This window comes from Hemiscyllium ocellatum, chromosome 24 (assembly GCF_020745735.1).
Source record: "Hemiscyllium ocellatum isolate sHemOce1 chromosome 24, sHemOce1.pat.X.cur, whole genome shotgun sequence".
Classification (NCBI taxonomy): Eukaryota; Metazoa; Chordata; class Chondrichthyes; order Orectolobiformes; family Hemiscylliidae; genus Hemiscyllium; species Hemiscyllium ocellatum.
The window spans coordinates 12557052-12629140 of record NC_083424.1 but is presented as its reverse complement, the minus strand read 5'-3'; the positions used below and the strand labels follow the sequence as shown (position 1 = coordinate 12629140).

The 72089-nt window shown below is 42.5% G+C and overlaps 2 protein-coding genes across 2 annotated transcripts; one reads left to right on the top strand and one right to left on the bottom strand.

Moving 5' to 3' along the window:
- Positions 1-9844: 9844 nt before the first annotated feature.
- si:ch211-170d8.2 (uncharacterized protein LOC571755 homolog) lies at positions 9845-17039 on the top strand. Its single transcript, XM_060843924.1, has 3 exons — positions 9845-10357; positions 12705-12864; positions 15662-17039. Exons 1-3 carry the CDS (start codon positions 9913-9915, stop codon positions 15873-15875), a joined length of 819 nt encoding a protein of 272 aa, XP_060699907.1. The 5' UTR covers positions 9845-9912; the 3' UTR covers positions 15876-17039.
- Positions 17040-22671: 5632 nt separating this feature from the next.
- hps4 (HPS4 biogenesis of lysosomal organelles complex 3 subunit 2) lies at positions 22672-71528 on the bottom strand. The gene is made up of 13 exons (XM_060843469.1): positions 71297-71528; positions 60993-61083; positions 57352-57495; positions 55186-55293; positions 53884-54000; positions 49412-49506; positions 48220-48292; positions 45920-45938; positions 36782-36881; positions 33954-34836; positions 31380-31509; positions 27427-27529; positions 22672-26463 (listed from the first exon to the last, which is right to left on the bottom strand). The coding sequence occupies exons 1-13, from the start codon at positions 71335-71337 to the stop codon at positions 26292-26294; spliced, it is 2076 nt and encodes a 691-aa protein (XP_060699452.1). The 5' UTR covers positions 71338-71528; the 3' UTR covers positions 22672-26291.
- Between the last annotated feature and the right edge of the window lie 561 nt (positions 71529-72089).

The window sequence follows — 72089 nt, the reverse complement described above, 5'->3', positions numbered from 1 at the left end:
AAAACAAGGACTGCAAATGCTGGAAACCAGACTCTAGTTTAGAGTGGTGCTGGAAAAGCACAGCAGGTCAGGCAGCATCCGAGGAGCAGGAAAATTTCCTGATGAAGGACTCTGGCCCGAAACGTCGAATTTCCTGTTCCTTGGATGCTTCCTAACCTGCTCTGCTTTAACCAGCAACACATTTTCAGCGCTTGATTCTGAGATAATGTCAGGGTTAACTTTTTCACACAACAGGTAATGAATTCCCTAACTCTTTGGAACATCCAACCCACCTCCTATTAAACTGTTAAGGCTCAGGTAGGTAAAAACAATGACTGCAGATGCTGGAAACCAGATTCTGGATTAGTGGCGCTGGAAGAGCACAGTGGTTCAGGCAGCATCCCAGGAGCAGCGAAATCAACGTTTCGGGCAAAAGCCCTTCATCAGGAATAAAGGCAGTGAGCCTGAAGCGTGGAGAGATAAGCTAGAGGAGGGTGGGGATGGGGAGAAAATAGCACAGAGTACAATGGGTGAATGGAGGAGGGGATGAAGGTGATAGGTCAGGGAGGAGAGGGTGGAGTGGGTAGGTGGAAAAGGAGATAGGCAGGTAGGACAAGTCCGGACAAGTCATGGGGATAGTGCTGAGCTGGGAGTTTGGAACTAGGGTGAGGTGGGGGAAGAGGAAATGAGGAAACTGTTGAAGTCCACGTTGATGCCCTGGGGTTGAAGTGTTCCGAGGCAGAAGATGAGGCGTTCTTCCTCCAGGTGTCTGGTGGTGAGGGAGCGGCGGTGAAGGAAGCTCAGGACCTTCATGTCCTCGGCAGAGTGGAAGGGGGAGTTGAAATGTTGGGCCATGGGGTGGTGTGGTTGATTGGTGCGGGTGTCCCGGAGATGTTCCCTAAAGCACTCTGCTAGGAGGCTCCCAGTCTCCCCAATGTAAAGGAGACCTCATCGGGAGCAATGGATACAATAAATGATATTAGTGGATGTGCAGGTAAAACTTTGATGGATGTGGAAGGCTCCTTTACAGCCTTGGATAGAGGTGAGGGAGGAGGTGTGGGCACAGATTTTACAGTTCCTGCGGTGGCAGGGGAAGGTGCCAGGACGGGAGGGTGGGTTGTAGGGGGCGTGGACCTGATCAGGTAGTCACGGAGGGAATGGCCTTTGCGGAAGGCGGAAAGGGTTGGGGAGGGAAATATATCCCTGGTGGTGGGGTCTGTTTGGAGGTGGCAGAAATGTCATCAGATGATTTGGTTTATGCGAAGGTTTGTAGGGTGGAAGGTGAGCACCAGGGGCGTTCTGTCCTTGTTACGGTTGGAGGGGTGGGGTCTGAGGGCGGAAGTGTGGGATGAGGATGAGATGCGTTGGAGGGCATCTTTAACCACGTGGGAAGGGAAATTGTGGTCTCTAAAGAAGAAGGCTATCTTGTGTGTTCTGTGGTGGAACTGGTCCTCCTGGGAGCAGATACGGTGGAGGTGGAGGAATTGGAAATACGGGATGGCATTTTTGCAAGAGGTAGGATGGGAAGAGGTGTAATCCAGGTAGCTGTGGGAGTCGGTGGGTTTGTAAAAAATGTCAGTGTCAAGTCGGTCGGCATTAATGGAGATGGAGAGGTCCAGGAAGGGGAGGGAGGTGTCAGAGATGGTCCAGGTAAATTTAAGGTCAGGGTGGAATGTGTTTGTGAAGTTGACGAATTGCTCAACCTCGCGGGAGCACGAGGTGACGCCAATGCAATCATCAATGTAGCGGAGAAAGAGGTGGGGAGTGGTGCCGGTGTAATTACGGAAGATCAACTGTTCTACATAGCCAACAAAGAGACAGGCATAGCTGGGGCCCATACGTGTGCCCATGGCTACCCCTTTGGTCTGGAGGAAGTGGGAGGATTCAAAGGAGAAATTGTTAAGGGTGAGGACCAGTTCGGCCAAACAAATGAGAGTGTCGGTGGAAGGGTACTGTTGGGGCCGTCTGGAGAGGAAAAAAACGGAGGGCTTGGAGGCCCTGGTCATGGCGGACGGAGGTGTAGAGGGATTGGATATCCATGGTGAAGATGAGGCATTGGGGGCGGGGAAACGAAAGTCTTGGAGGAGGTGGAGGACGTGGGTGGTGTCTCGAACGTATGTGGGGAGTTCCTGGACTAGGGGGGATAGGACAGTGTCGAGGTAGGTAGAAAGGAGTTCAGTGGGGCAGGAGCATATTGAGACAATGGGTCGGCCAGAGTGGTTAGGCTTGTGGATCTTGGGAAGGACCGGGCAGTGCGGGGTTCCCGGACTATGAGGTTGGAAGCTGTGGGTGGGAGATCTCCTGAGGTGATGAGATTCTGTATGGTCTGGGAGATGATGGTTTGGTGATGGGGATGGGATCATGGTCGAGGGGGCAGTAGGAAGAGGTGTCCTCGAGTTGGCATTTGGCTTCAGCAGTGTAGAGGTCAGTGTGCCAGACTACCACTGCGCCCCCTTTATCCGCTGGCTTGATGGTGAGGTTGGAATTGGAGCAGAGGGATTGGAGGGCTGTGCGTTGTGAGGGTGAGAGGTTGGAATGGGGGAGGGGGCTATACAGGTTGAGGTGGTTAATGTCCCGGCGGAAGTTGGAAATGAAGAGGTCGAGGGCAGGTAATAGGCCAGCGCGGGGTGTCCAGGTGGACGCGGTGTGTTGGAGGTGGGTGAAGGGGTCCTCGGAAGGTGGGCGGGAATCCTGATTGTGAAAGTAAGCTCGGAGGCGGAGGCGACGGAAGAATTGTTCGATGTCACGGCGTGTATTAAGTTCATTGATGCGCGGACGGAGGGGGATGAAGGTGAGTCCTTTGCTGAGGACTGATCGTTCGTCCTCAGTGAGGGGGAGGTCTGGGGGGATGGTGAAAACTCGGCAGGGCTGGGAGCTGGGATCTGGTGTGGATGTGGAGCTGGTAGTGGGGCAGAACCTGTAACTGGAGTTCATGTCGTGGTGGGGGAAAAGGGGGGTGGAGTCATGAGCAGGGGTAGTGTTCCCCTCGGGGTTCTGGCGGGTGGGGATAGTAACAGTGGGGTCTGTGAGGGGTGTGTCAGCAGAATGCAGGTGAGTGGCACTGGTGGGGGCGGAAGTGGTGGTGACCACGGCAGTAGGGGTGGTGGAAGTCACTGAGCGTGTGGCATCAGCGATGATGTGAGGGGCGGAAGTGATGTCACGTGTGATGCATTAGGAATTGTGAGGGGCGGAAGTGGTTGTGGGAGTGGCCATGATGGGGGCAGAAGTGACATCAGCAATCAGCGTGGGGGTGGCAGCTGCATCAGCCGCATGGCTAATGGCATCTGAGTAGTTTCTGAGGCCGGGGGAATCTTCTGGAATGTTTGAGGAGCGCTGGTTATGGCGGTGGGTAAATAAAAGTTTATTGTACTTACAGTTTTTGATATTTGAGATGGAATTGAAATACTGTTTGTTGAGAGTATGAATTCTCTTGACGATGCAGTACAGAGTGGGTCCTTTGCAATTCTGAGAGAGTGTGGCCCTCAGCTGAGGCAGGAATGAATGTAGAGAGGTTAGGAACCCCGCACTGCCCGGTCCTTCCCAAGATCCACAAGCCTAACCACTCTGACCGACCCATTGGTGCAAGCGTGGAACGGAGGATCTTGAAGGAGAACCGTTGCTGGTGGTTTTGAATCTGTAGTCTGTACTGTTTGCCCTGTTCGGGTCCAAACTCTGCTGGTTTAAAGGTGGTCCGGAGTCCGTGTGGGATGAGTTAGTTACGGAGGCAGGCACTGAGGAAGCAAATGTGGCTGTGGTAGTGAGTTTGTTTCACGACATGGTTGAAGAGCTTCAGGGCAGAGGAAATGACCTGGGAGTTGCAGCGGAAGAGGTCCTCCCTGAGATTCTTCAAGGCAGGCATCCTTGCAGAGTGGCGCAATGGGAGCATGCTGGGCCCATAACCCAGAGGTATTAAGGCTCAGGGTCAACTGAAAGTGTTGAAACTGCAATTGATAGGATATCTTGTTATGGAAGGATATTGAATGAAGGTGGGTAGGTGACTGTTGCTGAATTAGCCGTGTAAATAACGTGGAACATTTTAACTAAACTCTAGGAAATTGGTCAACTCTGCCTCTGAGAGGGATTTTCATGCTTGCAAATGAAAGACCCTGCTTGATGTCAGAGACAACCCTGTAATTCGATTGGGTGTAATATGTAACAAACATCACACTACCTTAATGTTTCTTCATTAAACCGTTACCCTTTGATTTACATCCATTTGTATGTTCAGTTAATTTTACATAACAATGAAGGCTCATCTTTAATCATCAGCAAGACACCCATGGGCCTTAATGTTGCATAATTTGAAACTGTTACACTAATCGCCACTTTATTCACACTCGTGCATCTTTGTTTCTATCCAAGAATGAGCCTTTTGAAGCCCCTTCACCCACCCCTCCCAAACAGTGGAGCCGCTGTACAATACGTCTCATCTCCAGGCATTCTGTTACTTGTTGCAATTCAGACAGATGTTGGATCAATAAGCACATACTCAAACAAAAAATGCTGTTATATCCTACTGGCCAAATCTTACTGTCCACTATAAGCAAATTACAGCACAGAGCAATGATGTGGAGGTGCTGGTGCTGGACTGGGATGGACAACAAGTTATAATCCGACAGGTTTATTTGAAGTCACTAAGCTTTCAGAGTGCTGCTCCTTCATTGGGTGATGTTTCACTATAAACTGGTCTTGCGTGACTTCTGACTTACCACAGAGCAAAGTAAACTTGGTGGTATCGGCCTGACTGAGAGTAGCGACACCCCAACCCAGTCCTCAACCTAGTCCTGAAATAGGCTGTGAAGCCAGTGAAAACAGGAAGTGCAGGAGGAACTCTGCATCTGTGGAGAGAGAAATAGAGTTCACATTTTGAGTCTAATATAACTCATCTTTGAAACAGACAATGCCAGACCTGCTGAGATTCTCCAGCACTTTTTGTTGTTATTTCAGGTCTTCAACATCTGCAGTATCTTGCGTTTTTTTTAAAAAATTGGATTATTATTGTCCTGTGTACCTAGGTGCAGTGAAAAGTTTGGTTTTGCGTGCAACTTTACCTAATGAAGGAGCAGCACTCTGAAAGCTTGTGATTTCAAATAAACCTGTTGGATTATAAACTGGTGTCGTGTGACTTCTGACTTTGTCCATCCCAGTCCAACGCTGGCACCTCCACATCATTGCTCTGTGCTGTAATTTTCTTATAGTTTAGATTAGACTTACAGTGTGGAAACAGGCCCTTCGGCCCAACAAGTCCACATCGACCCGCCGAAGCGCAACCCACCCATACATTTACCCCTTACCTAACACTACGGGCAATTTAGCATGGCCAATTCACCTGACCCGCACATCTTTGGACTGTGGGAGGAAACCGGGGCACCCGGAGGAAACCCACGCAGACACGGGGAGAACGTGCAAACTCCACACAGTCAGTCGCCTGAGTCGGGAATTGAACCCGGGTCTACAGGCGCTGTGAGGCAGCAGTGCTAACCACTGTGCCACCGTGCCGCCCACAAAGTTGTCCAGTACAGGCAGATTATACCAAATAGAGATCATAGGGTGATTGAACAGAGTGCGGAATATCAAGTTACGGCTGCAAGAAAGATGTACAAAAAGGTAAGATCGACAATTAGATTTGAAATTTGAGAGGTCCTTTCAGAAATCCATTGTCAGACTGTGAAGCAGATCTTTCAAGCACTGCTGCCTCACAGCGCCTGAGACCCGGGTTCAATTCCCGACTCAGGCGACTGACTGTGTGGAGTTTGCACGTTCTCCCCGTGTCTGCGTGGGTTTCCTCCAGGTGCTACGGTTTCCTCCCGCAGTCCAAAGATGTGCGGGTCAGGTGAATTGGCTATGCTAAATTGCCTGTAGTGTTAGGTAAGGGATAAATGTAGGGGTATGGGTGGGTTGCGCTTCGGCGGGTCGGTGTGGACTTGTTGGGCCGAAGGGCCTGTTTCCACACTGTAAGTAATCTAATCTAATCTAAATTCTTCAGGATACCACTACCACATTTGGAAAAACAGTGGGCATTCATCAGGAGATGGGAAAACTGAGGAGAGGTGGAAGTTGAGAGCACAGCTGAACAGATAGGTTTCAAGAAGTGCTTTAAGGAAGGGAAAGTAACAAATTAAGTGGATAAGGAGACAGTTCCTAAAACAGGGTGTGGTGCTGGAAAAGCACAGCAGGTCAGGCAGCATCCGAGGAGCAAGAGTAAACAGTCCTGACCCTCTTTGCAAGTGATATTTTAACCAATTTCAAAACTTAGATTTAACAGGAATGTGCTTTTGCCCAAAACATCGATTCTCCTGCTCCTCAGCTGCTGCCTGACCTGCTGTGCTTTTTCAGCACCACACTCTTGATTCTGATCAACAGCATCTGCAGTCCTCACTTTCTACTAGCTCCTAAAACCAGAATAGCTAAAAGATCAATCACTTGAAATTAAGTTGAAGGAACAGGGAATAGAAAGCCAGGTTTTTAAGAGAGGAGCGAGGGAGGTGTGAGACTTTCAAAAAAGCAGTAAAGGGTCAGAGAGTGCTTTGTGATGTTCAGGGGTCAGTAGGTAAAGCCAGGTACAGACACTTGGGGTAGAGGGTTCAGTAAAAGAGAAGCTGTCTCCTATGAGCCAGTTTGCTGAGGAGGTTGCAATGACATTGCAATCCGTCCAAAAAGGTTCTGGATGGTATGCACTTTGTTCCCAGGTGACTGGGCAATTCAAAGCAGGAGAGGGACAATGTTTATTTTTCCTTTGGCAGAATCCACAGGATTGTGATGTGAGGGACAAGTGAAATGGGATAGAAACGTAGAAAATGGGAGCAGGAGTAGGCCATTCAGCCCTACGAGCCTACTCCACTGTTCAATATGATCATGGCTGATCATCCAACTCGGTGTACATTGGTACATTCATAATGGACTGGTCATCCAGAGGCCCACTGTAATGACACAGGGACATTGGCTGCAGCTTTAAATTCAGCTAATAAAAATAATTATTTGTTCCTTTGTTGGAAGGACGGCTGGCAATTGTTGTCTGTCCCTAATCACCCCTGAACAAGGTGGATTGCCTTTCCGAAATGGCATTGTGAACCATAGAGTCATAGAGATGTACAGCATGGAAACAGACCCTTCGGTCCAACCTGTCCATGCCGACCAGATATCCCAACCCAATCTTGTCCCACCTGCCAGCGCCCGGCCCATATCCATCCAAACCCTTCCTATTCATATACCCATCCAAATGCCTCTTAAATGTTGTAATTGTACCAGCCTCCACCACATTCTCTGGCAGCTCATTCCATACACATACCACCCTCTGTGTGAAAATGTTGTCCCTTAGGTCCCTTTTATATCTTTCCAGTTGAGTTTTTATGATAATTAATGACAGTTTCATGGTCAGGATCTATTCGTAGAGTCCCTCAGTGTGCAAACAGACCATTTGGCCCAACTAGTCCACACTGATCCTCCATAGGATAACCCACTCAGAACCATTCCCTTACCCTATTACTTTACATTTACCCTTGACTAATGCACCTAACCTAGACATCACTGAACACTGTGGGCAATTTAGCATAGCCAATTCACCTGACCTGCACATCTTTGGATTGTGGGAGGAAACCAGAGCAACTGGAGGAAACCCATGCAGACACAGGGAGGATGTGCAAACTCCACACAGACAGTCACCCGAGGGTGGAATCAAACCCGAGTCCCTGGTGCTGTGAGGCAGCAGTGCTAACCACTGAGCCACTGTGCTGCCCCAAAACCTTTAATTTTATATTTATTCTGAGTTGAAATTGCATTAGCTGCTGTGAATATGAACCCACTTACCCAGAACATTCGTCTGGGCCTGTGGCAATTTGTCTTAATGGCAAAATCAAGACAGCATTTCAGACCTCATGTGTAAATCTAATCAGTAAAGGTGACCATGATGATTACTATTGATTGTTGTGATAGCACATCTTGTTTATTAATATCCTCCAGGGAAGAATAATCTGCCATCCTTACCTGGTCTCGTCTCCATGTGACCCAAACCCACAATAATGTGGTTGACTTTTAACTGCCCTCTGAAATGGCTGAGCAATTCGCCACTTTGAGGGGAATAAGGGATGGACAATAAATGCTGGCCTAGCCAAAGATGCTCATATCCCAGAAATTAATCAAAGAAAGACCCTTGCAGGGTCAGTAAGCTTGGTCCCAAATAAAAGCTTATTTTATGTAACCATCAGCTGATCCTAAAACGATTCAACACAGCAAGCGGTGTTTGTACCTCTGCTGATTCTCTGAAAGAGCTCGCTATTCCTCCTTAGATCTGAAGAAGTCATGCCAGATTCAACCTGTTACTCTCTCTCTCTTTCCAAAGAGTTTCTCCAGCAAATCTCTGTGTTGGAGCCACAGTATTTTGCCTTTTTCTTTTTCTCCCATTTTTCTGCCCTTTCCCACAAAGTTGTTGAGGAGACTGGGTCTATACTCAACGGAGTTTAGAGGGACGAAGGGGAATCTGATTGAAGTTTACAGAATACTGAGAGGCCTGGATGTGCAGAAGATGTTTCCACCAGGAGAGGAGACTATGAGTCAATGGCACTGCCTCAGAGGGAAGGGTCGACCCTTTCGATGAGGAAGAATTTCTTCAGCCAGAGTTTGGTGGATCTGTGGAGGACAAGAAATTGAGTGTATTAGATTAGAATCCCTACAGTATGGGAACAGGCCCTTTGGCCCAACAAGTCCACACCAACCCTACAAAGAGCAACCCACCCACACCCACTCCTCTAGCCTGTATCTATCCCTGACTAATGCACCTATCACTATGGGCAATGTAGCACGGCTAATCCACCTAACCTGCACATCTTTGGATAGTGGGAGGAAACTGGAGTACCTAGAGGAAACCCACGCAGACAAGGGGAGAATGTGCAAACTCCACACAGTCAGTGGTCCAGGAATTAAACCCAGATCCCTGGCGCTGTGAGGCAGCAGTGCTAACCACTGTGCCACCCTAAGACATTGTTTCTTGACTGGTAGGGCAATATAGGGTTATGGGGAGAAGGCAGAAGAATGGGATTGGGAATCTTATCAACCATGATCAAACAATGGAGCTGAATCAATGGGCCAAATGGTCTACTTTTGTTTCTGTATCTATGGCCTTATATTTTATGCTCTAAAGCTTTCCAAGTTGAAGCATTTAGTAACTCACGTTTGAAAGTTTTGATTGATTCCTCCAACTATCCAAGCTGCAGGTTTCAGATCATAAAATTCAAGAACGGTCTGCAATGTCCAATTGCTTACATAAGGTTATGAACAAAATAAAACAATCTTGTGAATTCCAGAAATCTGGAGGGACAAACAAAGGAGACAAAGCCAGAAATTGCTGGAGAAACTCAGCAGTGGAAAGAATCGTTTCATGTCCAGTGACCATCCCTCACAACTGAAATCTTAGCTGTTTCCCTCTCCACACAGGCTGCCAGATCTGCTGAGTTTCTCAAGCAATGTCTATCTTTTTGGTTTCAGATCTCCAGTACCCGCAGTTTTTTTTTGTTTTACTTTATGTGAAGCGACAATAAACACTGCAAAGTTCAGAAGGTCAGGTCTGAAATGGGAATTGAGTAAATAGTCCTGACCCTCTTTGCAAGTGATATTTTAACCGATTTCAAAACTTAGATTATGTGGGCACCCTTTCGACTGAAATTCCAGGCCCATTCTCTCATTTGCTAAGTGCCTGGCGACTTGATGTGCAGCAAGGGTTGCTTTTAGGGACAGAGGTATTGTACACCATTATCATCCCATTCACAGGCAAATTTGTTTTAATATCGGCGGACGCCACAAGGCTAGACACACCCTCGTAAATGCTGAAACACACAGTGGCCAGGACTAATGAGTCGCCTGAGGATTATATAGATGTGGGTTGGATCATTAGTTCTGCCCTGACTCATACACAAGGAGTTGCTCCCCAGTACAGGCAGGATGGTGCTCGGCGCTGCATTCGCTTGCTGCCTGTTCCTGAGCCTCCCTCAGGCTCAATCTGCCTTCCCTGCTGCTTCCCCTTCCCCGTCCCTGGAGGCTGGCCCCTTCTACGACTTCCTCAGCGGCAGCCTGGAGCTGGACCTGAGCGATGACGCCCTGGACCCCGCCATCAACAAGAGGATGGGCAGGAGAGAGACCTTCCTCGGGCTCAGGCACCCACACTGCTCCAAGTCCAGGGAGAACTGGTCCTCCAGTTCCAGCGGCTTAGCCTCAGCCACCGACACAGTCAAGTACAGAGTGACCATCACCACCGCCTCGACTGAACCCCCCTGGAAAGTTTTCCCGTTGTGGCACCTCCTGATGTTCATGAAGCGGTTTTACAGCTGCTGCAAACTGGGCTACCCCTGTAAGAAGATACGAGGCTACCAGGGGCGTTTAATTGGGCGTAAGTACATCCAAAAAAAAAGTAATGTGCTCATTGTCAGCCCAGAAGTCAGTTCAAAACAAAAGGGAATACCCTGAGATTGGCTCGAGGCAGAAGTTGTCCAAAGTCCGCGGAATGTAGAAGGGACAGAGAGAATGCAGGAGACACTCAGAGAAATTAAAACCAAAGAGAGATTTGCTGGGGGTCCAACAGCATCTGTGGGCAGGGGAACAAGAGTTAACGTAGAAGGTCTGAGTGAGACATGAACTCACGTTTCTCTCCCCGCAGGTGCTACTAGAGATTCTCCAGCTAAAAAAACCCAAAAGGTCTGCGGATGCTGGAAATCAGAAAACCTTGCTGCAAAAGCTCAGCAGGTCTGGCAGCATACAGCAATGCTGCAGCTCTCTGTTTCAGATTTGCAGCATTTTGCTTTCAATCCAGTTGAGAAATGATTGAGCTTTAACACGTGAATTGATGCAGTGTGTTCTTAAGCACTTTTTTTTTCAATTCACAGCCAATTTAGCCTCATAGCGTCCGGGTTCGATTCCACCCTCGGGTCACTGTCTGTGTGGAGTTTGCTCATTCTCCCCGTGTCTGCGTGGGTTTCCTCCCACAGTCCAAAGATGTGCAGGTCAGGTAAATTGGCCATGCTAAATTGCCCGTAGTGTTAGGTGCATTAATCAGGGGGCAGAATTGGATAGTGATTGGGTTACTCTTCGGAGGGTCAGTGTGGACTTGTTGGGCCGAAGGGCCTGTTTCTACACTGTAAGGAATCTAAATATTTTTAGCTTTTGAGAGGGTTAATAAAAAGACCCCGGGTGCTTTATTTTCTGGGCAAAGCAGAAGTCAGCAGGAAAATTCGAAAAGGCTCCGTAGAACCACAGAGAGGGCAGTGAAATGCACCTCGAAATGGTTAAGGCCAAGAAAGAGTCCCATCGGCCCATTGCAGTTCCTCTCTTTGCTGCCAGTCTCCTGCCTTTTCCTCATATCCCGACACATCATCTGTATTTAAATAATAATCCAATGTCCCTCCTGAGTGCCTCAATTGAACCGACCTCTACCACATTTCCAGGCGGTGTGTTCCTGACCCTATTCTTATTGGCTGTGCAATAACACTTGACATTATTTGCACATCACTTTAAATCTATGCCCTCTCATTCTGATTCCTGTTACGAGCAGAAACAAGTTCTCCCGATCTATTCTAGCCAGCAAATGTATGATTTTGAAAAGCTCCATCAAATCTCAACTGTTGGAATTTCTCAGAAATAGTAGTGATTTATGAAGTGCCAGTCTCTGTCAGTGTGTGTTGTGGGTGGTGATGGTGAATTCAGTGCTCCAATGGCAATAAGACATTTTTGTTTTTGGTAAGAAAGGAAACCCTGTAGAGCATGACCCTGGGGCTGGGAGGGAGAGCATTCACACATGGGATAGGAGCTGAGAGTCCAGGAAAAATTGAAATTTATAGCCTGTGCAATTCAGCAAGGAGATGGGATGGTGAGGAAAGAGGGGTTTAAATGCAATACTTTGCTCCCAACAATGACTTTGCTAGAATTTGGGAATGGGTAATTACCTTCAATACCGTGATGAAGGGTTTTTTGCCCGAAAAGTCGATTTTCCTGCTCCTTGGATGCTGCCTGAACTGCTGTGCTCTTCCAGCACCACTAATCCAGAATCTGGTTTCCAGCATCTGCAGTCATTGTCTTTACCGTGCTGTAACATGTGCCTACTGGGAATGACCACAGGGTCTGAAATTCAGGAACTCCAATGGCTGCTCCAGTCAGTAAATATTCATAAAATGCCTACAGTGTGGAAGCAGGCCATTCAGCCCACACTGACCATGCAAAGAGCATCCCATGTAGGAACCACCCCCCTACCCTATCCGTGTAACCCTGTATTTCCCATGGCTAATCCACCCAGCCTGCACATCCCTGGTCACTGTGGGGTAATCTAGCATGGCCAATCCACCTCACCTGCACATCTTTGGACTGTGGGAGGAAACCTGCACAGGCAGGGGGAAGAATGTGCAAACTCACCTGAGGCTGGAATCAAATCCAGATCCCTGGTGCTGTAAGCCACCAGTTCATTACTAATCATTCAAATAACCACCTCTTTTTACTCTTCACCCCCTGCACCATACGATTTTTCATCTGGACAAAGAATGAGGGAATAGTTTCCAAGTTCATGTACAATATCAATGCAGAGACTTAATTTCATTTACAAATATTTTCTGAACTATGAATCCTTGTCAACTGGCTGTCGGTTGGATGCAATGGGTTCTGCTTAATTTCAAATGTTACTTCAAAGTAGGCAGGCAGGATTATTTCAGATGGAGTTGAAAGGCTGATGAAGACATGTATTTGTTTCACAGATGACGAGAGGAAGATGGAATTCTTCCTAAGGCCAGAGTATTTGAATCTAAATGTACTCCGAGCACAACTGAACTTGCACATTGCCAACCCAGATCGTGTGATGCTGGAGGCAGAGATCAGAGTAAAAATGCAAGGCATCACGGCTACCAAAACCACACGGTGAGGAAATGTAAAACCATGCAAATGCTAACCCAGCAATGTAACTAACCGCCATTGTCATTGGGAATGTGATCTAGTGGGTTGCACAGTCAAGACAGAAAACGAGGATCCCATAGTTGACATCAAATTCAGCAGAGTTTGGGAAAGAGGACTCCACAATTAGCTAAAGAGTCGAAATGTTAGCTGTTTCTCTGTCCACAGATGCTGTCAGGCTTGCTGAGTTTCTCCAACACTTTGTTGTATTTCTAATTTCCAACATCCAGTTTCTTTCTTGTTGATACTTTTTAATTTGTCTTAAGCCCCTGGGTTGGAGAAAATCAGTTGAGACAAATTTCTGACAGAGGTCCAGAAATCACTGGTGGAAATGTGTGAAAATGTCAGGTCAGTATAGCATGAGGCTGTGATGACCTTCCTGTGCAAATAGACAGAGAATCTTAAAGATGTACAGTATGGAAACAAACCCTTTGGTCCAACTCATCCATGCTGACCAGATATCCTAAATTAATCTAGTCCTATCTGCCAGTATTTGGCCCATATCCCTCTAAACCCTTCCTATTCATGCAGCCATCCAGATGCCTTTTAAATATTGTCATGGTACCAGCCCCCACCATTTCCTCTGGCAGCTCATGCACCACTCTCTGCGTGAAAAAGATGCCCCTTGGGTCCCTTCTAAATTTTTCTCTTCTCACCTTAAGTCTATGCCCTCTAGTTAGGGACTCCCCACCCCAGGGAAAAAAGACCTTGTCTATTTATCCTATCCATGCCCCTCATGATTTTATAAACCTCTATAAGTTCACACCTCAGCCTCTCATGCTCAAGAGAAACCAGCCCCAGCCTTTTCAGCCTCTCCCTGTAGCTTAAACCCTTAACAAGATTCGTCATCAACAGGTTTACATGATCCTTGGACATGATGCCAGAGATAGACCTCTGTCTGTGGAGGCAAGGATCAAGGAAAGAGGGGATAATGTTCTCAGAAATGCTGGCAGCAAATTAAAGATTATTTTAAAGTTGTTGGGGACACATTGCTGTGGTGTATCTTTTACTGGCAGGCCATTGCAATTGTGGAAGCTCTGGACCTCAGATTACCATCATTCTGTCTTAGAGTCTCCACACCCAAGCTATTTCTCAAATTTGTAAGGTCATTTTTGCCTGGGCCAGCATAGATTGCCTATCCTTAACTGTCCTTGAGAAGGTGGTGTGGTTAACCAAATTCTTGAACCACTCTGTAGCAAGTACCATGTGGTGTAGGTACACCAGAGTTCAGTTTGAGGAGGAATTTCCAGAGTTTTAAACCAGTGACAGTGAAGGAATGGCAATAATAGTCCGGTTGGGATCATGTCCCACTTGTATGGAAATTATTTGCCGTCTCTGTTGAGTTGTTGTTCACCTGAAGTGCATTGCATATTCATCTGCAAAGTCTAGAGAGATGATTGATCTCAAAGGTTAATGGGACCCAGACCCCGTGCCATGGACTATAAGCCCACTTTGCCTGGGTTAAATTCAGAAGCATTGACGGCACTGAATGGCTAAAGCAGTGGAACATTGGCAGACAGTCCATGTATCCATCAAGATTGGCTAATGAGGATCTTAGTGGGAGGAAGCTCAGCTTTCAGCTGTAGCTCTACAAAGTATGCCAGTTGATTGGTCAACTCATCATCTCTTCCTTCAGCTGGCAATCCCTCTGTGCCACGGGACACACCCAATTTTTGTGAAACCGGGATGAATTAATTGGCTACTGATGAGTTGGAATTTGCTTCCCCTCTTTGATACTGCCCCCTTGAGGGACAGACTAGAATTAAGGGCGACAATATAAGTCTTTCTTTTTGTGATGAAAATGTGAAGGATTTGTGGGTGCTGAGCCTTTGGAACTTTTTCCCTGAGAGAGAGACTTGAGTCATTGAATATTTTTAAGACGAGGCAGATAGATTCCTGATGAACGTGGGAAGTTATTAGGTGGGGTAGAGAATGGAGTCAAGGCCAAAATCACCTTATTGAATGATGAAGCTAGACAGGCTGAATGGCCGACTCCTCTTTCTAAATGGTCAACCCAACTAAGCAGACGAGAGGGTGATTTGCTGTCTGTCCCTCTGCCAGTGTGTTTTCTTGCTTAGACTAGTCACCTATTGTACAGAGAATAAAGTCCTATATATTTGAGCAAATTGTAAAAAAATCAGTGTCAGGCTTTATCAAATGTACCTAACCTACACACAAAGACAGGCTGCCCAATGAAATTCATCAATGCAGTTGATAAGGGCAAAAGTGAGGACTGCAGATGCTGGAAATCAGAGTCTAGATTACAGTGGTGCTGGAAAAGTACAGCAGGTCAGGCAGCCTACACATCCTGATGAAAGGCTTTTGCCCGAAATGTTGATTTTCCTGCTCCTCGGATGCTGCCTGATCTGCTGTACTTTTCCAGCACCACTGTAAGCTAGACTCTGATTTCCAGCATCTGCAGTCCTCGCTTTTGCCCTTATCAAATGTATTGATGAATTTCATTAGGCAATCTGTCTTTATGGACTCTAAAAGAAATGAAGATTGTAAGAATGTACTTTCTAATTCTTGATTATTCAGTGAATAGAGTCATAAAAGGGCATGGTCATTGGGCATATGGAGATATGGGGATACAGGGAATACAGGATTTGCATTTTGTTTTGGCCCTTGTGCTAATCTATTCATTCCCAGCGTCTGCTGCATCCCTCTGTGTACATTTGGGAAATGGGAGGCTGCTCCAGGAAAGCTGCTCTGTTTCAATCGGCAGTTACCTGTTTCTCATCTCGTCTGATTTTGTGTGTTGCAGTAACATGACCTGGCACAAACACGATGAATCCGAGCTAGCCTTCGACACGTTGTTCCTCTTCAAGATGATGAAGGAGGCACATTTTAAGGAAGGTGGTGGGACAATCGAGTTCTCCCTAATACTGAAGTGCTCTCAGGGCAATACAGCATTGTCATGCAGCGAACATGGGGTCAGTGTGTTGCGTGCACCTTTCATGGCCATTGGTTACATTTAACACACTCCGTTAAAGAGGGCTTTACCACAATCTTTCCTGTTCAGCCAACTCATCTGAATAAATGCACGGACAGCTGAGGCTTGGTATTGGAATTGGCAGTTTTACCAGTTTGCATCAGCTTTATTGCCCTCATAATGGCACCCCTCTTCAGTGGGATTCCTGGTGGTCAATCTTCCTCTTCAAATGGGGTTCCTGAGCTGAAGCTCAATGTCCACTTGCTCTTTAGTTAAGGATCTGAATGGTGTCCCTCGCCATTAACAGCGATCCTGATAGCAAGACAAATTCTACAAAGTACAGGGTGGCATGGTGGCTCGGTGGTTAGCACTGCTGCCGCACAGCGCCAGGTACCCGGGTTTGATCCCAGCCTTGGGTGACTGTGTGGATTTTGCATGTTCTCCCCGTGTCTGCATGGGTTTCCTTTAGGTGCTCCGGTTTCCTCCCAAGGATGTGCAGTTTAGGTCAATTGACCATGCTAAATTACCCATATGGATGTGTAGGTTAAGTGCATTGGTCAGGGGCAAATATAGGATAGGGGAATAGGTCTGGGTGGGTTACCCTTCAGAAGGCCGGTGTGGACATATTGTTCCAAAGGGGTCTGTTTCCACACTGTAGGGATTCTAATTCTAATTGTAATGTAGGCTTTTGAAGATGCAACTCACTCATGAAGTCCTTTAAAACCAAAACTAGTCCGTAATTCCACTCAATAGAGAATATGCTATGCCCTGGTCCTGAAATGATATGACGAAGGAGGGTAGAATGCGGGCTGTGTAAAAACCCTGACCACAACATCACACAAGGACATAGTATCAAGTCTATCAGTGTTTACAAGACAAATGGCACCATTGAAACAATCGTGAAGGATACAAGTACATTGTCTGCTCAATCACAGTGGGATTTATCCAGTTTGCAGAATAAACCTACAGGAGACGATGCAAAGACGTGTGTTGGGTTGACAGCTTTATGTATATATATGACTAACTTTCTGTCCCAATGTGCCAAATTGAGACTGGAGAAATTGGACAAAGTGCCAATAAGTAATCACTTATGATCATGAGACTTCACTACATCACGGGAATCAAAACTATCTGACCCAATGATGCCAGGAGACTAACAGCCAGGAATAATAATTTGAACAAATTACTATTCAGGCCATATCTCTACCAATGCCACCTATTTACATGAACATCATCCTAGGGATAACACTGTATTGGTGTATAAATATCTAAATGTTAACATGGATTTTTTTTCAGGAATTGTTATCTATTTGCTATGATTTCCTAAAACACTTTAGACACTTATATGTTGCCAGGTTATTTCTGGGTTAGGGTTTAAAGATAATGTTGTTCATATTATCTCACTAGTCATATGCACTTTAGAAAATATGTACAGAATTTGTAAACATACAGAACCTGTAAATACAGATTGAATCTATTTATGTATATTTTTAACTTTTTCTTTGTAAATGTATCCATTAAGGTACCTTTACTGTGATGTTACAACATGCTGTAAAAGATATCCATGTTTGGAAAAGCTTTGTATTAAAATCTTTGTATGACCACCTTTATTCTCAGTTTCCTTCTCTCTTCTCCACATTCCTGCTGGAGTGCAATTAGTTGTATTCTGGTATCTCTCATGTTCTCTGCCTGAGACAGCAAATACTGAACAGTCATATTTTTGAATCTCTACCATTCACTGAGCTAAAGGTCAAGGGATTTAATCAAATCAACATTGTTCACCTGATTGCATTCACTGGAGGAGAAAGTGAGGACTGCAGATGCTGGAGATCAGAGTTGAAAATGTGTTGCTGGAAAAGCGGTTTGTTTAGTGTATGGATTCTTCTGTGGATGAAGAATAGTAGAGGTCCTTTGCAGGTCAGTGAGAGTGTAGTCCTGAGCTGGGGTAGGTCTAATTGCAGGGAATGTAGGTAGCATTCCAGCAACACATTTTCAGCGCTGATTGCATTCACTTACAATAACCACTCTTCTGAAATTAACATATTAATTTGATATGGAAGTAAAATTATTTGATTTGTTCCTTACTTGACCGTGCAGGTAATTGTAAAGATTGAATAATATAGCATAAAAAGAATGACTTTTGGCTAATCATACCTGTGATGGTTCTTCAGTAGAGCTTTCTAGTTAATATCATTTCTCTGCTTATTCCCCTTTTTAAGTATTTATTAAATTACCATTCGTTCAAAATGACCTCAAATGCTTGTAGTCACGTTTGCAAGGTGTTCTGATGTCATGAGATCCATCTACTGTTGCAATTTCAAATACCTTGTCATCTGTCTTACATGTTTGTACCACATGGAATTTGTACCACAACTCTTATCATGCACATGTCAAAGGCTTTTACTTTCTTGCGCTGATATTTCCTAGTTTTGAGTGTTTGGTGCATTAAAAGAAGTTCTTCATAGACCTGAAACTCTGGTAGTTAACTGAAAATGTCAAAATGAAGGCCTTTGTTAGGTAAGGTTGTGGAACTGAAACCTTTAGATAAAATTAATGCACAGACCAGATGGAACTGGGCTCCAGAAATTGACCAACACAGTAATTGTAGGACTTTAAGATGGATGAATAATGATATGACACACCATCTGTGACAGTTGTAAGCTGTTGATTGCTTTGAGTGATGGATCACCACTCTGTGTCTAAAAGTGCAAAAAGCTAGTACAGTGCAGATCTGTACTTTCAATGAGATCAACTCACACTCAATCTTCAGACCAAACTGTTGGTTATTAATGTTGCATTACAGCGCGACTCATTTTCCACAAATTATTTAATCTCAGACAGTGAATTTTAACATTGCTTTTTCAACCTATTTTGAACATTTTTGGGGAACCTTAAGGCCTAACTTTTAATTACAATTTAATATTGAAATTGTATACACACTTTTAAATTTTTTTCAGGATAAATTTGTGCTTTGATCCACAGATTAAGTTTGAGTTAGAAGCCTAGTGGTAGTAAAACTGCTAAAAGAGACCACTTCTAGCTTGGTATAACCGTTAGGCAAGGTGTATGTATGCTTAAAAAGATTTGCAAAAGCTTTAGCCTACATTCTATGCCCCAAATTTATATCACCACTACCTTGAAGAGGGAAAGAAATGGCATAAAATATATTAGAATATTCTTTGGACAGTAACAGTTTATAAATGTATCGTCACCTGTCATGTCTGCTAATCCTTACAAAACCTTCATGCTACTAAAGAAGTCACTGGATTTGAAACTGTTTCTCTTTCCATAGACACTGCCAGATCTGCGGAGTTTCTCCAACAATTTCTGTTTGTTTCTCACATTCCTATTTACTTACAAAACACCCATTTTGCTTCATTATAATTCTAATTTTTAAAAAAATCTATAAAACGTAATTGTTTCTAAGGAAAACTTTAAGCACGACTGAAGCTCTGGTGAACCTGTAATGGAGGATTACTTTTGCTATTATGTTTGACATAAGACGCTTGATCCTTCTAATTTAGTTAATTGCCTGGACAATTCTCCCGTTCATTGTGATGCAGTTCTTTGTCACAGACTGGTGGGGGGGGAAGGTCGAGACAAATATTTGCTTAAGTAGGTGACGATAGTGCTGAACCCATAATCTCTAAAGAGACCTGAAGATTTCAGTTAAAGTGCTTTTACATTAAGTGAATGCGAGCGAATGCTGACATGCAGTTTGCACACTGTTGGCTGTATTCCTAAGTCTCCATGACCGATACCTACAAAATGCACAGAAATGGGCCGATGAAGCTGCTATTGGATCAAAGCCTCTTGTTCCAGTAAAATTAAGTGCACATAATGGTTTGTGAGTGCCACTTCTCTATTAGAGAGGAGGAATTTATATTGTGACCTCAGGATATGTTAAATCATTACAACCAATGAGTACTGTTGTAATGCAGAAATACTGAAAAACAGTTTTCCAAAGAAATGCAGCATCTGCCACCAGATATAACTTTATTGAAGGCTGTAGGATACTCCGCTCCACCTATACTCCAACATTTTCTTGGATAGCAAAGATGCCCCTCATTTTTGCCTCCCTCCCTGACTCCTTCAATAATAAATGATGACGAAATGATACATGTCTTTATTATTAAGGTTGGGATTATCCATTGCATTTGACTAGCCATTCCCAAGTGACTGCAGCTTAAACTTGTTGGAACCCTCAAAGTCTAAATTTTGATCCCTTTTAAACTTGATCGCATCCAAATTTCTGCTGTACTTAAAAACAGCCATCGACCGAAATCTAACCTTCCACATTTCAACAGTGACCACTGTTAAAGAGCAATTCATCAGCTGAAAAGTACTTTGGGATATCCAGAAAAACATGACCTAAAGGCTAAATAAAAACCGAAATAACTGCAGATGCTGTAAATCAGAAACAAAAATAGAAATTGCTGTGAAAAGCTTAGCAGGTCTGACAGCATTCTGTGGAAAGAAATCAGTTAAATATTTCAGGATCTGGTGACCCTTCCTCAGAGCCTGACCACATAAATGCTTGTTTTACGTTTTTTTCTTTAATTTAGAAATATGAATTTATAAATCATTGTCTAGATGAGTTGGTGATGCTTTAACACTAGTCAGCAATGCCGTCCATTTTAACTGGATTAATAGCTGCTAAATTAGAGGACAATTCAAGGTCATACAAAGATATAGCACCGGTAGTAATTTCAGTCATTTCTAAACTGTAGTTCTTTGAAATAACTGGTGCCTCTGGATTTGCAGGTTTAAAGCCAGATTGATCAGTTCACCATTCACATACAGAAATTTAACCCCGCCACACGATATCAATGAGGTGTTAACAGTTGAAGAAATAAGCAGCAATGACTCTCCAGCTGCTCTTTAAATTAAAGTCAGCAAAAGCCTTATTCTCATGCAGAAACTGCATTGAACACCTAAGTGAATGCAAATTTCTGGATTAGTGTTTAATGTAAAAACATTAGAATGGTAACACACAGTCACATGCGAAGGTAGAAATCCACCTTTGTGTAATAACTGTGCACAGGTTAAATGCCTGATATTCCACTGAAAGAGACTCTTCTGAGATTCAAGTTTAGCATAAAGACAATGCTTAAGGGTCCACATGATTTTGTCATTTTATCCCAAAAAAATAGTGCAAACAAAATAAGGAAAGCCCTGAACTGAATTCCAATTATGAAATAATTTGCCAGTAAGGTTCTTGAGTGGAGGAGGGGAGGAGACAGAGCGAGAGCTTTTGTGATGATAACTACTCTTTTTATGGAGTCATAGAGGTTTACAGCATGGAAACAGCCCTTTGGCTCAACTTGTCCATGTCACCAGTTTTCACAACTAGTCTAGTTCCACTTGCCCGTGTTTGGTCCATGTCCGTACAAACTTATCCCATCCACGTACCTGTTCAAATATTTCTAGAGTCATAGAGCTGTACAGCATGGAAACAGATCCTTTGGTTAAACTCGTCTATGCCAACCAGGATTCCAAATTAATCTACTCCAATTTGCCAGTATTTGGCCCATATCCCTCTAAACCATTCCTATTTGTATAGCCATCCAGATGCCTTTTAAATGTTGTAGCTCTACCAGCCTCCACCACTTCATCTGGCAGCTCATTCCATACACACACCATCCTGTGTGTGAAAAAGGTTGGCCCATAGATCTCTTTTAAAATTTTCCCCTCTCACCCTAAACCTATGCCCTCTAGTTCTGGACTCCCCCAGTCCAGGGAAAAGACCTTGTCTGTCTATTTACCCTATCCATATCCCTCGTTATTTAATAAACCTCTTGAAGGTCACTCCTCAGACTCCAATACTCCAGGGAAAACAGCCCTAGCCTATTCAGCCCACTCTATAGCTCAAATCCTCCAACTTTGGCAACATTCTTGTAAATCATTTCAAGTTTCACAACATCCTTCCGATAGGAAGGAGACCAGAATTGCATATAATATTTTAAAAGTGGCCTACCCAATGTCCTGTACAGCTGCAACATGACCTCCCAATTCCTACACTCAATACTCTTAACTAATAAAATAAAGCATACTGAATTCCTTTTTCATTATCCAATCTACCTGTGATTCTACTTTCAAGGAACTATGAATCTGCATGCCCAAGGTCTCTTTGTTCAGCAACACTCTCCAGGACCTTACCATCAAGTGTATAAGTCCTATGAGAAAGTGAGGATAGCAGATGCTGGAGATCAGAGTCGAGGAGTGTGGTGCTGGAAAAGCACAGCCGGTCAGGCAGCATCCGAGGAGGAGAATCAACTTTTCAGGCATAAGTCGATTCCTGATGATGGGCTTATGCCCGAAACATCGATTCCCCTGCTCCTCGGATGCTGCTTGACCGGTTGCGCTTTTCCAGTACCACACTCTTCAACCATGCCCAGATTTGCCTTTTCAAAATGCAGCACCTCACCTTTATCTAAATTACAGCATTTAAAAAGGCATCCGGACGGGTATACGGATACGATGGACACGGACCAAGTGCCGGCAAATCGGACTAGATTTAGACTATCTGGTCAGCATGGAGGAGTTGGACCGAAGGGTCTCTTTCTGTGTTGTACAACTCTATGATTTACTAATGCTTTTGTGAAATGCCCACACACATTTAAAAAAAACCCAAGCTGTGGACCAGGGAAGACGTGTTAATGAAGAATTTGGTGGAAACCTCAGGTTGATAAGACATTACTACAGCATGTACTGTAAAAGGAAACAGTTGACAATTAGTTCCTCAAAAAAGGGCCCAGTCCTGCCCCTTAATCTAATACTTTACTTGAAGAAAAGCACTTGGTGAGCAGTGTATATTCAATTTATTGCACAGATGTGAAAACATAGCAGCCTGAGCTGAAACCCAGAATATATTGTATACAAGCTTACATACAGCAGATTTTTCATTTAAAATTCTACAATGTACCATTTGAAGAAACATCCTGCATTTTGGAGACACTTTGACTTAAGAAATGTAACTAATATCTATAGTAACAGTAATTCATCAGTCAAACTGTAGCTAGGAAAAAGTGAGGACTGCAGATGCTGGAGATCAGAGTCAAAAAGTGTGGTGCTGGAAAAGCACAGCAGATCAGGCAGCATCTATGGAGCAGGAGAGTTGACGTTTCGGGCACGTGCCCTTCATCAGGAATGTGCAAGAAGCGATTATGCTCGAAACGCCAACTCCTGTTCCTCAGATGCTGCCTGACCGGCTGTGCTTTTCCAGCACCACACATTTTGAGTCAAATTGTAGCGTCAATTATACAAGGTTGCACTATTAAGAAATACCAAAGTTGTAAAAATTATAAAGTATAACAGGAATGCCTGGCTACTATAGAATCCCTACAGTGCAGAAGCAGGCCATTCTGCCCCTCAACTCCACTCTGCCCCTTCAAAGAACATCCCACCCAGACTCCACCCCCTACCCTATCCCTGTAACCCTACATTTCCCATAGCTAACCCACCTAACCTACACATCTCTGAACACTATAGGTAAGTTTGCATGGCTAATCCACTCTAACCTGCATATCTTTGGACTGTGGGAGGAAACCCACACGGACAAAGGGCGAATGTCTGTGTGGAGTTTGCACAGTCACCCGAAGGTGCTGTGATACTAGTTTCGTGAGGCTGAGGAGATGACAGTAGACAGCAGAGTTAACAGACAGGAGGAGCAAATTGGAATAACAAGGAGGATACAGATGACCATGTGGTTGTCACAGTACTATGAGTAAAAAATGAGGTCTGCAGATGCTGGAGATCACAGCTGCAAATGTGTTGCTGGTCAAAGCACAACAGGCCAGGCAGCATCTCAGGAATAGAGTCAGGATTAGAGTTACAGTGGGCAGCTGTACCACATTACTACTGAAAAACAGCAGCAAAGAGAAAGGTATTGGTACACACCACAGGAATAGCAGTAAAGATGGTGCACACAAACTTACAAAATTGTTTAATATACTAAAATGAGAGAATATTAAACTTAAGTTTCCATCACCTTATAAATGATGGAAAAAACCTAGGATTTAGGATTTAAAAATACCTATCAAATTCATTCTTTTACATTTGAAATTAGCTGTCTGATCATTAAGTCCACCAATTACTACTAGCTTCCAAACACACATATAAAAATAATTTATATTATCTGGTTCAATGATTTGTTCTACCACCCCATTATTCTCGACATAATGCTAGAATAATGTATTCAGTGTGTGATGAGGTCTAAGAGACCTTCCTCTAGTTTGCTTTCAGTGCAATGCTTCATTCACTTTACATTTTTAATTATTTCAATGTGGGATGAGTGGATTACTTGCTAAAGACACCTTTTTTCACCACAACTGTCAATTAGTTACCAGGATTTGAGTATTAAATCACTGAGTATCTCCAGGGTCACTCCATGCAGCTCCCCATCATACTGGGCAAACCCTGAGCTCATGACCTTCCAGCTGAGAGTAAGCCAAATCATTAACTGAAATTCCAGGTCTCTCAAACTTTCAGTAGTTCCAAGTAACAAGTTGTGAAGTTAAAAAGTAAACAACAATTTGTTGGTAAGCCATAATGGTTGTGAAATATCTAACAGTGAAATGCATTCCAAGAGGGCCATTCAGCAGCAAGATATACATACATAGTTTACTTTCATTTTCACCCACACCATCCCCAATATGAAAACATTTTACATTTGATATATACATACGCTAATGTTTTCAATTTAGTACGAATGGCATGTTACACTGTTGTGTTTATGATAAAACTTTAAGTTACTTATAAACATTAAGAAAAGTAGTTAAATTTGCTAGCTACCAAAATTCCTAACATCTCTCACATCTGCTACAGCGTGTGTGTAAAGTGCAAAACTTAACAGAAATGAAAAATGTCACTGTATCTCAGAAAAAAAGGCAGTGTGCTGATAGTTAGCTCCAATGTCTCTGGGCCAAGAAGAAGCCAAGTCATTCTCACCCTGATAAATGCACAAAACCTAGTGTTGAATCAGAGTTAGTTGTAATGTTCTTAAGCATTGAAAAGTCAACAAGATGAGTGAACACTTGGACTAATCATCATAAGATTGTCAGCACCCACAGAATTTCAGAGAAAAAGAAACAATAAAACTACTAAAATTATTCTACTAGCATTGCAATATAGTATTGGGAGAGACTGGTACCGGGGATATTGTTTAAAGGAGATCTCCCTTTTAAGACAGATGCAAGGATGTCGTTCTCTCAAATGATTGTTGGTTCTGTGGAATACTCTTCCCCAGAAAGTAGTGAAGACTGCGTCATTGAATTAAGTCCAGTAGATTTTTAAGGAAGTCAAGGACTCTGACAGCCAGACAAGAAAGTGGAGTTGAGACCATAATCAAATCAGCCCCGATCTTAATGAACAGCAGAGAAGGCTTGACTCCCACTCCCAAGTCATAGAGCCACACAGCATAGAAACAGGCCCTTTAGTCCAACATATCTATACTGACCAACAAACACAAGCTACACTAATCCCATTTTCCTACACTAGGTCCCTAGTCTACCATGGCCTGGCATTTTAAGTCCTCATCCAGACGCTTCTTAAATATTGAAAGTGTATCTGCCTCCATTGCTTCAGGCATCATATTCCATATTTCCACCACTATCTGGGTGAAAAGACCTTTTCTGAGCTCCCCCCTCATTTACTTACTCCTCATTTTAAGCTAACGTCCTCTAATCTGGAGTTCCTAATATGTATATGGATAGGGATGTTGAAAGTTGAGATATCACAGCAAGCCCTAAGCTCTGAAATTTTGCCCTGCACTCCCCCAACCCCCCCCCCCCCATGACCCAAACATTTTCCTTAAAACCCATCAAGCTTTTGTTTAGATCTTAATGTTTCCTCATGTAGCTTAGTATCAAATCACTCCTGTGATGCACAATAGGATATTTGTCTACATTAAAAGGCACTACATAAATCCAACTGATCAGACTGAAGTTGGAGTAGATCAAAAGTCGCAGGAATCAACATTTCCACAAATTTGATTAAATAGAAACTTGTTCAATTTTACCACATTTAATCAAAACTATTGATAAGACAAGGTGTGTGGACTGGATGTTCCATGTCTATTTAGGAGTTTTCTACATTTTAGAAGCCATGTATATTTTCCAACATACAGATAGTCTGGTTAATGATTTTGGCTGGACCATTAATTCTTATACACAATGTCAGAAAACCCCGACTCAAGTAAGGCAAGCTCTGTGAATGCGTTTCTTTACTTCTTTCAACACTCATCCCTGCTGAAAATTCCTAAGAATCACCAATTATTAGTACATCCAAGGAAATATATTGGAGGAAGGAGCAGCCCATGATACCTGAGTGTATTGTCTAATGGTTGTAAGTTGAGTGTGCGACTTTAAAAAGGTTATACTTTTAACCATTTGTTCTTTTCAATTAAAAAAAGTGCTAACATTTGTCTATGCAATACTGCTGGCAAATCTCAGATTGCTGCGACTCAGAGCAGGTTTACTCCATATTTTAGTAGTTTCTGCTTGGCTCTTCCTGGCAAAGCAAAGGCACTGTCACGAGGGTTTGGAACGCCGGAGTTGCGAGCGGGAGTTGCAAGGATCTGGAAGTGCGTTTCCTGGGCTGGGTTCTGGCAGCTGTAAACAGCGGTGGAGGCATTCCTGTTGGGTGAGAAGGGTAGCGATTAACGCAGGATTGTCAGCTGAAGTGGGGAAATCACTTCATGTTTTATTTCTCTTGCTTTTTCTCTTAGAAGCCTCGGCAGACAGTCCCAACGTCATGAAGTGGAGGTGCTGGTGTTGGATTGGGGTAGACAAAGTCAGAAGTCACACGACACCGCCAGGTTGTTATCAACTAGGAGAAAAAGTGAGGAGTGCAGATGCTGGAGATCAGAATCAAGGTGTGTGGTGCTGAAAAAGCATTGCTCGAAACGTCAACTCTCCTGCTCCTAGGATGCTGCCTAACCAGCTGTGCTTTTCCAGCGCCACACTTTTTGACACCAGATTATAGTCCGACAGGTTTATCGCGAATCAAAAGCTTTCAGAGTGCTACTCCTTCAAAAGGATAGACTTGCCAGATGCACTGAGAACAATTGCCAGGAAAGGTTAGTTTAATTTGTTTCACTTGCTCAACTGCCATACACTACCTCTTTGTGCTTCTGGTGCTGTGACAGTGCAAGAGAGACCAACACTCTGCAAGTTGGAGATACTGATAGGCCACTTTTCTTCAAGTTCCGGGAGATAGATATACCAGAAAAGGAAACATGGAAATGTTTGTTCTACAATAAAAAAGTTAGCAAGTAATAGCTTGGTGAAAATGTGCTGGAAAAACACAGCCGATCAGGCAGCATCCAATGTGCAGGAGAATCAACATTTCAGGCATAAGCCTGATCAAGGGCTAATGCCTGAAACATTGAATTTCCTGCTCCTTGGATGCTGCCTGACCTGCTGCGCTTTTCCAGCACCACACTCACGATTCTGATCTCCAGCATCTGCACTCCTCGCTTTCTCCTAATAAAATGCTAGCAGCCAAGTGCTGGAAATGTGATTAGAGTAGATAGGTGCCTAACTGGCACGAATATAATGGAACTTTGTGCTGAAATACCATACAGTTCTACAACATACCGGATAATCATTTCACGAGTGCTCCTGTTGTGGTCCAAATCAGTGTGCATCAAAGCTGTTGCTCTGATGAAATGACCCTTCTGATCACCAGGGGAAAGCTGAGCTTTAAAATGAAAAGGAACAGTTTAGTACCAATCATTTAGTCACTAAGAAATATGCTGCCAGAGATCTCACTATTTTCTGTCGAAGTCTGCAGAACCACATCAGATGCACCATTAGCGTTTACTCCATTTGGCAATTTCAACCACCAGCATCCCGTCTTCCTCCCTCCTCTGTTATTGATATTTTGGGTACAATTCTATAGATCACCCTCCAGCATATTAACCACGAGCAATGATTCAAACATGAACAGGTACTGCTCACACAGTTGTCAATTAACCCTTATTTACTGGAATTAGTGTGAGGTGAAGGGGTAAATGTCAGGGAATGGGTCTGGGTGGGTTGCTCTTTGGAGGGTCGGTGTGGACTTGTTGGGCCGAAGGGCCTGTTTCCACACTAAGTAATCTAATCTAAAGTGTTATACCCAAACTGTCGACCTCCGCACCCCCTCTTGATGCTGCCTGTGCTCTTCCAGCCTCCTGCTTGTATACTTTGGATTCCAGCATCTGCAGCTTCTTTGTCTCTAACTGAGTTTACGCCACTGGAAAGTCTCTTCAAAGAATGCCCACTTTGAAGAAGTTCTCTGCCTCTCTCAGACATGGATTCAGACCCTTTCTTACTGCCAAACCACTGTGACCTCTTCAGCTCTTTGACCACACCCCATGAAACAAACCTGCTCCTACAAATATGCGACCTTCCTCAAGGGTTACTGAACAGCAATGAATGGTAAACTTGACTAATTTACCATCGTCAGCTCTTCCACCTCCTAAAATCAGCCAATTCTTCAACTGTGACTGGTCCTCACTGAAGCTGCTGTCAGCTCGTTTCCGCTACCTCCTTTCTTGAGAATTCTGGGCTCTAAAGACACACCACCATTTATTTGCACTTTTCATTCCATCACATGATTTTGGTTTCATTTTAATTAACTCTAATAGGTTTGTAAGATTCGCAGGTGATAATTCTTTCCTTCTTTATAGAGGATCAATGTTTGCAAGTCATCTGGGCATTCTCAAGATTGGAATAGATTCTGTAGATGTTTGCAGGACGAGAGCTGAGGCACATCTTCAAGGGCTGATATTTTTAGGGTGTTAGTAGATGCAGAAGTAACTTGCTTCAGGTACACTCTTCTCTCAATGAACTTCAACCTTCAGTGTGCAAACAACTCCTTCAGTTCTTTGCCATGCATCCTACTCTCTATTAAATTCTACTTATCCATGGATCCCTGTCCTTATCTGGCTCCCTAGTTTCGCAACATTGATTTGATTACCATGGTCTTCGTTTGTTTTGTTTTAATCTCTCATGGGATGTGGGAGTCGCTAGCTGGCCAGTATTTTATTACCCGTTCCTAGTTGCCCTTGAGAAGGTGGTGTTGGGCTACTTTCTTGAACCACTGCAGCAGTCCACACTGAGCCACAATGTCTCTCGGGATGGGAATTCCAGGATTTTGACCCAGAGACAGTAAAGGGATGGCTATTATAATTCCAGATCAGGATGGTGAGTGGCTTGAAGGGGAACTTGCAGGTGGTGGTATGAATCCGCTGCCCCCTTGTCCTTCTAGATGGAAGTGGTCATGGGTTTGGAAGGTGCTGCCTAAGGACTTTTAGTGAATTTCTGCAGTGCATCTCAAAGAGAGTACACAATAATGCTACCGAGTGTCAGTGGTGGTGGGAGTGAATGTTTGCAGATGTGGTGCCAATCAAGTGGAATGCTTTGTCCTGGATGGTGACAAGCTTCTTGAGTGTTGTGGGAGCAGTTCCCAAGTGAGGAGTATTCCATCACACTCCCGACTTGTGCCTGGTAGATGGTGGACAGGCTTTGGGAGATTTGTAGATTCTTACAGAGCCTCATGCCAGCTCTGAAGTCTCTTCCAGCCCAAATTTCCCACCTTACATGGTCTGTTCTGGGGTCTGAATCACTGTGCACCCTCTCTCCTTCCTCGCAATGCACCAGTAAAATCTGTGCCTCAGAATAAAAATCCTGCCACCTGAAACCTCACTGATTAGCCTGCACTCTGCAAAATCTCCCCACATCTTCCTCGAAACCTGCAGCTCTGATAACATTTGCGTCAGTTCCCAAACCTTCTTATATACCTAGTGACCAGTCGGTTTCTTTACGAAGCACCTTAGAATAGTGCTGAACTGAGGATCTGGGATGTCAAGAAATTATTCGGATTTGAGACTACTGAGGACACCTGCTGGCCCATTTTTAGACTGCACCTTTTTTCTCCAGATGGTTTTTGCCATTTCTGGCTTTATGAAAACTTCTGAAAACTGACTTTATTATGCAAGATGTGCAGAGTTTCTAACATACTGCAGAATGTTAGTCCAATTTAATTATCTTAAAGACAGAATGTTAAAAAATTGTGGGTATTAATGGGTCTGGGTAGGTTGCTCTTCGGAGGGTCGGTGTTGACTTGTTGGGCCGAAGAGCCTGTTTCCACACTGTAGGGAATCTAATCTAATCTAATCTAGTGGTGGATACAGACACAAGAGTCATTTTGAAAACAGACCATTTGTTGAAAGAGAAAAACATTACAGGGTCAGGGGCCAGTAGGTTGGATGCTTTTCCGAGGGTCAGTGCAGACTCAAATGGGCCAAATGGTCTCTTTCTGCACTGCAAGGATTCTATGATTCTAAAGGGTGACCTCACAATACTAGAGACCTGGGTTCGATTCTACCCTCAGGTGAGAATCAGTGTGGAGTTTGCACACTCTCTCGGTGTCTGTGTGGGTCTCCTCTGGGTGCTCTGGTTTCCTCCCACACTCCAAAGATGTGCAGGTCAGGGTTGATTGGCCATGTTAAACTACCCCATAGTGTCCAGGGATGTACAGGCTAGGTGGGTTAGCCATGGGAAATTTAGGTTACTGGGATAGCATAGGTGAGTGGGAGGATCTCCGAAGGGTTGGTGCAGACTTAATGTGCGGAATGGCCTCTAGCTGCAGTGCAGGGATTCTATGATTTCAGGGAAACAGGAAAAAGTGGGAGAGTGGGTTGAACTGGATTACTCTTCAAATCAAAAAGTGATGAATACACAAGAGACTAACAGCTTCCTTCAGTAAACTGTTCTTTGATACCATGAACTAATCATAGAATCCCTCCAGTGTGGAAGCAGGCCATTCAGCCCATCAAGTTCACACTGTCACACTGACAGCATCACACCCAGACTTACGCTCCTACCCTATCGCTGTAATCCTGCATCTCCAATGGCCAACCCACTGCACATCTTTGGACTGTGTCAGAGCATCCAGGGGAAACCCACGCAGACACAGGAAGAATGTGCAAACTCCACACAGACAGTCACCCGAGGCTGGAATTGAACCTTGGTCCCTGGCGCTGCGAGGCAGCAGTGCTAACCACTGAGCTGCCATGCCACCCTACAAATATCTATGAAGGCCCTGCCATCTGTTCAGGAGATGCTGGACGTCAGCTCAGGATTAAACCTTGAAATGTTTATGCTGTAATTTCACTCAATATCTAAATCGCTGGTCTTAAATTAACCAGGTAACAGGCGAGGCTGTAATTGCTTTCATTTACCTTAAACCAGGGTAATAAAAGGTAAGTAAGGTAACCTTAAACCAGCCTAAAACAAAACATTGCTTTTACCAAATCCTGATCACAATCCAATGATCCCTGATACAAATTGGAAGCATGTATGCAAGGCAAGAACAGGAACGGGTTCAACGGTGATAACCTTGTGAGCCAAACCTAAATAATCAACATTACATGGTAACGCTCAATACTGAGAGTCAGACAACAGGAATGCCCACTTGGGTAAGATCTCAGAGGATCATCAATGCATGATAAAATTACATAGGTCAGCCATTCCCCCACACACACACACACACAAATACTGACCTGAGAGTATATGCTGAATACAGTCATAATGTGCAAAGTTGTAGCCAAGTAAGTTACAGAAACTCAGGTTGAGTAACGTCTCACTCAGGTGAACCTCTAAGCCATTTAAAGATGCCAGGACACTGTGATACTGTGGAGGAGACAAAAGCAGTTGGGATTCTGTTAGCCAAGTGACTGCCATTGATGTCTAACTGCAGTCAGCAGTGTGCTACGCAGCAGGCACCCAAATTTACACAATATTTATTCAAAATCTCAAAGCATTGTAAGGATCAAGTTCCCTCAGTGTTTTTCTCCCTAACCGCACAGTTTAAGATTTCCATATGAAATGGATTGAGAACTACATTTAAATGACCCGCACAGCAATTTAAAATTAACCACATGCACAGCCATTAACAACAGATCAGCACATGTACGTATCCAAAAAAGCATTAATCATAGGGGTAGCTTGATTGGGAGGCATAAACTATAATGGAGAATTTTACAAGTTAAGAAGTACAAAGTTATTTATTTCTTTTCTAATAATAATATGTTAGTGGCTACAATACTGGGTGGTAATTAACAGTCAAGAGAGTGGTGCTGGAAAAGCACAGCATGTCAGGCAGCATCTGAGGAGCAGGAAAATTGACGTTTAGCACAAAAGTCACTCCTGATGAAGGGCTTTTGCCTGAAACATCGATTTTCCTGCTCCTCGGATGCTGTCTGACCTGCTGTGCTTTTCCAGCACCACACTCTTGATTCTAATCTCCAGTATCTGCAGTCCTCATTTTCGCCAAGGTAATGAACAGGTTCCTTGGTTGGAATGCAAGAAAACCCTAAAACACATGTATGAAAACCTGTCTGTTCCCCAGGCTAGCAGAGTCAAAAACTTAAGTGCATTGGTTTAATGTGGAAGGGAAAAGATTTAAAAGGACCAAAGGGGCAACGTATTCACACAAAGGGTGGTGCATCTATGGATTTACTAGCCTGTATGAAGGCCTGGCTGTCCCTCACATCAATTTTTAAATTTTTATCCTCATGTTCAAACAAGACTGAGATAGAAAGGTTCTTGAGTATCAAGGAGATCAAGGGTCACTGGGAGAAACCGGGAGAATGTGGTTGAGAAACTTAACAGCCATGATTGAATGGCGGAACTTACTTGATGGGCTGAATGGCCTAATTTCTGCTCCTACGTCTTATGGTGTATGGAATGAGCTGCCAGAAGAAGTGGCAGAGACTGGTACAATTACAACATTGAAGAGGCATCTGGATAGGTACATGATTATGATGGGTTTAGAGGGATATGAGCCTAATGCTGAGACTAGATTAATTTGAGATATCTGCTCAGCATGGACAAGTTGGATCAACGGGTCTGTTTCCATGCTGTGCAGCTGTATGATTCTAAGTTGGACAAATGCAGATTGTGCAAACGTGGTACCCAATTATACATAATGGGCTTGGTTCAAATCCTCTGCATCTGGGCAGTGTGCGATCACAGTTATAATGTATTACTATTATGTTTGACCTCAAAGTGAGATCAGTCAAGTTTCCTCATCAACATCAACCATTCCTGCAGCAGAGTTCCCGACATTTAGAGGGGACCAAATAAAAATTTGGGGGTGACATGGTGGCTTAGTGCTTAGCACTGCTGCCTCACAACACTGGGGATCTGGGTTTGATTCCAGCCTCAGGTGACTGTCTGTGTGGAGTTTGCACATTGTCCCTGTGTCTGCATGGGTTAACTTCAGATGCTTTAGTTTCCTCCCACAGTCCAAAGATGTACTGGCTAGGTGAATTGGCTGTGCTAAATTGCCTGTAGTGTTCAGAGATGTGTAGGTTAGGGGCATTAAGCAGGGGAATTGTAAAGTAATAGAGTAGGAGAATGAGTTTTGGTGGGATATTCTTTACGGGCGGCACGGTGGCACAGTGGTTAGCACTGCTGCCTCACAGCGCCTGAGACCCGGGTTCAATTCCCGACTCAGGCGACTGACTGTGTGGAGTTTGCACGTTCTCCCCGTGTCTGCGTGGGTTTCCTCCGGGTGCTCCGGTTTCCTCCCACAGTCCAAAGATGTGCGGGTCAGGTAAATTGGCCATGCTAAATTGCTCGTAGTGTTAGTTAAGGAGTAAATGTAGGGGTATGGGTGGGTTGCGCTTCGGCGGGTCGGTGTGGACTTGTTGGGCTGAAGGGCCTGTTTCCACACTGTAAGTAATCTAAAAAAAACCATTAATGGCCTTCTCTCATTCCATATAAAAATCACAGCCATGACTCATTCACGAGAATTTGACACAGTACCAGAATTTGACACAGTCCAGTATACTCCTGGACAAGTCAATGCAATTGAAAACCAGAACATAAAGACCGAGATGACAATCTCACCTTCCCTAACAAAAGTTAAAAAAACCTCAAGTACTAGACCATGTTTTTGAAAGTATTTATATAAGGAAAATTCCGGGAGCAATTTGCTGAACAAACCTATTCAGGAATTTTACTGGAAGGTGCTAAGATTTCTCCTGTCCATATTTAAGGTTCTCGCAGCAATGACATTTAAAAGACTAGTCTTGTTGTTTTAACATCACACATTGGTTAAAAATACTCACAACATCTTCAATGGCACTGCGATTGGCTCTAAATCCATCTTCAGCCAAAAGAAACATTACTAATCCTTTCACCGCATGAACGTATAGATTGAGTTTCACCAAATTTCCATGGTGATTGGGTTCACCCAGGCGTCCATTCTTAAATATCACAGTCTGCTCAATTTCCGCATGTTCTTCTCTATATTCTGTGGGTGGTGAAGGGTGAGACAAGTCTCTAAGCAAGGTACCTTGAGACAAGACAGCATCACCATGTAGTAAATTCCTGTGTTGTTGCAAAGGAACTGTTTGAATAGCAATAGAGGTTAAAGGAGGGGTGACACTGGCCTCTTTCTGATCAGGAACCTCATCATTTTCAAATTCAGAAGCAAGCTGCACTTTTGAAGAGTCAGAGATAGTCAATCTACTTGAAGAATGTATGTCTGAGGAATCACTAATTCTCTCAGGTCCAGTCACTCTTTCAGTGTTCTCATTATTTCCACTTTCTTTCAATTCCACATACAGATCCCTGGAAATTGAATTAGGCTGTTCCCTCTCCAATTGTAGTGAAAAGCAAGAGTTGCTAGGAGGAGAACAGGCTTCAGGAGTGGAAGACAATGGGATTTCGTTCTCAGGATGAGAGTTTGCACTCACTGAAGACTTATAGTCAACCTCCATTGAACGAGGTTGTATAGAGCATTCTTCTTTGTAGTTCTGGGCAAGATCCATGGAATCTGCTGGTCTATCACGGTCTTTAGAATTTGGATGTGGGTTCTCAAACTCAGTGGTATCTCTGCACTCCGCCTCACCATTCATCTCAGAATTTGAACTGGTTGGCAGTGCTCTGGAGACAGGCTGTTTCTGAATATTCTCGTCAGTCAAATCCGGCTTCGGAGACTCAGCTAACCTACAATATGAAATGTATTTTTAAAAAAAGATGCAAAATGAGCTTTGTTCCAAATTTTATCTTACTTTTAAAATCCCAGCATTAATGCACAGCGAGTTGATTGCTTTTCATCTGGAGTATTGTCTCCCCGTCACTCTTAACCTTTCACTAAATTTGTCCTCCAACAGTGTCCAATCTCCATTAACCATGTATTGACATTGAAAATGTTGATAGTTATTGTATTAATGGTTATTAACAAGACTAAGGGCTGAACTTTCCCAGCCCCTGAATAAAGCAGACAATGGCAAGTCAGTTTGGAAAACATGGAGTTTGGAAAAATGAGATTCTCAAAATTGAAAAGAAAATTGAGATTGCGCAACAAAGTTTCAAACAATGAGGGAAGTGGAAAGAGACTCATTGAATGCATTTACATCTCTTTAGTCCCCAACCTCAACCCATTGACACACAGTTGTTACTCTCCCAAATGTCAGAGTGACTATTCCTGACAAAAAGACAGAGCAAATATCTGACAATGCCAGCTCATTGACAGCTCTTCCTGGTCACCACTGTGGACAGTAGGGTGTGCTCCATGAGCTGCAGTTGCCTCCTCATTCATGGGGGTTGGCATCAGACACACACCAACTTACCACATCATCATGGCACATCCATGACCCACGTAGTATATCGTTCTCCGTTTCAACTTGAAGCATACTAGCACCTTTCACTGTAATGCTACGTTGGGACAAGCACCAGCGAATCAAGCTGCACCCCAGGGCTCCTCATTTGATCTCCTAGCACCTCACATACTTTGCACCTATATGGATGCTCACAGTACCTCTGCCTTGCCTTTCTGTGCTTTGTACCTCATCAGAATTTAGAAGGATCATAGGTGGCTTTGTGGTTAGCACTGCTGCCTCACAGTGCCAGGGACTCAGGTTCAATTCCAGCCTTGGATGACCATGTGGAGTTTGCACATTCTCTCCGCGTCTGCATGGGTTTGCTCCGGCGTCTTCCCACAGAACAAAGATGTATAGGTTAGATGAATTGGCCATGCTAAATTGTCCACAGTGTTCAGGGATGTGTAAGTTGGGTGCATTTGTCAGGGGTTAAATTTAGGGGAATGGTTCTGGGTGGGTTACTCTTCGGAGGATTGGTGTGGATTTGTTGGGCCAAATGGCCTGTTTCCACACTGTAGGGATTCTATGAGTAGTTTTGTCTGGACGCTGGGGAGTTAACACCAGTCAGCCTTACAGGTCCAATGTAACCAATACCCAGGGATCTGCTCAGAGATCAGTCAGACATTCAGTCACACATAATTTAGTGCTGTCCATCCCATCCAGTCAGAGTGGTGAGCCGTCGTCAGTATGTTGAAAGTGTCAAATCATAATGTAGCAGACTTCTTCAACAGAAACAAAAAGAGTTTCATTTCAATGTCCAACATATCTGGGTGCTCCAGTTTCCTCCCACGGTCCAAATATGTGCTGGCTAGATGGATTGGCCATCCAAAATTGCCCCTAAGTGTCCAGGTTGGGAGGATTAGCCATGGGAAATACAGGGATAGGGTAGGGGACAGGATGCTGTTCGGAGGGTTGTTGTGTACTTGATGGGCCAAATAGCCCACGTCCACACTGTAGGGATTCTATCCTGTGATCATCAGTATTACTTCTTCGATGTCTATGCCAGGTACTCTGGGAGCTGTCATGTGATGGTTGGTCTTTGTTGGGCAGGTCTGGGGTATGTGAAAAGACAAAGCAGTTCACGATTATCATCCAGTGATTGGTTGTTTGGACGTTAGTAAGAAAAGCACTAGAGCTTGCTCTGATGCCTACTCTCTGGTCCAAAAGTTAACAGACACCCTTCATCTGAGCTTAAATATCAAGAATGCGTCTTGGGTAGGATACAACTTCAGAATTATATTGTAACACAGATCAGAACTTCACTCAACTCCTGGAAAGCCAAATCTCACCCATGCATCCATTCAACTGCGAACTGCCGCAGAGCTGCAGACTCCTCTTCAGTAACGAATACAGTCAAGACTGTTACATCTTTGGGTAAGGGTGCATCTTCTGCAAGTAAAAATAGACGCAGGATTATATTATAAATTACTAGCTACAATATATCAACACCACACAGTTACCATAAAAACAACCATACCAAAAAGATTCAGTCATATGCAAACATACTGTTGTCTGTGTCAACTGGAATGCACTGGTTAGACAAGAGACAATTTAGGGTCCAGCTTGATATCCCTGGGTCTTGGGCCAAAGTTATTCATATCAGAACTGCTCTCCCTTTCCAGAAACATGAAATCCGGAACCAGTTTCCTCTAAAGTAATTGCATCTATGGAGAAGGTATTTGCAATGAAATTGAAATAGGAAATCTGTGTAAAATGGTAAAGACAACGTAGATTGGACGGCATGTACGGGCACTCAATTTGCTGCTGACACAATGATCGAACACCAATTTGTAAAGAGAGCATAGGGAGTCTCGGAAGGGGTTTTTGAGTAATGTGTATTATCAGGATTTAGATGGGTTACTTAACTGGGCAAAAATTTGCATGTAGCCGAAACATAACGTGGGAAAATCTGAACTTGCCCACTTTGGTGGAGAGTATAGAAAAGCAGCATATTGTTTAAATTGAGAGTGATTGCAGACCGCTGCAGTAGTGAGGTGTCCGGTACATAAAGCAGGAAAGGCTAATAGGCAGGTAGAACAAATTAATAGGAAGGCTGATGGAATGTTAGAAGTTATTTTAAGGAGAAATAAAAAGATAAAAGGAAGGACGTTTTGTTGCAGTTATGCACAACATTGTTCACAGTGCTCCAGAACAGTCTCCTTATTTAAGGAAGGACATAACTGCATTTTAAGCAGCACAGAGATGGTTCATTCAGGTCAGTCCAGGAACGAATGGCTTGTCTGACAAGGTAATGACACATGGGTGTGAATGTGCCAGTCTGATGAGGAATATTCTTGCACCTTTCCATTAAAGATTAAATTCCCAGGCTAAATCTCCAAATTAAACAGCTACCTTGCTTTACCATTGTTTTAATTTAGTGATGGCACTCCTGTCTGATTAAGAATGGGTGATGTTCACATCCCATTCCAGATAATCCCATTAGGTAAACAACAAAGTTCTATGTTCATAACCAGTTGGCTACTCGCAGCAGATGGACGTGGGAGATCCCACTCTCCAATTGTGAGGGTAGCGGCAATCCATACCATTTTCCTGTTGTATCCAATGAGCTATTGTATCGGTATAATGATTACGGTCTGGCACATTGTGCATCAGCCGAAAGATGCTTCCTCTCCACTGAAAGCGTGTGAAGATATAAAAGCAAGAAACCTATATCATGGGCTGAATACTGCAAGATATACTGAAACTAAATCAATTTAAAGAGGGAAAAAGGTGGAGAGAACAGGCTGAAGATAGATTTGCAGAATATAAGATATGAGAAGCTCAATCAATTCATTGTTCCAGATGAACCACTCATTCAGCAACTGTTTATGGGATCTTGACATGTACAAATTTGGCTGCTGTTCAATTGAGCATTTTCAGTACATCTTCAAATTCAACCACCGTTGTATCCATTAGAAATTCTCTTGGTATTATAAAATGCAGGAAAACTTTGCCATTGTTGAATTTGGATTCCAAGACTGTACTTAATCCTAGTTTCCCTCTCACTGCCTCAACTTTATTGTTGAATTATTCTCAACGATTCTCATTTCTTCCAACTGCCTTTCTACAATCTTCATAAAATTAATTTTCTCTACTTCATTTAATAATGTCTTACGAACACCAAAGTAGAATTCTTTGAGGACTATAAAGCAAGGTAGCTAAAGGAGAGCCAGAGGATGTAATCTATTTGGATTTCAAGAAGGCCTTTGACCAGGTGCCACACATGAGGCTGTGAAATAAGGCAAGCGCCCAGGGTCAGGGGTAAGGTACTGGCATGGGTGGAGGATGGGCTGACTCACAGAAGGCAGAGTGTGGAGATAAAGGAGTCATTTTCAGGATTGCAGCCAGTCACTAGAGATCGACAGGGGTCACTGTTAGGACCACAACTATTCATATTTTGCATTAATGATCTGGACAAAGGAACTGGGGACATTGATGCTAAGCTTGCAGGTGACACAAAGAGAGGTGGAGGGACAGATAGTGTTGAGGAAGTGGAGAGGCTGCAGAAGTACTTGGACAGGCTAGGCGAGTCGGAATACAATATAGGAAAGTAAGAAGTTATGCACTTTGGCAGGAAGAACAGTAGACCATTTTCTAAACGGGAAATGGCTTTGGAAATCTGAAGCACAAAGGGACTTGGGATTTTGAGTTCAGGATTCTCTTCAGGCTGACATGCGGGTTCAGTTAGCAGTAAGGAAGGCAAATGCAACATTAGCATTCATTTCACGAGGCTAGAATATAAGAGCAGAGATGTACTGCTGGGGTTGTATAAGGCTCTGGACGGACTGCATTTGGAATATTGAGAGCAGTTTTGGGTCCTGTATCTGGAGACTGTCCAGAGGAAGTATACAAGAATGATCCCAGGGATAAAGGGCTTGTCATATGAAGAGTGGTTGAGGACGAAGGGTCTGTACCCAACGGTGTTGAGAAGGATGAGGGGAGATCTGACTGAAGCTTATAAGAATACCAAGCAGGCTGGATACAGTGGGCATAAAGATGTTTCCACCAGTAGGAGAGACTAGGACCTGAGGGCACAGCCTTAGAGTGAAGGGACGACTCTTCAGAACTGAGAGGAGGAAAAATTCCTTCAGCCAGAGGATGGTCAATCTATGGAACTCCTTGCCACAGAAGATTGTGGAGGCCAAGTCATTGAGCGTATTTAAGACAGAGTTGATAGGTCATTGATTAGTTCGAGGATCAAGGGTTACGGGGAGACGGCAGAAGTATAGGGTTGAGAAACACATCAGCCATGATCGAACAGTAGAGTAGATTTGATGGACCGAATGGCTTAATTCTGCTCCTATACCTTTTAGTCTTATTTACATAGCTTGTAGTCTTGTAATCCTGGCTGATGTCTGCAAGAACCCAGGGTGAAGCAACTGTACCCAAAAGCAATAGCCTATGAGTTAGAACTTGTCAAATTATTCAGACATCCATGTGAGCGAGTTGGTTGTTATGATGACTTCCATTTTAGTCATAACTGTGTTCCCAATAGCTGTGAAGGGCTTTGGAATGACAGGAGACTGGGAGGATTGCTACATATAGACTTGGGAAATTGTTTTCCTTTCCTGTATCTCTTTGAGTTCAGTTGCAAGACTAATTGTGCATGAAAGATTATGAAATACAAGCTATGTATTTCATCGATCAAAACAGGAAAGGAAAACAATTTCTCAGATCTATATGTAGCAATCCTCCCAGTCTCCTGTCATTCCAAAGCCCTTCACAGCTATTGGGAACACAGTTATGACTAAAATGGAAGTCATCATAACAACCAACTCACTCACATGGATGTCTGAATAATTTAACAAGTTCCAACTCATAGGCTATTGCTTTTGGGTACAGTTGCTTCACCCTGGGTTCTTGCAGACATCAGCCAGGATTACAAGACTACAAGACTACAAGACAAAGATCAATTTTGAGAGGAGGACAATGCTATTTCATGTCTGCCCACGCGAGAGGTTTATCCATTGACCAGGGCAAATATGAACATGGCTTCCATCCTACAGTCAAATGTCCATATTCATCAAACTTGTTGATGCTGATCATTAACTTAATTGCCATTCACAAACACCATTATGGCTACAGGGCAAACAGACCCAATGGAAGTACCTGAATTTCAAATCGCTGCATTTAACCGATTCAGAATCGATAGTTAAAGAGACTGTAGCTGAAAATTCTGAAAAACTCGTCAATAATCAAGCAGAGTCAGTATGATTTTGTCAAAGGTAAATCATTTTTAACCAATTTATTGGCGTTCGTTGAAGGAGTAAAATGTACTTTGGATAAGATGGGAACAGGGTGGGGGGAGCTCTGTTGATGTAATAAACTTAGATATCCAGAAGGCATTGGGTAAGGTGCCATATGAAAAGCTACTCCACAAAATAAATGGTGTAGGCAGTTAACATATTAAGCAGAAGTGGGTACTGCAGATGCTGGAGATTGGAGTCAAGATTAGAGTGGTGCTGGAAAAGCACAGCAAGTCAAGCAGCATTCAAAGAGCAGGAAAATCGATGTTTCGGTCAAAAGTACTTCATCAGGAATGAGCCTCATTCCTGATGAAGTGCTTTTGCCTGAAACATTGATTTTCCTGCTCCTTGGATGCTGCCTGACCTGCTGCGCTTTTCCAGCATCACTCTAAGCTCAGTTAACACATTAGCATGAATAGGGATTGGCTGACTGGCAGAAAACTGCAAGTTTGCACAAATGGGCCCAAATAGCCGGATGTGACTGGCAGAGCCCTGCAGGACTCTCAACGTTATACAATTTCGATCAATGACTTAGACAAGAGGAGTGAAGGCCTGGTGCCTAGATTCAGAAATAACATCAAGGAAGGCAGGGAGCGTATGTTGCGAATTCTGGATTAGTGGTGCTGGAAAATCACAGCAGTTCAGGCAGCATCTAAGGGGCAGTAAAATTGACATTTCTGGCAAAAGTCCTTCATCAGGACTACAGGCAGAGTGGCTGAAGGGTGGAGAGATAAATGAGAGGAGCTCCTCTCATTTATCTCTCCACCCTTCAGGCACTCTGCCTGTATTCCTGATGAAGAGCTTTTGCCCGAAACGTCAATTTTACTGCCCCTTAGATGCTGCCTGAACGACTGTGATTTTCCAGCACCACTAATCCAGAATCTGGTTTCCAGCATCTGCAGTCATTGTTTTTACCGTGTATATTGCGAAGGCAACATAAGGAAGTTTATTCAAAGGTTGGGTGAGCAGGCAGTTGGGGTATAATTTGGGAAAAATGTGAAGTTGTTCATTTTGGCTGAGAGAATAAAAATGCAGAGTGCTGCTTAAACAGAACAACTGCAGAACTGAACTGCAGAGAGGAATTTAGGTGTTTTGGTTCATGAGTCACAAAAAGTGTGCAGGTACAGTACATCATCAAGATGGCTAATAGAATGCTCTGTTATCATTTAGGAATTCAACATAAAAGGGAGGATGTTATGCATCAGTTCTACAGCACATCAGTGAGGCTGCATTTTGAATTTTGTGCGCTCTTTGGGTCCACTTGTTTCAGGAAGGATGAAAATGCATTTGAAGTGGTTCAGAGCAATTTACTAGAGTCATACAGCACGGAAACAGACTTCAGTCCAACCAGTCCATGCCAATCATAATCACAAACTAAATTAATCACACTCTCCTGTGTTTAGCCCATATCACTCTACAACTTTCCTCTTCATGCACTTATCCAAATGTCTTTTAAATGTTGTGACTGTACCTGCATCCACCACTTCCTCTGAAAGTTCTTTCTACATATGAACCACACTGTGTAAAAATAGTTGCTCCTCATGTCTTTATTTAGAATCTTTCTTCCCTCACCTTAAAAATATGGCCTCAGTCTTGAAATCCACCATAGGGAAAAGACACCTGTCATTCACCTCACCGATAACCCACATGATCCGAGAAACCTCTAAAAAGGACAGCCCTTAACCTCCTGTGCTCCAATGAAATAGGTTCCAGCCTAACCAGCCTCTCCTCATAACTCAAACCCTCCATTCCCAGCAACATCCAGGTAAATTTTTTCTGAGTCCTCTCTAACTTAATAATTCCTTTTTATTCCTGATGAAGGGCTTTTGCCCCGAAACGTCGATTTTCCTGCTCCTCGGATGCTGCCTTACCTGCTGTGCTTTTCTAGTACCACTCTAATCTAGACTCTGATTTCCAGCATCTGCAGACCTCACTTTTACTTAATATCATTTCTATAACAGAGCGACCAGAACTGGATAAATAATCCAGAAGAGGCCTCACCAGCATCCTGTACAGCCTCAACATGACATCCCAACTCCTATAGTCAAAGGTCTGAGCAATGAAGGCAAGCAAGATCGATGCTAGGAATGAATGGATTGTCTTAAGGTTGGACAGGCTGAGCTGCTTTCTGCTGGAGTTTAAAACAGTGAAGGCCAACTTGATTGAAGTCTACAAGGTTCTGAATGGCCTTGACAAGGTGGAATGGAGAGTACACTTCCTCTTGTGAGTCAGTGCAGAACTGGCAGTGATGTAAAGTTACAGGTCACGGTTTTAAAATCAGGACAGAGTTGAAGTGGAACTTTTTATTCTCAGAGGATTGAGAGACTTTGGAACTCTTTGCCTCGGGAACTGGCGGAGGTGGGGACATTGAATACAACAATACAGATTCTTGCTAGGCAGGGGAATCAAGAGTTAATCAGAGGAAGATGGGAATGTGGAATTCAAAGCAGAAACAGATCAGACCACAATTTTATTAAGCTCCAGAGGATCAAGGGGCTAAAATTTACTTCTGCTCCTATTTCATATATTCATATTTGTGTCACAGAGTCATATAGCACGGAACCAGACCCTTGGGTCCATAGCAAAAGTAATCCTTAATTTTTATTACTCATTTTAATAATACAGAACAGGGAATGAAAGAGGCAAAAATATCTTTGTAATGTCTACTGTCTCTGACCAAACTGCCAGGGTTCAATAGTTTCTAAAGCTCGAAAACTGGGGAATGTTAACCCTGTTATAGAGTCATAGACATGTACAGCATGGAAACTGACCCTTCAGTCCAACTTGTCCATGCTGACCAGATATCCCAAGCCAATCTAGCCCCACCTGCCAGCACCTGGCCCATATCCCTCCAAACCCTTCATATTCATATACCAATCCAAATGCCTTTTAAATGTTGCAATTATACTAACTTCCTTCACTTCCTCTGGCTGCACATTCCATACACGTAACACCCTCTGCATGAAAAGATTGCCTCTTAGGTCTCTTTTATATCTTTCCCCTCTCACACTAAACCTCTAGTTCTGGACTCCCCGACCCCAGGGAAAAGACAATATCTATTCACTCTATCCATGCCCCTCATCATTTTGTAAACCCCTATAAACTCACCCCTCAGCCTCTGATGCTCCAGGGAAAACAGCCCCAGCCTGTTCAGCCTCTCCCTATAGCTCAAATCCTCCAACCCTGGCAACATCCTTGTAAATCTTTTCTGAACCCTTTCAAGTTTCACAACATCTTTCAGACAGGAAGGAGACCAGAAATGCACATAATATTCCAACAGTGAGTCATCCTATGTCCCCTTTCCCCCCCCAGACAGTTTCAAATGAGCTTATGGTTTGGCCTGAATGAAGACTGAAGCATTGAGAACTGCAACTATGTTCAGCAATAAGGAGACACAGAATAAAATGGTACTTAGAATAATACAGCGCAGAACAGGCCCTTCGGCCCTCGATGTTGCACCGACCTGTGAACCACACTATCCCAAAATCATCCCTATGCTTATCTAAGGATTGTTTAAATCTCCCGAATGTGGTTGAGTTGACTACATTAGCAAGTAGGGCATTCCACACCCGTACCACACTCTGCATAAAGAACCTGCCTCTGACATCTGTCTTAAATCTATCACCCCTCAATTTGTAGTTATGCCCTCTCAAACAAGCTGACATCATCATCCTAGGAAAATGTCTGTCACTGCCTACCCTATCTAATCCTCTGATCATCTTGTATGTCTCTATTAAATCCTCTCTTAGTCTTCTTCTTTCCAATGAGAACAGACCCAAGTCTCTCAACCTTTCCTCATAAAATCTTCCCTCCAGACCAGACAACATCCTGGTAAATCTCCTCTGCAACTTTTCCAATACTTCCACATCCTTCCTGTAATGGGGCGACCAGAACTGTACACAATATTCCAAGTGAGGCCGCACCAGCATTTTGTATAGTCGCAGCATGATATTGCGACTCCGGAACTCAATCCCTCTACCAATGAAACCTAACGCACCGTATGCCTTCTTAACAGCACTATCCACCTGGGTAGCAACTTTCAGGGATCTATGCACTTAGACTCCAAGATCCCTTTGTGGGCGGCACGGTGGCACAGTGGTTAGCACTGCTGCCTCACAGCGCCTGTAGACCCGGGTTCAATTCCCGACTCAGGCGACTGACTGTGTGGAGTTTGCACGTTCTCCCTGTGTCTGCGTGGGTTTCCTCCGGGTGCTCCGGTTTCCTCCCACAGTCACAAAGATGTGCGGGTCAGGTGAATTGGCTATGCTAAATTGCCCATAGTGTTAGGTAAGGGGTAAATGTAGCGGTATGGGTGGGTTGCGCTTCGGCGGGTCGGTGTGGACTTGTTGGGCCGAAGGGCCTGTTTCCACACTGTAAGTCTAATTTAATCTAATCTAAAAATTTAATCCCTCTGCACATCCACACTACCTAGAATCTTTCCATTGACCCAGTACTCTGCCTTCCTGTTATTCTTCCCAAAGTGCATCACCTCACATATAGCTGCATTGAACTCCATTTGCCTGCATTGAACTCCATTTGCCACCTCTAAGCCCTATTCTGCAGTTTTTCCAAGTCCCCCTGCAACCTATAACATTCTTCCAAACTGTCCACTACTCCATCGACTTTAGTGTTGTTTGCAAATTTACTAATCCATCCACCTATGCCTGCGTCTAAGTCATTTATAAAAATGACAAACCAGCAGTGGTCCCAAAACAGATCCTTGTGGCACACCACTAGTAACTGGACTCCAGACTGAATATTTTCCATCAACCACCACTCGCTGCCTTCTTCCAGAAAGCCAGTTTCTAATCCAAACTGCTAAATCACCCTCAATTCCATGCCTCTGCATTTTCTCCATCAGCCTACCACGTGGAACCTTATCAAAGGTTCATACTGAACTGAAAAGAAAAATCAAGAAATAAGGTTCAAATGTGCTAAATGTCTAGTTGTTAGCTGTTTCTGTAATTGTTTTTTTAAAGCTAGTAGAAAAATTGTAAAATTACACAAATTAAGGTATAAATGTCTGATGGCTGGTTAGTTAGCTTTCTGACACTAAATTTTAAAGCTCATACCTTAACAGACAAGGTATTTGAAACACTGTAGAAACAGTTACACAAGGTAACACGTTCAGGAAAGCAGGAAACTAGGATGGGAAGTAACTGGAAATAAAATAAATCTTACCGGTATTCTCAGGGAGATTCTGAAAGAAAAGGCAGTGATTCAGTTAAACTTTGTTGTCAATGTCCAAACATTCTCCATCAACCCAAGAGACATAATTCTTGGTTCTGGTCAATGGGATACAGATTATTTTGAGAGAGAAGAGAAAATTTGCTTTATTCAGAAATCCGAAGAAAGGGCCATGTTCCCAGGTGCAGGTCACCAAACATTGAAAAGGACAGTAAGGGAGCAATATGGAAAAGTGGTTAGTTGAAGCAACTCTCGTATCGTGAAAGACAGCATGGTGGCATAGTGATTAGCACTGCTGCCTCACAGCACCAGAGAACCGGGTTCAATTCCCGCCTCAGGCAACTGTCTGTTTGCACATTCTCCCAGTGTCTGCATGGGTTTCCTCCGGGTGCTCCGGTTTCCTCACACAGTCCATAGATGTGCAGTTCAGATGAATTGGCCGTGCTAAATTGCCCACAGTGTTAGGTGAAGGGGTAAATGTAGGGGAATGGGTCTGGGCAGGTTGCTCTTCAGAGGGTCGGTGTGGTCTTGTTGGGCCGAAGGGCCTGTTTCCACACTGTAAGTAATCTAATATGTAAGAAAGAGTTATGAACTTCTAAGTCTTAAAGTCTTAGCAAAGCATGGTTTTCAGTTAATTGCGACACACGTGGGTGTGAAGGGGGAAAGAAGAATGTGAAGGGTGGCACTGTGGCTCAGTGATCAGCAATGCTGCCTTACAGCACCAGGGACCCAGGGTCTATACCAGCCTCAGGTGACTGTTTATGTGGAGCTTGCACATTTTTTTGTCTGTGTGGATTTCCTCCAGGTTTCCTCCCACATTCCAAAGATGTGAAGGTTAGGTGAAATAGCCATGCCAAATTGCCCATAGTGTTCAGGGATGTGTAGGTTGGGTGCATTAGTCAGGGTAAAGGTAGAGTAATGGGGAACAGGTTTGGATAGGATACTCTTTGTAGGGTTGGCGTGGAGTTGTTGGGCCGAAGGACCTGTTTCCACACCGTAGGGATCTCATTCTTGTTCTATAAGGCTGGTTATTTAGAACTTGCAAGACATAAATCATCAAAAGCATTCATCAAATAAAAAGGAAGGCGGGAGGCAGGGAAAAAAAAAGATGAATTGAGTTATGAGAGAGGGAGCTGTGAGATGAAGAGAGTAAAAGAGTGATGTAGGGAGATGGAGGACATGGGAGAGCAACAGAAGGGCTGGGGTAGGAGTGCAGGGTGTGGGAGGCAAGGAGAGGGATTAGGAATAAGAAATCAAAGGACAAAGCTAGATGATGCAGGAAAGAAGAGAGGAGAAGATTATGAAAAGCTAGATGAAATATTAACTATAAATCACAAGGCCTTTCGTATCCCTCATCCACGATTGTGAAAACTTTCCATCACATACGCATTGCATTTAGTCCAGAACTACATTGCAACACTTCGTATTTGTGATGGAAAGTGAAAATATTCTCAGGTGCATCACAGAAAAAGTGTTGAAATAATAGCTACTGTTTCAGAGGACCACTATTTCCAGGTTTTCTTCGAACACTAACACGAGACAATGATCTCATTGTCTCAGTCTGGTGAAGATTCTAGTACAGGTAGAAGATCCTTTATCCGAACATCCAAAAACCGAAAAGCTCTGAAATCCAAAAGTATTTTTGTGAAACATTTTTTTCATTAACAAGGTCGTTTGGTGAGCAAACAGTTAACCCAAGTCGACACCCACTTGATGCGTGTCATTCAGATGCAACGTGGGGGTGGCGTGGCCAAGCACGTACTTAGAAGTCTACTCCTCTGTTAAGATTTTTAAAAATTTCGCTATTAAACCTTTACTTATTCTGAAAACCAAAACATTCTGAATTCCGAAAAACAGCTGGTCCTGAGCATTTCGGATAAAAGATTTTCTACCTGTACCACAGCAGTACCAAGGATGCACTTCAGTCAGACATTAGTCAAACAGAGAATATAATCAAACAGACTGTAACGTGTTGTGAAGAAGATGTGTAGCACCATAAGTCCCTTGTTTTACTGAAATTTGATTTGCCACAAACTGGCTGAAAATTGTGTATGTGCAACCTCAGATCAAATGTCCCTCACGGTCAAAGATCAACCTTGCATTAGAAAATGGTGGGTGCAGTGGAATCAAGTAACACGTTCAACACTGAAGAATCTTTAGTACCTTTCAAAGGAGGAAGCTGCTGCACAGATCTGCAAATGTTGAACAAGTGAAATGCAGCATTACACTCAGTACTTACACATGAAAGATACAGTCTACAAGTATTCCAGTGTATGAATGATCCAGCGACTCACCTGACTGTTAACACCAGGTTGATAAGCTAATATTTTAGCTGTTACTGCAGGTGGTAGCTGAGTGCTGACAATTCTGAAAACAGAACATTTACAGGTAATACAGAAATTGTATATTACTGAAAAAGGATACACTTTTGCAAAGTTTTCACCTTTTACTCGTCTGGATCATTTTTGCCACAAAATGATTAGATTCCCTATAGTATGGAAACAGAACCTTCGGCCCAACAAGTTCACACCGCCCCTCCGAACAGTAATCCACCCAGACCCATTCCCCTACCTTATCTTTACCCCTGACAAATGCACGTAATACGATGGGCAATTTTTCATGGCCAATTCACCTGACCTGCACATCTCTGAATTGTGGGAGGAAACCCACTTGGACACGGGGAGACTGTCCATGTGGAGTTTGCACAGTCTCCTGAGGCTGGAATTGAACCTGGAACTCTGGCGCTGTGGGGCAGCAGTGCTAACTACTGAGCCACCAGATAAGGAGACAAAAAGATAAAGAGACAAAAGGTTTCAACAAAACGTATTTTTTTCCATCAATGCATATTATTGTGTACATCGGCATCTAATATTGGGACATAGACCATGTCAATCTAACACTGATTTACACATCCATGATATACGTGAAAATTATTTCAAAGTGTCAAGTCCCTATGTCCCAATATTCTCCAGATTCCATCTGAAAACTGTGACATGTTTCACCAGCACCAACAGTCTTCTGATTCATAGATAAAGTGGCACAAGTCCAGGCAAGGATGGTCAACTGGCTATTTGACCAGGAGGACATCACAGATAAGAGTGACCATGTCCTCAACTGACCAAAGACATGTACAAATGCAATGAGCACGGCTGTTTCTTCCCCACCTCTTGTCCAAGGATCTGAAGGGGATTGTGAAATCTTCACCCTGGCCTTTATCCAAATCAGTTAACCCAAAGCACAAATCAGAGAAGCCTCACCACACTGAGTTCTGTAATTACTAAAGGATGTCTGCAGGATGCTGGATCTATTTTTCATTCATTTTATACAGGGGAGGTGAAGCTGGTCTACATATTAAAAATAAAAAATACTGCAGTTTAAAAGAGCTATACCTCAAAAGCAAGCATCATAAGGCAAGGACTGTTAATTAATAGATGTTGGCTTCTATTAGTGGAAATAATGTGGAAGCAGAGCACAGTGCAAACTTACAGGTTTTTGTAAAGGATGCAACCAGCCAGGATCTCTGGGCAACGCTGACAAGTCTGTAAGATGAGCGCAGCTTTCAGCAGCAGCAGGGGTTCCACCTTTCGTTGGAAGACAGATAGAGTAGAGGACTGGATCAGAAAACCTGGCTTCGGGAAGCTACAAGTCAACTTCAGATCAACACATGGTGAAGTCAGGCCATGTATTCAGCCAGACAAAATGTTTTTTTTAAGATTAGAATACTTAGTGTGGAAACAGGCCCTTCGACCCAACAAGTCCACACCGACCCGCCGAAGCGCAACCCACCCATACGCCTACATTTACCCCTTACCTAACACTACGGGCAATTTAGCATGGCCAATTCACCTGACCCGCACATCTTTGGACTGTGGGAGGAAACCGGAGCACCCGGAGGAAACCCACGCAGACACGGGGAGAACGTACAAACTCCACACAGTCAGTCGCCTGAGTCGGGAATTGAACCCAGGTCTCAGGCGCTGTGAGACAGCAGTGCTAACCACTGTGCCACCGTGCCGCCCACAAATCATGTTAATCACCACGCAATTATGAAACCCATTGTGAACCTCTTAAAACTTCAGGAATACCTCAGAGTTACACTCTGAAATTTCTGCAGTATTAACATTTTTATTGGGCTGGAACTCCACCCCCCCTGCCCCCACCCCCCTCAAAGTGCAATCATCAAGGTTTCATATAAATGGCGGGACATATTATTTTGAGGTAAGAATCTGCCTCATCCATGTCATTCTGTGCCTCACAGCATCAGCCATCTGATATATTGATGGAATAATGTGGCACAGTCTTTAGAATTAGGGGATGAGCAACTCAGGTAGGAGTTCCTTAACCTTCAACCACGACTACAGAATAACTTCATTCATCTCGTCAGTATTTTACACAGAAAACAGCTGCAGCACTGTCCCACATATAAGCAGTCAGCGCTCTTCAAAATAATTTGACGCACTTGGAAATATGTTTTTCAAATTCTAAGCAATGCAATGGTATGCCTCCATCTACAAAGAGGTGTTGCTTGATGAAGGAAATTGGCAAAATCTGTGTCAAATGGATTGGGCTGATCAACAACCTCTTTTTTTTTGCTTCGTTGTGCAAGCTTGATGTTGAAATATCAAAACCATTTCAAGGGATAATGGATTTCTCAATCAGATCATTTCCCACTGCGAATCGTGCAAACCCAAGAACAGGCCCAAGCCAGTGGTCTTGAAACCTGTCCAATCTACCTCCAATTACCCTGAAAGGGTAAGGTACCTCAACTGTTTGAGCAGCAAGTGAAGCTAACTCTTACAAACTTGTACTTTGCTGTAGCAACTCAAATAACCAATCTGTTCACCACGAACAGATTGCTGCCTTCAGGTCATAAAGGCATTCTGCCCATCACACCAATGAGTAATACAATATGTGAATTTCTGTGCTGGGTTCATGTTACATATGAAGCCTACACATCCCAAAGACTGGTACATCATATCAAAATAGCATATGCCTTTGGCTGTTTGCAAAAAGCAAGGTTCTGACCTAACAAAACCAGCCTTACTTGCAAAATTCAAAACAGTGTACAACATTTGTTTTGATTCTACAATTGGTCAACTTTTCTAATTAATACAGATTTTGCAAACTATTTAAGGTTGGGTTCCTAGTGTGATGCTCGTACGTGTATGGAAGCTACATACATAAATACAGATGGGACTGATATTTGCAGACAAAAAGAATGTGTACATACAATGCATCCCTTTCTACTCAACAAAATAGGTAACAACTATTCTCTTTTTTTTCCTCAAGCGATGCCTGATAAATCAGAGTCCACCCAAACGAAAAGGTTTAAAGTGTAAACAAAGCTTGGCAGCTAACTGTCAATCACCATCTAACTGGTGTATTTCCCTCCTCTAACTGGTGAACAGATATAAATAGGAGTGTCAGAGGTTCTGTTCACTCAGAGAGCTAGATCAGTGTCAAAGAATTTCCACATGTAAGTAAACAGTGACAGGATACCTGCCTCTGTGGAGTTATTTCAATGCTGAATGATTATTTCACTTCAGTATTCACAGCAGAAAAGGAGGAGAGGTTATCGGAAGTCCCAAAGAAATTAACAGAAGATCAGGGACAGCGTAAAAATAAAATCAGCTTAAGTAATAATCAGTTCCATGAATTTCCCCGTTATTGAAGAGTGACAAATCCCCAGGACCTGATAGTTTCCATCCACGGGTGTTAAAGGAGGTCGGATAGGGCACTGCTGATGCCCTAACCACTGTTTTTCAGAGTTCTCTGTATTGAGGTGTTGTACTTCTGGATTGGAATATCACTCATGTCACTTGCTCTTTAAGAAAGGGGACAGCGTAAAACCAGTGAATTACAGACCAGTTAGCCTAACAACAAGGGTGGGGAAATTGTTGGAGTCCAATATCAAGGATAGGGTAATTGATCATCCCAAAACATTTCAGTTAATAACAGAGAGTCAACATGGATTCATGAAAGATAAGTCATGCCCAACAAACCTCAGAGATTTTTGAAGAAATGACCAAAGGTGGTAGACAGAGGTAAATCGATCAATGTTGTTTACATGGATTTTCAGAAAACTTCTGATAAAATCCCACAGAAGATGGTTAGCTAAGTGGAAGCCGACAGAACTGAGGGCAATTTACTGACATGGACAGGAAATTGGTTGAGTGGAATGAACAGAGTTGGAATAATGGGTCAGTACTAAAACTGGCAGGACATGATTTTCTACAGAGATCAGTGTTGGGGCCTCCATTATTCACAATATTCATTAATGACTTGGATAATGGCATAAAAAACTGGATGACACAAAATTAGACAGCATTGTTAAACCCTGTTGACGACAGGTAAGATTACAACCGGCTTTGGTAGATTAGGTGAATGGCAAAGCTGTGGCAGATGGATTTTAATGTAAGCAAGAGACTATCCATTTCTGACTGATAAAAGATTAAATCAGGGCTTTTTTTTTAAAGAAGCTGCCAAGTTAAATAGAGTGGATGCAGAACAAGATTTGGGGGTTCAGCTGCAGAATTCTTTGCAATGCCATGAGCAGTTACAGAAAGTAGTCAGGACGACTAATGGAATGCTAGTCTTCATATGTAAAGGGCGGGAGGCATTATGCTGTAGTTATACAAAACCCTGGTGAGACACCAGTTAGAGTACTGTCAGCATACCTAGGGACCACACCTTAGGAAGCATGTTTACAGAGTGATGCTTGGACTTCAGTGGTTATGTTAGGAGGAGAAATTAGTCAAATTAGGCCTTTCTTCTCTAGAATTTGGAAGGTTAATGTGTGGTCTAATCGAGGTCTTCAGGATATTAAAAAGGGAAAAACAGAGTAGATAAAAATAAACTATTTCCACTGGTTGAAGATTCTAGAAACCGGGGAGCATAGTCTAAGAATGAGGACCATTCAGGAGATGTCAGAAAGCAAAACATGGTGGAGTTTTGGAACCCTCTTCTCCAGATGATGGTTGATGCAAATTTAATCATTAAATTTCAATCTGAGATTGGCAAATTTTTGTTAAGTCAGGGATATGGGCCCAAGACAAGGATATGAAGTTAGGCTACAGATCAGCCATGAATGACGGACCAGGTTCGAGGGGCCAAATGGCCTATTCCTGTTCCTATGGAATCTAGAACTAGAGAACATAGCATAAGTAAAAATTAGAACCAGGCATTTCAAGAATGAAATTAGGAAAGACTTTGATATGATAGCTTGGAAATTGGAAATTCTCTTCTGTCAACAGCACTTGATGCTAGTTCAATCAATCATTAATTTTGAGTGGGAAAAACAATTACAAATAAGTCTTGATCTCACTGTATATCATAACAGGCTTGAGGAGCTGGATAACCTACTCCTGTGTCTATGTTTCCTAACTAAAGCATTTTTTTTCTTAACATCACTTATTAGGCCCAGTTCAGCTAAATTGATATGATTTGAATGTACAACTGAAAAGGATTTTATCCATTGTTGTTTGGAAGCAGGTTTAACAGCAATGTTCAAAAGGAAATTTGATAAATACTTAAAGAGGAAAAAAATTGCAAAGTTATGGGAAAAGAGCAGGGCATAGAATGATTCAGATATTTGTTTTTCCCCATTGTACTGACTTAGGCAGAATTACAACCTCCTATGCTTTGTTATTTTTTGGTTCTGATCTGTAAAATTAGCTTCCATTCCAAGCCCAACTATTCCAGTGAATAACAAACAGAGCGTTCTGAGGAAGGGTCACCAGACCCGAAATATTAACTCTGATTTCTCTTCACTGATGTTGCCAGACTTGCTGAGCTTTTCTAGCAATTTGTGTTTTTGTTTCTGATCTATAGCATCCACAGTTTTATCGGTTTTTATTCCAGTGAATAAGTGGGTTATTGGTTTGGTATTTATTCCTGCTTTAACCTTACAGAAAGTACTGCAAGACAAGAATTTGCCTGTCTCCCTGGACTACACATACTTCAGTCCTGTCCAGGTTAGACAAGGAGTTGAATATCTGGTGCAGGCCACAGCTGTTCTGCTGAATGTGCTCCATATACAGATCCCACTGATGAGTGAGTTCTTCTTGCTTCTGTACCTGGAAATGGAAATCAAAAAACATAAAGAGATAAGAAGTTATTCAGAAAAACAAGAGTTGCATTCCAACAGGTTCTGGAAAGGCAAGTGTTACTCCAACAGAATCTATTCCAGATCAACAGAAATGAAAGGCTTCATTTAACAAATCAACATAGAATGCACTGCAAGAGCTTCAACACAATTATGAACCAGTGCAGATACACAGAACAGAAAAACACCTGAACTTTGGTACAACTTAGCAATTTGACACAGAATTGTTTGCACGGCTGAATTCCAAAATGGGAAAAAAAAATATTGTACTGATGCATTTGTGAGCTTCATTTTGCACTTGGAACTGCTCTGCCAAATTTATAAACGTTCACTGTTGAATTTGGGCACTCAAACTATTAGGTTCAACAGCCCTTTTTTCGACAGGCAGAAACTTTCTTCTTAAAGTCAGAAAGATCAGCAGCAAACAGCTTGTTATGGGATTGTGCTGCCTGCTGTTAAAAACTGGAATGAGGCAAGTTCCTAAGACAATTTAGGCAACTGAGTCCCTACTCACAATTTACTTCCATTTGAAACTAATTCCTATACATCCCAATGGGTTCTGAGAATACCACAATTCTATTGGTCGTAATGAACTCTCACACTGGATTCTGCTGTATATTGTAAAATTGCAACACTGAAAAACAAGTTAGAATCACAATTTTCTTTATCACTGACTATGTGCTTTATAAATGATCGATTTTGATCAAATCAGTAGATGTGATACCAGGTTTTTACAGTCACCAAATAAGCACATCTTTAAAGGTTATTATGTATCGCACAAACAAACACAAGATCCACTCGAACTAAAGGAAGATAATGTTTAAACAGTGGTCATCCAGGAATGCAAGAATTGTATGACTGACTGATTGAAATAGGTGATGAAGGGCTTTTGCCCGAAACATAGATTTTCCTGCTCCTCGGATGCTGCTTGACCTGCTGTGCTTTTCCAGCACCACATTCTTGACTAATCTCCAGCATCTCAGTCCTCACTTTCACTTAGTAAGGACATAGTCAACTCAGGAAAACACTTAAAGAAATAGTAGCTAGCAACAAAATAGAAATTGCAGGAGAAATTCAGCACCTGTTAAGAAAAAGGAAAGTCAAAGTTTCGGGCCCAGTGACCATTCTTCAGAACTTTGCAATTGGAAAGCATTACCTGGTATACATGCTGACTAGGTCCATTGTAAAATGTAAAGATGCCAACAAGTTGATCCAGAAATCTTTTACAGCTCACATCAGGGACTTCTACAGAACATCCAAGAGCCTACCACAGAAGAGAGAAAATATCTCAAGAGTCTCAGATGTACAGCACAGAAACAGACCCTTCAGTCCAACTTGTCCATGCCAACTAGATATCCTAAATTAATTTATTCCATTTGCCAGTATTTAGCCCATACCTATTCCAATCATATACCCAACCAAAATGCCTTCTAAATATTGTAATTGTATCAGCCTCCACCACTTCCTCTAATAGCTCATTCCATATATGCACTACCCTCTACATGAAAAAGTTGCCCCTTAGGTCTTTTTAAATCTTACCCCTCTCACCCTAAACCTATGCCCTCTAGTTTTGGACTCCCCTACCCTGGGAAAAAGGCCTTGGCTATTCACCCTATCCATGCCCCTCATGATTTTATAAACCTCTATAAAGATCAGCCTCCGACACTCCAGGGAAAACAGCCCCAGCCTACTTAGCCTCTCCCTGCAGCTCAAACCCTCCATCTATATGCATTTTAAGCCATTCAGCACCTCCTCCTCTATAATATGGACACTTTTCAAGATGTCACTCTTTATTTCCTCATGTTCTCTATCTTCCATATCCTCTGCACAGCAAACACTGATACAAAATACTCATTTGGTATCTCCTCCATCTCCTGCAGTTCCACACATCTGTGACCTTGCTGATCTTTAAGGGGTCTTATTCTCTCCCTAGTTATTCTTTTGTCCTTAATATATTTGTAGAATCCCTTTAGATTCTCCTTAAAGCTAGTTGCCAACACATGTCTCCTTTTTGCCCTCCTGATTTCCATCTTAAGTATATATAGACCGCCTTTATACTGCCTAGGGATTCACTCAATCTCTTCTGTCTATACCTGATGAATGCTTCCTTCTTTTTCTTAACCATAACCTCAATTTCTTTAGTCATCCAGCACTCCCTACACCTACCAGCCTTGCCTGACATCCTAACAGGAACACTCTGTCTCTGGACTCTTATTATCTAATTTTTGAAGACTCCTCAGTTTCCAGCCATCCCTTTACCTGCAAACAACTGACCCAAGCAGCTCTCGAAAGTTCTTGCCTAATACCGTCAAAATTAGCCTTTCTCCAATTTAGAACTTCAACTTTTATATCCGGTCTATCCTTTTCCATCATTATTTTAGAATTATGGTCGCTGGCCCCAAAGTGCTCCCCCACTGACACCTCAGTTACCTGCCCTGCCTTATTTCCCAAGAGGTCAAGTTTTGCACCTCCTCTAGTAGGTACATCCGCATAGGAACCAGAAAATTTTCTTGTACACACTTATCAAATTCCTCTCCATCTAAACCTTTAACACTATGGCAGTCCCAGTCTATGTTGGGAAAGTTAAAATCCCCTACCATAACCACCCTACTATTCTTACAGATAGCTGAGATCTCCTTACAATTTTGTTTCTCATTTTCCTGCTGACTGTTTGGTGGGGTCTATAGTACAATCCCAACAAGGTGATCATACCTTTCTTATTTTTCACTTCCACTCAAATAACTTCCCAGGACTATTCCCAGGAATATCCTCCCCAAGTACAGCTGTAATGTGATCCCCAATCAAAAATGCCACTCTCCCTCCTCTCTTGTCCCCCCCCTTTCTATCCTTCCTATAGCATCTGTAGTCTGTAACCTTAAGCTGCCAGTCCTGTCCACCTCTGAGCCACATTTCTGTAATTGTTATGATGTCCCAGTGTCATGTTCTCAACCATGCCTCGAGTTCACCTGCCTTACCTGTTCGGCCTTTTGCGTTGAAATAAATGCAGTTTCATTTATCAGTCCGACCTCAGTCTCTGCTTTGTTACTGCCTACCTTGACTGTTTGACTTGCTCCTTTTCCTAACTGTACCAGTCTAGGACTGATTTCTTTCCTCACTATCTCCCTGGATCCCAATTACACCTCCTCCCCTTTTACTAGTGTAAATCCTCCTGAGCAGCTCTAGCAAATCTCCCTGCCGGTATATTAGTCCTCTTCCAATTCAGGTGCAACCTGTCTTTCTTCTACAGGTCTCTTCTATCCCAGAAGAGATATTTACAGTTTGGAAGGGGTGGTGGTCTGGGGGAATCTGCACTTATACATACCCAAAGGTATTCCCCATCCAAACGGATAGCAAACTTCAGCTTTCGCAAGTGGATTAAACTGGGTGGTGATCCAGAAATTTCACTAATGCAGCAAACCACACCGGCTATCTGCCCACACAGCAATTCCTGTTGGTCAGGAGTAGTCTGTTCAAGAAAAGTGAGAGTTAAGATTTAGAGAGTCAGTCAAAAGTGACAGGGAAAAAAGATGGATCTAAAATGGAAAGAAAACTTTTCAAGTGACTTTTAGTTGAGGATGAAATGTTGCAACTTACCTGACCACATCTTTTAAATTTAAACAAGTGACTCCCAGTTGCTAAATTTGCAAAAGGCACCGCAAAGCTGAGCCACATAGGCCAGGAGGCCAGTTCCCAGTTAGGATGGCCTAAGCTGATTTCAGCTAGGTGGCTAATGGAGCATTAGAAATAGAATCATAGAATCCTAAAGTGTGGAAATAGGCCATTGAGTCTAAACCAACCCACCAAAGAGCATCCCACACAGACCCAAACCCTCCACCCTATCTACATGACACTGCATTTACCATTTCTAATCCTCCCAGCCTGCACGTGCCTAGTCACGATGGATAATTGTGCATGGCCGATCCACCTAATCTGCACAGCTTTGGACTGTGGGAGGAAAGCGGAGCACCTGGACAAAACCCACACAAGACATGGAGAGTACATGCAAACTCCACACAGTCACCAAAGGCTGGAATTGAACCCAGTTCCCTGGTGCTGTGAGGAATCTGTACTGACCACTGAGACACCATGCAGCCCAATAATTGAAGCCTGTGGGGTATGAAAATCAGCTGAAGCCTGCTCACCAATAAGTCAGGTTTTCAAATGCAGACGATAGACAACAGATTCAACCACATTGGCTCTTTTCCAGTTGACAAATATGACAACATTCACAATCTAAGCTTACCCGTGGAAATGGTCGCTCAGACATTAAACATGACTCTAGTACACAATAGCACCGAGGAGAAGTAAGCAACAAATGAACGAAAAGACAAACAAATAATTGATGGTTTTAAAATTAAAGAGAACCTTCAGATTTCCTACATTTAGCTGGTAATCAGGTAAAAGTTTTTATTCATTTGTTCATAGGATGAGAGTGTCATTTGCTAGGCCAGTGTTTATTGCCCATCCCTAATGGCCTTTGCGAAGGTGGTAGTGAACTGCATTCTTGCACATCTGCAGGTCTTTCAGATGAATATACATCCACAGTCCTGTTAAGAAGGAAGGGTGACATTTCAGGATTTTGACCAGCAATTGTAAAGGAATGCTGATAGAATTCCAAGTTAGGATGATGAGTGGCTTGGAGGGGAACTTGGTGGTGTTCCTAAGCATCTGCTGCTCTTGTTCTTCCAGGTAGAGGTTTCATGTGTGAAAGATACTGTTAAACAAACCTTGATGAGTTGCTGCATGCGTCTAGTGAAAGGTACAAAATGCTGCTACCGTGTACTGGTGGTGGAGAGAGTGAGTATTGAAGAGGTCAAGGGGCTGCTTCATCCTAAAAGGCTTCTCCAGTGTTATTGGAGCTACACTCATCCAGGCAAATGGAGAATACTCCATCACATTCCTGACTTGTGAGTAAGGAAGCATGTTGTTCACCACCCATTTATATGGGTGTCCAGTTCAGTTTCAGTCCTAGGACGGCCATCTTAGAAAAATTCAGCAATGTTAATGCTAATGAACATCAAGGGGAAACTAGATTCTCTCTTGGCTGAGATGGTCATTGCCTACAATTCTTTGGTGTGAATGTTATTTGCCATCCAAACCTGGATGTTGTCCAGATTTTGCTACATATGTACATTGTCTTCTTCCCTACCCAATAAGTAATGAATGGCACTGAATGTTCTGCAATTATCACCAAACAACACCATCTCTGGCCTTATGATGGAGGCATGATCATTTATTGGCCCTGGAATACTACCCTGAGGAACTTCTTCGATGATAACCTGGGTAGTGATGACTAACCTCCAACAAACCTAAGTGTCTTCCTTTGTGCAATTTATGACTCCAACCAACAAAGAGTTTTTCCTCAGTTCTTAATGACTCCAGTTTTGACAAGACTTCTCGATGGCACACTTGGTCAAATGTTGCCTTGATATCAAGTGTTATCAATCTTATCTCACCTCTGGCATTCACCTCTTTTGACCACAATTGGACCAAGGCTCTATGAGGTCAGGAGCAGAGTGGCCCCTGTGGAAACCAAACTGAGCTCAGTTATTGCTGAGAAAGTGCCACTTGTCAACAACCATTCCATCACTTTGCTAATGACTGAAGGTACACTACTGATGGTAATTGGCCAGGTTGGACTTGTCTTGCTTTTGCGTATAGAACATAACCAAGCAATTTTCCACATTGCCAGATAGATGCTAGTGTTGGAGCCATAGTGGAACATTTGGTTAAGGCAAGTTCTAAAGCACAATTTTTTATTATTACTGACAGAAAAACAAACACAGAAAACAAAGAAGTAGTGGATGTGAGCACAGATACAACATTTAAGACATTTAGATAAGCACATGAATAAGGAAGAGTTGGAGGGATATGGGCCAAGTTCAGGCAGGTGGGACTAGTTTAGTTTGGGATTATGGTCGACATGGACTGGTTGGACTGAACGGTCTGTTTCTGTGCTTTATGACCTCTGTCTATGATTCTATAACTTGCCAAGGCCCATAGTCTGTGCAAAGTCCAGTGAATTTAGCTTTTTTTATAACATATGGCAAAAGTCATATTGGCTGAAGACTGACATCTCTTATGTTGTGGATGTCAGAAGACGATGATGTCACTTTATGTTGTAATAATTTATCTCCATCAACATGGCAGTTCATTGGCTAAGTATTACAGACTGGGAAAATAAATGAATCATGACACGTAACTGCTCATGGTGTATGTTCACATAAAGACTAGATGAGAATAATATTGGCAGCTGAAAAGGATTTCCCCCCACCCTCAACCTCCCTTTTATGCTTGCTACTCTGCCCACACCCACTGTGGAGGAATAGATGACAACCTGGATGTGTCTTCATGAGTAGGCCTGTAATTCTGCATAATCTGACATCTTCAGAGTAACTAAAGTGAAAAGAAACTCACACAGGAAGGTTCTCACTCCGAACTGTTACTCAATAACTCTTTCTAAGAAGTGTAACATTTATAGTCGGTTACATTGATCATTTAGGGTAAATTCAGAAAACATTTGTTAAAACAAAACATAAACATAGGGGCAGCTCAGTGGTTAGCGCTACTGCCTCACAGTGCCCCAGGGACCTGGGTTCAATTCCCACCTCAGGCGACTGTCTGGAGTTTGCATATTCTCTCTGTATCTGTGTGGGTTTCTTCCCACAATCCAAAAGTGTGCAGGCCAGGTCGCCTACAGTGTTAGATGCATTAGTCAGGGGTTAAATATAGGGTAGGGGAATGGGTCTGGGTGGGTTACTCTTCAGAGGGTTGGTGTGGACTTGTTGGACCGCAGGGCCTGTTTCCATATTGGAGGGATTCTAATTTAAACGTGAGGGTATTGAAATGTATTGCCATTTTGTTCATAAATTAAGCTAATTTAATTACATTGATACAGGAATCCTGGTTTGTACCTCTTCCCCTCCAAAAGAAGTAAACTACCACTTTAATTTCGAGTCTCACCTGTGAAGGGAAAAAATAATAGATCCCAGCTCTCGTTGGATCTCCCTCTTCTTTAACTTTTGAAGTATCATAGAGAAAGAAATAGTTGCACCTAGACATAAAGGAACAATAAATGAGAAAGATTACACAGACCAACATATATGTGCTGATATCGGTTAACTTTCTTCTCCCTGATAACACTAAGTCAATGACAACTTAGAAACCTGTTTCACAAATAACTCGGTGTGAAAGCAGATATAAGCACGTGCGCAGTCTATCTGGTGCATCAGTAGATGCAGGAAAACCTTAAAGTCATGTTAAATACTGGAGCTGCATTCAATTTAGAAAATGTCCTCCCATAAGTTTGTAAAGCACACATGGGATTTAATTTTCTTCCGTCAATTTACATGTTGTGGTAATTTAACACTGGAGGGAAGTAATGTTTGTGCTAGCAAAAGGAACATTTCCCGTTTCAAACACACAGCGTCAACACTCAGTAATCCCAGGTGATATATAGCATAGGTTGATACAAGAGAACAGTCTGTAATTGCTCTGAACATGTACCTCAGCATCCAGGACAGGGAAACATCCTTCAGCCATCTTTCAAACTGTTAGAATAAAATTGTTGTCATCTTTAAAAAAATTGTTGCAGTGTGATTTATGCCAGTTGAAAACTGGATTGAGACTGATCAATGTACGTTATATTAGGATATTTTAAAAAGGACAAGAGATGCACGTACTCAGCTCGGCTGGATCAGAAGCCAGCTCATGGTTTTACGTGATGCTATGGTGAAACTTTCTTTCTCCACTGTGGATTTGCTACTTTTAATTAATTTAAGCCTTTGATGTTGTTTCATAAGCTTATGGTGTTTTAAAATAAAATATTGTAATTGTAGCAGTCTCCACCACTTCCTCTGGCAGTTCATTCCATACACACACCATCCACTTGGTGAAAACATTGCCCCTTAGGTCCCTTTTAAATCCTTCCACTCTCACCGTAAACCTATGCCCTCTAGTTTTGGACTCCCCTACTCTGAGGAAAAGACCTTGGTTATTTACCCTCTCCATGTCCCTCATGACCTTATAAACCAATATAAGATCACCACTCAGCCTCTAATGCTCCAGGGAAAACAGCCCCAGTCTATTCAGCCTCTCCCTATAGCTCAAAGTCCTGGCATCCTTTTCTGAACTCTTCCTAGTTTCACAACATCCTTCTTATAGTAGGGAGACCAGAATTGCAGAATTTTAATAAGTAATAATAGGGGAGGAAAAATGATACATATTAGACAAACAACAAATTTTGCTCTCTTACATTGAAAGAAAATGCTATGATTGGTTTCAAAATTGATTGGGTTATTTTATAAGACAGTCCCATTTATTTTGAAGAGAAACTCAACCCTCTTCTTCAGAAAGCAGTTACATGGACATAATTCCCAATATAAACCCATGAAATTAAATTCCATTCTTTCCCTGATCTCCTTATATATTCCATTCATCCCATACAACTTTAAATTGCAGATTTTTATTAAATCTTGCTATCAGAAATAATTTGTTTGGAATAAATTGTACTGACATTTGAACAAAAAGGTCTTTCAAGCCTCAGCGCGAGCAAAACAGATGTGAATTTTTATAGCACCGCTGACAAATACAAAATAAGTCAAAAATCACAAAGTAGGACAAGGAAACAGTTCAAATAAAAGCAAACATAGATGCTGGGAAATCTCAGCAGGTTTGGTAGCATCTACCAAGAAAGCAGAGTTAATATTTCAGGTGCAATTTGACTCCTCAAAGAGTTTGAAGAGTTCCTCCAGCATTTTCTGTTTTTATTCAAGAAAAGTGCTTGACATTTTACGCAGCTATGCCCTTTCTAAAGAGCAGGTTTATGTCTTTAAAGAGGAAATGGTTTTCTTACACATTTATCAAGTGTACCAAACAGGCTAAATGCTGACATTCTGATAGGCAAGCTACTGTTAAACAGACTTACATTTATATCATGCTGTTCACTAGTTTAAGATGTTGCAAACGTCTTTTACAGGCAATTGAGCTTTTTGAAGTATTAGTCATTGTTGCAATATAAGAAAAGTCACAGTCAACTTATTCACAGCAAGCACCCACAGATATTTTATAATGTGCAATCTACTGAGCGATAACTATTGGCCAGGACACTAGGGAGAGAATCAGATTAAAAGAAAAAAAAATCAGGGCTGTTTCCCACTCCTGGATTTCCCAACCTAAAAAGGGTCATGCTAGAAAATGCATATTTTACAGCAAAACAAAAACCTTAGCTTTCCCAAAGAGAAGCTAGCTATATCTGCCACTGTGCACTCCCAGCTGACAATCTGCAGGAAACTCAGCTCTTTCCTCTCAGTCCCAGAATGTTTTATTACTTACCTCTGCAGATTCAATGACTCCGAGGACCAGCTCACTGAGTGTATAAGCATCTTCCAGTACAAATTCAACTGACCATATTTCTTGCCTAAAGTTAATGACTGGTCATAGTATGCCAGCATGCAACAAATCCCATGATTCCACAACTATCATAACAAGTCATCCTTTTATCACAGTTGACAGAATATTTAATTGTCTTCTATCTGCTCTTTCATCTTGTATAAGTGCTGATAGGCTCACAAGACAAAAAGAAATTGTTAATGATTGACAGTGCCATTAATGATTGTAAGCAGGTACTTTGTCCTTTAGTAAACATTTACATATATCAGAAAAAAGGTACGTAGACCATGATTGAAACTACCAATGAAAATGTCTTATTTGATAAGATTTCTCAACATATTCACATAAGAAGAGGTTAAAATAATGAGTAGCCTCGAAGTCAGGTAGTGGACTAGTCATTTATGAAATGCCATGGGATGTTTTTGTGCTATTAAAGACATTATATAAATGTAAGTTGTTGCTGTATGGATAAATAACTGCACTACTGAACAAATGCACTGGCTTAAGACAAATAACTGGGTACCACCATGGGAAGACTCAAAGTACAGCTATGAAGATCAATTAACAAACAAATAACCTTCCCAAGCCTGTGATCACAATCAATGGAGAAGATTTAAGGAAACAACAGGATGTTTGTTGCAAAACAGACTGGTATGAGAATATCCCACAGTCTTCCAAGTGAGATACAGCCCAAGAGATGAATGGTTAGGTTATTTCTGATAAAGGAAACAAGTAAAGGGCATTTTATATCTCCTTGTTTAGAAAGATGTCTTACTGTAATGATTCTGTCATTATACAATTTTAAATGTGCTGTGGCTCTCCCTAGTGGACAGCAACCACCTAGCAAAAAGAAAAGCTTTGTGATGTTTTAGGAATGAAAGCTGAATTCACCACAACTATTTACTGCAGGCTGGAAAATGGCACTTGTGGAAGCCTCCTCTTCACAATACCCAAAGCATTCAGTTGGTAAGCGGAGTGTCTTGTGCAACTAGGTGTACCCCAGACTCTAGTTTACTTCAAGCTAAACTGCTTTTACATTACTGCTGTGGCTGCTGGAATATCTAACTCATCCAGTGAAACTGCAACCAATAATAGTGATACACAGCAGGGAAACAGATCCTTGGGTCCAACTTATCCATGCAGACCAAATATCCTAAATTAATCTTGTCCCATTGGCCAGCACTTGGCCCGTGTTTCTCTAAACCCTTCCTAGTCATAAACCCATCCAGATGCCTTTGAAACATTGTAAGTGTACTACCACTCCTTCTGGCAGCTCATTCCATACATGCACCACCCTCTGCATGAAAAAGTTGCCTCTTAGATCTCTTAAATCATTCCTCTCTCAGCCTAAACCAAACCCTCTAGTTTTGGAGCTCCCCCACTGCGGGGAAACAACCTTGTTTACTTACCATATCCATGCCCCTTGTGATTTTAGAAACCTCTATAAGATCACCCCCTCAGTTAAACTTGGATTACCCAAAATTCTGGTTGTCTCAAAGTTGTCAGCTATTCTCACCAGCAGGATAGAAAGTCTAACAAAATATTGCCTTTAATAAGCCAAAATTTCAGAAAATCCAGATTAGTAGCCATATGCTTGTACCAATTAATTTAAGTGTAATTAGGCCATACAGCATGAAAAAGGAATCATTTGAAATCAAAATCTCCTTGGGAAATTCACATTGGCACGGTGGCTACCTCACAGCACCAGGGACCTGGGTTTGATTCCAGAGAAACATTCTCTCAGTGTCTGCATGGGAAGATGGGGACGGAAAAGTGAGGACTGCAGATGCTGGAAATCAGAACTGAAAATGTGTTGCTGGAAAAGCGCAGCAGGTCAGGCAGCATCAAAGGAATAGGAGATTCGACGTTTCGGGCATAAGCCTGAAGATGGGGAGGGTGCCCACACTTGCCAATGCTGCCATGCTAGGTCAAACACGCCATGCTGAAAAGAAGCTTGGGGTGAGGAAAACCAATGCAAAGACCAGGCTCTTCTCTCACCTGCAGTACAATGACATGGAAATTCTGGCAGAGACAACTATGGAAATGTGTGCCGAGGCGGATGACACTGAATGCTACGCACAACGGAACGGATGGTTGAATCAGAGGCTCAGCACTTTTTCCACTGAGGGGTCACATCTCTCTGAAGAAGTTGATGGATGCCAGCTAACTCTCCTAGCTGACGCTACAAAGTCTGTAGAGATACTACAGAATTTCACACTGCAGACCCAGAAACATGGAAAACACGGTTGGCTGCACTGATGACATGACAGACTGTGTCCTCTCATCCACCGGCAGTGTGCTATGCAGAAAACCATTACAGAGCTTTTTCCAAACAGAATTTAGAATAACAACGATTTGAAAACCCAACCAACATGATATCCCCCGCAACTTAAAGAGCTGTTCTGATTTCTTGCAACATCCCATAAACACCTCCCTCCCCGCCTTGGCAAAGAAGGTAAATTCAAACACAGGATCTTACAGGAGAGATGTCAGAAAGAGAGAGGATCAGGGAGGGATCATTTGTTGAAGTATGGAACCCCTTTTCATCTGCAACTGTTTCTTGGGGTCCCCAGCTAAAACTAAACCAAACTGGAAAAATCCCTGAACTGGGAGGACTGGCCATTCCCCTTTCATTGTACAGCTGTTATGAAAACAAACCTCAAAGCCTTCTGCCTGATTGCTGCCCTGGGCAGTATCTGTTAGCCATTAGCAAAGACCCCAAATCTCAGACAAATTGGAAACTCTGCCTTTTACAATGCCTCTTAAAAAAAACCAAGGACAACATAACCTTGTTAAAGGGGCAGCACTGTCACAGGTGCAAAGTAGTTGAAAATTAACACATTTTGCATATACTCACTGCGTTTGGGATTTTTCTTTCCACGTAGAATGTGTTTGTAATCAAATGTTTTTCTGCAGGCCCTCTCCAAAATGGGCATCATGCTAACTAGATCATCACTCCTTCACTGTAGCTTGTTCAGAATCCTGGAACCCTTTCCTCACAGCACTATGGAGGTCCCATACCTCAAGGACTGCAGCAGTTCAAAAAGGCTGCTCACCACTATTGTTCCTGGGCAATAAATGTCTGTGTACCAGTGATGCTAACATCCCTTGAACATTTTTTTCAAACAGAAAATCAGTTTGCATCAGGTTTCGTCAGTTATCTTGAAGCTCCACTTAATATGAATTTGTGGGCAGATCCTTGCAATTTGATTTGTACCAAAATCATGACTTATGTTGTGAAATAGGAAAGAAACTCAGAATTTAAAGAAAAAAAACTTCTTACGATTGATGATTTGAGCACTCCAGTTTGATCTCAATTCAGAGTAATTCAGTCTAAATTAGTAAGATCATTGTACACCAACATAGTCCGTGCAAATTAATACTTAATTCTATCTCGCAGAATTATTTAAAATACTCTCCACAGTGTAACACTGAATGACTTAACCATTTCAGATTGGCCATGCAGAAACAACCAACTTGTTAAACTTCAACAATGAATGTGAAGTTATACCTAGAAAAGGACGAGGAGAAGAGAAATTCCACATGTCAAAGATTTAGAGTTTCTTTAAGGGTCTAGGATCAACTGGAAAACTTAAATTTTTATACTGTTTTAATAAAAAGAAGGGAGTTCAGGCATAATACAAAGTATTGTGACAAGTAAATTTCTGGGACACGAGGTGAGAAAGGATGAGAAGGGTAAAATGTGTTACATTGATATTATAAAGCTCCCTTCAGTGGTGATCCTGGCTTTGACTGTTGTAATGCAAACAAGGCAATGTTAAATACCTTCAGTAGCAGAAAATACCATCTCTTCCTTTGCCGCCTACATTTTAAAATTCTCATCTGTTTTCAAATCCCACCAGGGCCTCTCCACATTTTCAGAACACCCTCTAGCTTTACAACTATTTGAGATAATGTCGCTCCTCCAGTTCTGATCTTTTAAAAACATTTCCAATTTTGATCACTCTACATTTAGCAGCCATGCATTCAGCTGCCTAGGTATGAAGTCTGAAATTCCTTCACTAAACCTCACCGCACACATTAAATCTTAACATTTTGATCTTTGCACACATCTGGTCACTTGTTCTTCTATCTCCTTGACATTTTAGTACCAAATTTGTTTCATAATTCTGTTGTGAAGTGTCTTGGGATGATGTATAAAGTTAAAGGTGCTACGTAAATGTGAATCGGTGTTGTAGGCAGGGTACTACTGTAGAACTCAGACAGGAGTAAATTAAATACAGGGTCTGTCTGACAGACCTTTAACTTCGAATCTGTAATGGGCAGAGAATGAAAATTCTCACCCTGCTTTCAGACAATTCTACATGCACAAACTCCTATTTGTTCACAGATTAATTCATCCCAGATGATACTCAAAAGGCTGCCAAATATCATATCTACTTTGCAAGGTGAATGGTATGGATTGTGAAACATTTGGAGCCAAGCCGAGCAATGTATGTTTAATGTACAAGTAAAAGAGAATATAAGAAGGTAAAAGAAAGAGAACTAACTTGCCTTTCCTCTTTTAGTCTCCTTTAATCAAACATTCCAACACATAATAATGGTCCTAACACAACTAGGCTGCAATGAGAGTCGACCAGTTAAACATTAAATAGACAAACATTAAATAGACAAACAAGGCTCATTATTTCTGAATCTTCCTCAAAACTCATGAAAGAGTTCTTGAGTAGATTTTAAATAGCATTCTCTGTGTCTTGGTGATTCTTATCTGTCTGATTTTAGAAAAAAATTCAAGTTGAAAGAAATAGAAAGAGGAAGAGAAAATGGGAGTTAAGAAATCTATTGTCAATCTTTTGACTTCACTGGGTTAAAACCCTAAAACTAATGTTTCTAAGTGCACAGTGGGAAGATCTTCACCACACATATTATGGCAACTCACCACTTACTGCTTTCTCAAGAACAAATAAGGATGGATAATACATAAATGCTTATTAGCCATTGATGTTTAGATCCCATGACTTTTTTTTTTAAATAAAGCGAATAAGCAGCTGTTTCCAATTCTGCATCCAGTTACTTTTTCATCAACTAATGGTTTGGGACAATCAAGCTGCAGCAGTTTCTAATCCAAAATGATATTTGTTCAGTGCAGAGGGACTGCTGCATTGTTGGTAATTCCATCTCTTTAATGTGGCATTAAACCGAGGCCCCTCCACCTGCTCTCTTAGATGGATGCAAAGAATCCCTAACCACTATTTTAAAATAGCCAAGGAGTTCTCTAGGCGGTGTTTTGGTTTTTGCCGCTGTTTACCTATTAATTTCTTATCTATGCTACTTAACTCTGTGATCTGCCTGTATTGCTCACAAGACAAAGCTTCTCACTGTGCCTTGGTACACGTGACAATAAATTCAAATTCAATTCAATTCAGACCAACATTTATCCTTTAACTAATATAACAAAAAACAAGTTATCTGATCATTATCTCATTACATTTTCTTTGGACATGCTGAGTGCAAAATCACTTCTGCTTTTCTCATGTTACAGCAGCGACAATGCTTCAAAGCATGTCATTGGCAGCAAATCAATTTAAATATTACTGTAACAAAACCCTCTAGATAAATGCACATCTTTCTTTCTTACTTACTTTCTAAAATATTAATCAGCACCTGTGGAACTAGTTGAAGTGATGTAATTCATATGAAATGTTACCTATTTAATATTATCAAAGATTACAAAGGGATCTTGATCAATTGGGCCAAGGAGTGGCCGATGGAGTTTAATTTAGCTAAATGTGAGGTGTTGGATTTTGGAAAGGCAAATAAGGACAGGACTTACACAGTTAATGGTCAGGCCCTGGGAGTGTTGTAGAACAGAGAGACCTAGGGGTTTCAAGAACATTATTCATTGCAAGTTGTTTCACAGGTGGACAGATTGATAAAGAAGAAGACAGTGAGGTCTGCAGATGCTGGAGATGAGAGTTGACAGTGTGGTGCTGGAAAAACACAGGTCAGGCCGCGTCGGAGGAGCAGGAAAATTGACATTTCAGGCTGGAGCCCTTCATCAGGAAATGATGAAGGGCTCCAGCCCGAAATATTGATGTTCCTGGGTGTGGGGAATTCAAAACTCGAAGCATAATTTTAAGGTGAGAGGAGAAAGATTTAAAAAGGGATTGGTGGGGCAATTTTTTCTCAAAGAGGGTGGTTCATGTGTGGAATGAACTGCCACAGGAAGTGGTAGGTGCAGGGACAGTTACAACATTTTAAAAGACATTTGGACAGGTACTTGAATAGGAAAGGTTTATAGGAATATGGGCCAAATGCAGGCAAATGAGACTAGTTTAGTTTGGGAAACTTGACATGCATAAACTGGGGGTTGAGAGTGTGGTGCTGGAAAAGCACATCAAGTCAGGCAGAATCTGAGGAGCAGGAGAATCGATATTTTGGGCATAAGCCCTTCATCAGGCATTAGTTAGACCAAAGGGTGCTGTATGATTCTGTTTCTCTTTACAGCAAGTCCTGCCTAGCTTGCTGTTTATTTCCAATCTTTAGTTAATGCTTCACATTTTCAGCATCTATAGTAAGGTGCTTTTCCTTAATATGACAATTCTTATGATTTAAGAAGTCTTGATTTGTTTTATTATAAAGGGTGTTACACTTCAGTTTCACTCAAATCATAATGCGGCTATGGTAGCTAATTTTTTAAAAAACACCAGGATCAAAATAAACTCTTAGCAAGCAACCAGCCCACCCAGTGTTAGTAACAGCACATCAAATAATATGTGGCATTATGCATGTGTGCACAATATAGGCATGATTTTAACTTACAAACATTTTTGAACTTATCCATGGTAGCAACTATAGTATTGCATTCATACATATCATGCAGTCACAAACACGGTCAAAACACCAATTACAGGTGTTTATGCACGAAAGTAATAGGGACCGGACCAAAGAAACAGATAACAAAAGCAAGTGAAAGTTTGTTCAAAATGGAGGGCTTTTAAAAATAAGTGAGAGCGAGTGAGAAAGAGAGAAAGTGAGATTTAATGGGAAACCTGAGCTCGGGTATCTTCTATTATTTGATATTATTATGAGAATCATACATTACACAAGTACATCAGGGTGATAAAATAAGAATGCAGAATATATAGCATTACAGTTACAGTGAAGATGCAAAGAAAGATCAACTCTAATATAGGAGAGGGTTGTTCAAAAGTCTGACAACAGCAGGGAATAAACTGTTTTTGAAGTAAAATGGAGAGTAAAACCCTCAAAAGAATATACAATGCATAAGAACTTCAAATCCAAACAGCAGCATAGTGGCACCTTACTGAAATATATTTCTCAAGAGCATCATTCAGTTACAAGTTCAATTACAACACCTCAAGGTACTTCAGGTCATGGCATCCTATTACACACAGTGTGGTTACATTGATGATAAAGTGGGAGGGGCTCTTTATTTTTATGTATACCACTTTCTCAGCAGTGGTTACCCTTTAAAAGTAGAAAGGATTGGTCTTCATCTAGCAGGGTCCTAAGCTGCCGAACTCCCTCCCTGAACCTCACTATCCCTCTTTCCTTTGTTTTAAGATGCCACTTACAAATCAAGTTCACAGCACAAGTCAATAGCAATATTCTGAACATGCATTTTTTTGTTGAAGCATCTTGGGGCAGCTTCATGTTAAATGTAAACACGTAGTTGCTGGATACTTCACATAATTAAACCAGGTCGAACCCTTTACAGTATAAAGCATTGCAGCGAATCTAAGAGACATGGCAATAGCTGGGAGTCAGATGGACTGGCAGCAAGCAGCTGACTGCAGGACTAACAGGATACAGTGGAACGCCAGAGCAGATAGCACAATGAATGACCTTAATAGATGCGAATCCAAATACTTTCGGTCTGAACCATTGCTTACCATGTTGTAGCTTTCTGTTCTGTATCAGTCGCGGTGGCCATTTACGACCAAGGGCTTCATGCAAGTTTTAAAGACGGTCGGATTCCATGGAAATTTCAGGACAAAGAAAAAGACTATGTCCGAGTGGCCAGACACTCATCTCCTTGCAGAATGCATCACAACTCCCGATTAATGGAACATCAAGAAAAGACCTCCTCACGGATATCTGAACTCTTCTTCCTGTTCGGTGTCGCTTGCTGTTTTGCGTTGCAAAGCTCATTTAATCTATGCAGTCGTCTGCTCCCTCCCTTCGAGACCAGCCACACCTTCTAGAGGGTTGTTCCCTAACCAGTTGTGGCAGCTCTATAGTAACCATGAGTTGGTTTACCTGACCTCCCAGTAACAGAGAGGAAGGAGAGAAGGTGGATTTTCGAACTGGTGAACAGAGATGTTTCCAAAAGCGCTGTTCCTCCATCAAACCTCAGCATTTATTTGTTTTCTTCATCTCCTACTGTACAGAACCGAACTGCTCTCATGTCTTTGTAAGGGTATATCTATTTTCTATTTATGAATCAAGTATATTTTTGAATTAAAGACAGCTGTTCCCCACTTCGGCCAGTGTCTGTAATCATTTCAAACTTTTCAAATAAAATACACTTATCATTTACTGTAAACTCCAGAAAAGGAAATAAAATCAACCCGAGAATTTTTCATCTGATGCTGCCTTCTCTCGTCCCTTTAAAGGCGAATTTATTACAGCTACTCTCCTTGTCCTCTGGGTCTAAGTATTTTCTGGTAAAAAATGAGGTCTGCA

Coding starts and splice junctions, on each gene's coding strand:
- hps4 (XM_060843469.1), bottom strand. CDS start 71,337: ATGGCCACCGCGACTGATACAGAACAGAAAGCTACAACATG. Junction 55,294..57,351: donor TGGATGGGGAATACCTTTGG/GTATGTATAAGT, acceptor CTTCTGTGGTAG/GCTCTTGGATGTTCTGTAGA. Junction 48,293..49,411: donor TGCATCCTTTACAAAAACCT/GTAAGTTTGCAC, acceptor TTCTGTTTTCAG/AATTGTCAGCACTCAGCTAC.
- si:ch211-170d8.2 (XM_060843924.1), top strand. CDS start 9,913: ATGGTGCTCGGCGCTGCATTCGCTTGCTGCCTGTTCCTGAGCCTCCCT. Junction 10,358..12,704: donor CCAGGGGCGTTTAATTGGGC/GTAAGTACATCC, acceptor TTTGTTTCACAG/ATGACGAGAGGAAGATGGAA. Junction 12,865..15,661: donor ACGGCTACCAAAACCACACG/GTGAGGAAATGT, acceptor TGTGTGTTGCAG/TAACATGACCTGGCACAAAC.